General features: G+C 43.3%; 1 protein-coding gene and 2 non-coding genes across 3 annotated transcripts; 1 reads left to right on the top strand and 2 right to left on the bottom strand.

The window, feature by feature from the left end:
- The first annotated feature begins 14,276 nt into the window (after window positions 1-14,276).
- Window positions 14,277-14,399, top strand: LOC121102135. The gene has a single exon (XR_005834227.1). It is a non-coding gene; the product is annotated as a small nucleolar RNA ACA64 (small nucleolar RNA).
- A 7,254-nt stretch (window positions 14,400-21,653) lies between these two features.
- Window positions 21,654-71,301, bottom strand: LPAR3 (lysophosphatidic acid receptor 3). The gene is made up of 2 exons (XM_008690658.2): window positions 70,211-71,301; window positions 21,654-22,563 (listed from the first exon to the last, which is right to left on the bottom strand). Exons 1-2 carry the CDS (start codon window positions 70,944-70,946, stop codon window positions 22,235-22,237), a joined length of 1,065 nt encoding a protein of 354 aa, XP_008688880.1. The 5' UTR covers window positions 70,947-71,301; the 3' UTR covers window positions 21,654-22,234.
- LOC121102155 lies at window positions 66,258-66,364 on the bottom strand. Its single transcript, XR_005834243.1, has one exon. It is a non-coding gene; the product is annotated as a U6 spliceosomal RNA (small nuclear RNA).
- Window positions 71,302-72,089: the final 788 nt, after the last annotated feature.

Below are 72,089 nucleotides of genomic sequence, written 5' to 3'. Positions count from 1 at the left end.
TTTACCTCTCCAACTGACCCAACTCTACTTGAGACAATATAAGATGACCCTGTGCCAGCTCCTTTGTATGCATCTGGCTATATTTGAGCCAAAGAAACACTCATGGATTCTTTGCCCAGGCAAATTTGGGGCATGCAGACTGACTTAAGCCCAGGAGCACCTTTCTTTCACTCCATTACCAAAGCAGATAGCTAGCCCTATTGTTGCCTTTTGTGTTTCAGATGAGAGCCAGACACAAGTCCACTAGACCTGCCTAGTTGCAGAGGACTAAGGCCAACTACTGAATCCCTCCTCGGCTGTCTCAATTCATAGCAGTCATGTTTGCCAAAGATACCTACCTGCAAAACTTCCATCACACTCCCTCTGTCAAGCCATTTACATGCCTGAAAGGATGAGGAGTTGTTAATGTCGAGGAACCAGTTCCTAGATATGTCTTTTGAAAAGGCTATCTTGGCCTATCACCTCACTTTGGAAGTTTGTATCTTGAATCTTGATATTTCAATTGAAACATAATTGAACATCCTCATAGCAATCTTAAATTCTTCCAATTCATCTTATGAGATTAGTATAACATTGGTCCTGAAATCAAACAAAACAGAACTAGAAAGGAAAACTACAGGTTAATCTTATTCATAAGCAAAATTACAAAAAAAACACCCCAAAACTATTCTAAACAATTGCCAATCCATCAGAGTCTGAAAAAGATAACCCATCACACTAAATTGGGTTTATCTTGGGAATGCAATGTTGGGTTAACATTATAAAAATAATTAATTTAATTCATTACATTAACAGATCAGATAAGGAAAGTCATCTGACAATCTCAGTAGATGAAGAAAAAGCATTTGAGTAAAAGCAACCTAATTTGTGATAGAAATTCTGAAGATTATAATTAAGAAGGTAAATTTTTAACAAGATAAAAGCCAAAAACAAACACTTATGGCAAAGATCATTCTTCCTGGTAAAACCTGCAAGCCTTCCCTTTAAAATCAGAAACTAATTGAGGATGCCCAATGTCATTATTATATTCAACATTATTCTAGTTGCATGAGTAAAATATAAAAAAGAAAAGGTATACAAATTGGAAAAGAAGGAATAAAATAATCAGTATTAGCAGATTGATATGATGCCCAGAGAGAATGCTCAAAAGAATCTATAGTCAAATTATTAGAATTGAGAAGATAATTTAGCCAAGTGGCTAAGTAAACAAAACCAACTGCATTTCCATACAGCAGCCATAAAAATCATAGTAATAGAATTTTTTAAAGATACCATTACAATAGAAACAAAACTATAATAAAATAAAGGCAAGACCCTTATGGAGAAAAACTTTATTGAAAAACAGTAAAGAAGACCAAAACTAACAAACAGATATACCATGTTCCTAGGCAGAGAGACTCAGTATAAATACGTCAACTCTCCCCAAATTCAATGCAATTAAAATCAATATCTCAACAGTTTATCATAGGCCTTATTAATCTGATTCCAAAATTTACATGGAAGACCAAAGGCCCACGAATAGTCAAGGTACTCAGATATTCCTGAGGAATAAGAACAAGGGGTGTGTGTGTGTGTGTGTGTGTGTGTAAGATGGGGTGACTCTGCCAAATAGTAAGACTGATAAGTCTATTTAAATAAGACAATGGAATACTGGAAAAGGGATAGACAAATAGACCAAAGGAAAGAATGGTGAGCCCAGAAATGGATCCGTAAATATATGATGACTGGTCTACCGGCACTCTAGAGCAGTTGGCAGACGCAGAGGGGATGGCAGGAAATGAACTGTTCAACAGTGTGGGAACAAGAGTTGATCCATATTGGATAAAAATATATTGGATTCCTCCCTCACATCATATATAAAAAAAGTCCAGGTGAAATGAAGATTTAAATGTGAAAAGAAAAACCTTAAAAATTTATGTCTCAATATAGAAAAATATTTTTGACTTTTGGTAAGGAAGTATATTCTAAACAAGACCCAGAAAATACAAACCATAAAGGAAAAGATTGATAAATTAGAGAAATTCAAATTGTGAATTTCTTTTTATCAAAAGACACTGTAAAGAGAATAAAAGACAAGCCAAAAATTGAGAGGGAATATTTGTCATACATATAATTAACTAAAAATTAGTATATAGAATCCATGAAGAACACCTAAAAATCAGTAAGAAAACAAAAAGAACCCAAAAGAAAATGAGCAATAGGAATGAAAAACTTTTCACAGAAGAGGAAACATGAATGGGCAATCAATATACAAAATTAGTAATTTCATTAGTAATCAGGAAGAGCAAAATGAAATCACAATGAGAGATATTTATACACCAGTAGGTGTACTGGTACAAATATAAAGCCTGTACAACGAGGTGTCCTAAACACTTGCAATGGGTGATATAATCACGTCTCACGTGATACAGCACGTTTCCTATGACCCCCAGGACCAGGCCTTAGAAGAACGTCTTCACATGAGCACTGGGCAAAATGTTTGAGGCAGCACTGTTTCTGTTAACAAAAAACTGAACACACCTCAACAGGAGAATAGACAAATCAATTGTGGTATATTCATAAAACGGTTGTAACAGTAAAAACAAATCAACTATATAACTGAATTTCAGACACAGAATGTTGAGAGGAAAGGAATACATAAAATATGATATTTTAATAAACTTGGAAAGCAAGCAAAGCAATATTTTGTTTAGGGATGCATTATATATATGGTAAATTATAAATTATAGCAAAGGGATGATAAAACCAAATTTAAAAGCAATGGTTATCTGTCAGGGAAACGTCACAGGGCTGTGATTGGTAAAGACAGTGTTGCCAGATAAAAATTGGGGGGGGAGTGGTCAAGTAACTTTGAATTTATATAATGAATAATGTTTTCAGTATAACTATATCCCAGATATTGCATGGGACATACTTATACTACAAATTATTTATTGTTTATCTGAAATTTAAAATTAATAGGGTCTATTTTATTGTTGTTGCTTGTTTTTGGCTAAATCTGGGAACCCTACTCACAGGGAACTCCAATGATATTTATAACATACTATTTCTTAGGTTGTGTGGTAGGTTCTTAGGTTGCTCATTTTATTGTTTGGGTTTTTTTAAAACCAGACAACAAACTGTAATGCAAGTCTGCCCCTGTTTATAATTCCATTTGGTGCATTCAAACTTTTGCTAAAAAATCAGCAATAGCAAGACTGAGGTGTCAGGTGCCGGGCCTCCATGATTAACTGAGGTTACGTCCTATTTCTTATGGCTGGGCTTTCTCCTTACTGCTCTCTGTGCTCCTGTTGGTGACTACTTCACCCCATCCTACAACTAGAGCTGTTCGCCTCGGTTAGGTAGGGTATCCCACCAACTTCCTTCCATAATGTCTGTAATGTGGGGTGTTATGCAACGCATGACCCACTTTAAGCTCGTGTTCCAAGCAATGAAGGATTTTTTAACCATCAAAGGGCCTTCTTATCTCCCCAGTTCCTCAGAGAAAACATCAGAAAAGAGATCACAAAGAACGTCCAGATTAAAGAGGCTGTAAAGTTGCCAAATCACTTGCCTAGTCCCACGGGGAAAGCCTACTAGAGGGAGAAGAAACTTCCACAGAATTTAACTGATGAAGACTCAATAGATAAAGACTCTTCTTGAATCAAGTGCGTAAGTAAAGGGTAAAGACTGCAAAGAATACTAAGGACCCCAAAACAAGAGTAGAACATTCCAGCACAACACAAATAGCAAGGGTGGAGAGTGGGGGCTGGGTGCTCAAGACATACAGAAGAGATTCCAACCAGATGTGACATTAATGAGCCCCAGGACTGTGAGCAGTTGTTCGGCTCACTGCTGTATTCCCAGTGCTTACCCCAAAGACTGGCACAGAGTTGTCCTCAATAAATGTTTGTGGGTGGAATACATGAATGCATAATAAATGAAAGAAACAGCAAGGGGGGGTATTAAAGATTATTATCAGATCCATAGAAAGGAGGAATTAAAAAAGTCACAGCAGAATCAATCTGCTGATTCTCCGGTATTTCTTGTACAGGCTACAGGCACACCTCAGAGATATTGCAGGTTTGGCTCCAGACCCCAGCAATAAAGCAAATATTGCAATAAAGCAAGTCAAATAAATTTTTTGGTTTTCCAGTGCACACAAAAGTTAAGTTTACACTATACTATAGTCTAATAAGTGTGCAATAGCATTATGTCTAAAACAACAATATGCATGTCTTAATTAAAAAATACTTTATTGCTAAAAAAGTGCTAACCATCACCTGAGCTTTCGGTGAGTCATAATCACTGATCACAGTCTATCATAACAAAGAAAGTAATGATGAAAACGTTTGAAATATTGTGAGAATTACCAAAATGTGACACTACGTGCTCATGACGTGAGCAAATGCTGTTGGAAAAATAGCTGGTGGACTTGCTCAACACTGGGTTGTCACAAACCTTCATTCAATTTGTAAACAAAAAAACCCCCACAGTATCTATGAAGTGCAATAAAGAAAGTACAATAAAATGAGGTATGCCTGTATATAGGTAAGTAAACTGTTCAAAGCTCTCAATACAAAGTGTGGATTCATAAAACCTGAATTAAGAGAGCTCCCGGTTGAAAGCCACATATCTATTTCAACAAGAACCTGGTGTCCAGAATAGGCAGAACCCCAAAGCAGCTCCCAACAAACGCCACCTTACCTGGGCCTGCTCCTGCCTGGGTGTGCTTAGTCACCCTGACACCACTGTCTAATACCTCTTTGGTTCCTTCCGGCTGCCCCTGAGGGATGATGGCCAAGCTGCTGATACTCTGCCTATTGCCATAAGGCACTGATATACTGGCCTTCTCCATCAGTTCTTGCATCTAACCATTCATGCACTAAACATTTATAAAGCAAGCACCAGGTGCTGTACTAAGCCCTGGAGATTTAGAGGTAGTATTTAGTGAGCACTTACTAAGACAGGTACAGTGTTAAGAACATTGGTTAAATTATCTAACTTGCAGCCCTAGGTAGCAGGTATTATTATCCTATTTTATAGATGGGGAAACTGGGGAATGAGCCATGGTCTATGGCTTCAAGAGGGAAGAGAGACATTTACAATGCACCATTCTGAGGATTTTCCGAAGTGCCATGGGAACAAGTGCTTATGGGACCTGAGATGCTATCTCTTGCTGCATAACAATACCACCACTCAATTAGCAGCTTAAAACAACACACATTTATCTTCTCACGTCCGTGGAATCAGGGTCCAGGCACGATGTAGCTGGCTCCTCTGCTTCCAGGTCTCTCACTAGGCTGCAGTCGAGCCATCAGCTAGGGTTGGCTTCTCATCGGAAGACTGGCAAACTCCTGCAGCTGCCGACAGCATTCAGCCCCTTGTGGGCTGTCAGACTGAGGGCCTCAGGTTCTTGCTGGCTGGCAGCCATTGGCTGCCCACAACTGCTTGCCAGTCGCCCTCTCCCTGGGGAAGCTCACGGCATGCAGCCTGCTTCCTCAAAGCCAGCAAAGCAGAGGCACTCTTGGCAAGAGGGGGCATTATAGTCTTCTGTAACAATCTAGAAAGGACATCCTCTCACTTCTGCGGATTCGTATTAGTTAAAGTCAAGTCACAGGTCTGGCCACACTCTGGAAGGGGCTACAGAGGGATGTGAACACAGGAGATGGGAAGACAGGAACTGCTGTAGAGTCTGTCTGCCTTCTGCTCTTTTTCATCAGCCGACGAGCTGCCCCTGCTGTCCGCCTCCAGAGCTACCACAGCTGCCACATGTGGCTGTGCGTTCAGTGGACCCAGGGTTGTGCAGTACATACTTTGCATAATGATACACAGCAGCCCTACTGCTTCCATTAGTGTTTATAACACTGCTGTATGACTGTTTATTTTTCCCTCTCCTCACTATACTAAAAGTTCCTTGAAGTCAGAGACTAAAACTTTTATTTTTATATCACCAGTACAGCAAGTGCCAAACAAGGGTCTGTCAGCTGAACGGAAGAAAGATGGCAGCACAACTAGCTTACTTGGGGTAGCCAGCAGGAGGCACGGGGAAGACTTCGCAGAGAAGGCGCACGTGTGCTCTCCCTCCTCACTCAGCTAGACCTGGACACTGAACTTCTTTAAAGAGACGTCAGGAACAATTTCCGGTGAAATACAATAAAAATCTTGGTTTACTGTGCTTTGCTTTCCTCCTGAGTAATCCCCAGGGAGATAAAATCAAAACACCCTGTTGATTAAACCCAGTGCAAACCAGTGTTCTTGTTCTCATAATAAACCGTAGTGGGAGGTAGCAAGTGCAATGTTTCCTATTTTTCTGGAACTGGCAGGTAGAGCCCAGAGCAGAGAAAGAGTGCTGAGCTTTCTGCAGTCCAAGTCAGGCCAGCATCCAGGAATGGGGAACGGCTTTCTGCAGGGCAATGCCAGCCACGTGTCCCTCCCCAGCACCCTGCTTCCCCCACTGTCCTCTACAAGCCCCTAGAGCACCTGAGAGCTTGGAAGTGAACATAAGATGAAAGTGGACAGAACTACGGACAGTCCTAAAACTGGTTATACATTTAAGATCGTTATAAAGTCCCCTTTCATTTTCTTCATATAAAATCATTTGTTTCTTTATGGTTGCCACGTTACAGGCCTTCAGTCATCCACTGTGATTATTCTGACTCCTGATAATAGTAACATGAAGACCAACACCGTGTATTCCAGGTCACGAAACACTTGCCCAAGGCTCTACCATTCGGACCTAACCAGTGACCCAATGTGAAAGCAAATGAAAATTAGGACCAGCAGCCACGTGTAAGGAAACCAATGACACGTGCAGCAATGAATGAGGATTTTAAGTACTAAAACCAGAAATGGCTACCATTTCAAAATGATCATTCTATGGTTTTCTCTGTGGGGACAGAATTGGTTCCTCAAATTAAACTAATAAAGAAAGAGAATATTAAATGCTTGCCTGAATGCCACACTCACTGCGCTGTCTTGTGGAGGAGAAGCAGGGATGAGCGGAGCTGAACTTTGATGGAACTCATGTTATCTGTTCAGTCACTAGAGGCCTTTGGACCTGATGTTCCTCCGCATGCCAAGGAACGCTTTGACTCAGAACAAAGGCACCCACCAGCGAAGTTCACAGCCTTCTGCTGTTCCCACCAGAGCACAGATCACCTAACACTGTCCGGACACTGATTCACTCCTGCTGACTGCCTCCCCTGGCCCCGTTCCTGAAGGATGACATAGTTAGAAAGTTTATGTTGTTTCTATTAAATGTGAGCTTTTTCGTGCCCTCGGGTGGTTCTGAGGCAATAAAAACGATTCAGAGGTTAAACGCCGTTTTTAAAAATTAATATTCAATTTATTAAAGTTACAGATTAAAAAAACTAATTTTTCCTGAAGCTTTTGAGTTCTGTATCAAATCTTCCTGTTCTTTGTATATTATATATAGCCTGGCATATATTTTTAAACTATGTTAAAGGCCTTTGAATAATATGTGATCCTATTTCTAAGCTAATACTGTCAAACATTTTAAATTGCATTTATAAATCAATGCATTCTATTTTTTTTTATTACTTCAATGTTTTGATTGAACTAACATAACTACCTGAGTACTCAAATGACAAAGAACACTGATAAGTCAAACTTACAAGGAGGGCTAACCTTTTAAATATTGCAGCACTGTATATATAAACTTAGTAAAAGTATAACTTAAAAATCTAAAGCAATTATTCATATGTTATAAATTGGAGTTTAAATTCTGTTCATTTTAATAAAAGGTCGAATTGTCTCAAACATTACAGGCACATGAAATGCTAAATATATGCTTCTCCCTCACACAAAATATTAATATACAGCAGGTTGACTTCCTTAAACACATCCGTACTTAAATCTAAACCAGCCTGGAGTTGAGTGATACTTAAGCACTGTACTGGTTCCCTAGGGCTGTGTCAAATGACCACAAACTGGGTGGCTTAAACAACAATTTATTCTCTTTTAGTCTGGAGGCTGGAAGTCTGAAATCCAGGTGTCAGCAGGGCTCTGCTCCCTCTGGAGGCTTGAGTGGAGAATTCCTCCTTGCCCCCTCCAGCTTGGCTGGCTCCAGACCCTCCTTGTTTTCCTTGGCTTGTGGGAACCAAACTACTCCAATCTCTGCCTCTATCCTCATGTTACACTCTCTGTGTGCCTCCTCTTCTCTTACAAGGACATTTGTCATTGGACCACTGGGGGACGATCTTATATCATGATCTCTAATTTTATTACATCTGCAAAGATCCTTTTTCCAAAAAAGGGAACATACACAGGTTCCAGGGATTTGGAATGTGGACATAATTTTGGGGGGGAGGGGCCACCGTTCAACCCACTCTACCCACAAAGGCGCTTGTCATTCAAGTGAATCACGGTAACGTCCAGAGGTGGAAAGTGAGTGCCTTTCTGGCAGCAACACTGATGGGACTTCCTAGTTCTATTTACAGCACCGCTATCAGTGCGTTTCAGATGAGCTGGTCTCATAGTTCACAGCTCTGAGTTCACATTCCGTCTTAGTGGATTTCTTTATCCCCCTCATAGAATTCTGCCCTAACCTCCTCCCACCTGGACTACACGCTTTACTCGATTAGGTTTTGCATTTATTGACTCTTAACGTATGTAAATATATTGTATGGTTATCTCTAAAGACATTTGTACTTGACAGAATCCTGGATTCTTTTCATATCCTTCCAATCTGTTAAAATAATTAATATCTAGGGTTATTAAAACAGTATCCAATTGAATTTCTGTCTCTCTCTTATGGTTCTGCCTGGCTAGTCAGTCATACTTCTAAGGTCTTTCCACTGCCAGTTGCAAACAATTGGTTAGAAATTCCCTTAGGACTTTGAACAAACTGTTGAAAAAATGAATCTCAATGAACCAATTCAACAGGTCTTTACTTAAAGGAGGTGGCATTGTAGAGTGGTAAAGAAACTCTTCTACGTATAAGCTGGTGGCTTGGGAAAACTCCTTAGTCTTTTTGAGCTGGTGTACTCCTGTATATAAAATGTTGGTAACGTCATTCCAAGTTACTTCTTTGGGTTGTGAGGACTAAAAGAGATGGTGCATGGAGAGTACTTCCCACAGTGCCCAGTTTATAACAAGCGCACAAAAAATGTTAGTGATTAGAATACTAGAATTTCAGGGGTGCCTGGGTGGCTCAGTCTTTAAGTGTCTGCCTTCGGCTCAGGTCATGATCCCAGCGTCCTGGGATCGAGCCCCATGTCGGGCTCCCTGGTCAGCAGGGAGTGTGCTTCTCCCTCTCCTGCCCCCCCCCGCTTGTATTCCCTCTCCTGCTGTCTCTGTCAGATAAATAAATAAAATCTTAAAAAAAAAAAAAGAATACTAGAATTTCAGAAGAGTGTTTCCATGTTTCCTTAGGGACTATTTGAACACAAATTTGGTATAGATTGAAATATTCCTTAAAAGGAGGTTCCTTCCTGCATATTACATATTCATTCATTTTTATTTATATTCAAATATTTATTGAGCACCTGCTATTTGCTGGGCACTGTTCTAAGTGCTTGGGATGATGACTAAACAAAACAGGCAACAATCCCTGTTTCATGGAGCTTAAGTTCTAGTTGGGGGAGACTTATAGAAGATGAAAAGTACTATGAATAGAACGGAGGAGGGGAAGGGGACAGGGCAGCGCCAGGAGGGGGGTAGGTTGAAATCTAGATAGGGTGGTCAGGGCGGATCTCATGGAGAAGGAGCCGCTGGAGTAAAGACTTGAAGGAGGTGAGGGAGTAAGCCATATGCACATATATTGGAGACAGCATTTCAGGCAGGGGAAGCAACAGTTCAAAGGCCTTGAGGTGGGAGCATCTCTGACACGTTCAAGGACAAGCAAGACAACAGTGTAACTGGAGTGCTGTGAGAGAGGGGGAGAATAGAAGGGGAAAAGGTAGAGAGATGACAGGACTAGATAATGAAGGTCACTGGCATCACTTTAATAAAATAGGAGGTCATCACAAGGCCAAGAGCAGAGGGATGGCATGATTTAATCTGGATTTTAAAAGGATCACTCTTGCTACAGTGTGAATAGATAGTGGTGGTGGGGGGGTAGAAGCAGAGAGACCAATCAGAAGGTATGTAGGAATCCAGACAATAGACGAAGGTAGCTCATACCAGAACCCAGTACTGGAGGTGGTGAGAAGTGGTCAGACACTGCTTTGATCATGGAAAGCACTACTTGTTGATATATAGGATGTGGGGAGAAAAAAAGAGGTGAAGGAAGATGCTAAGATTTTTGACCCGAGCAACCAGAAGGACTGTATTGCCATCAACTGAGATTGGGAGGGCTGTGGGTAGAGCAAGTCTGGGGTAGAGGGAATGACTACTAGATATTGAAGGGGAATTTTCTACACGAGCTTAGAGTTTGAAAGAGACAATAAGAGAGAGGTCCTGGGTATAGATATACACTTGGGAGTTGCCAGCATATAGACGGTATTCAGAGCTGTGTGACTTGAGGATGTGACCAAGAGTGAAGGTAGAAAGAAAAGCGAACAGAATCAGTGGTGGCCCCCACTAGGATTTAAGACAGCAGGGAGAAAAGTGAAACCAGCAAAAGAGACTGAGAAGGGGCAATGAAGAGAATGTGCTGCCTGGGAAACCAAGGAGCTGTGTTGTCCTCCATGGCGCTAGAGTCTGCATTTAACTCTGGGAATGTTCTCTATGTGATGACAATGAGCCTCTTTGGGTTACATCTGCTGTAGCCCTCCCAATTTCCCCTGACTCTTCCTCTCTAGCTAAACATCTTTTGCCTTTCTGCATAGACTTCCATAAGGGAATTAAATGGATTTTAATAATTAAAAAATAATAAAGGAAATAAAAATCAAGAAATACACCTCAGGATAGAAATGATATTTTTTTAAAAGTATGCCTATAACTCACTCACATAATCTACATAAAATATACACATCACATGCAAATGCCCTTGCAGTCACTGGTTCTTAGGAAGATTCCTGTTGACCCCACAGCAATGGTGAATTTTATACCGTACCCTGCAAGCTGCACAAAGGCAATCCAAATGGCACTCTGAATAGCCACAACTCTGGTCATATATTCTGGACGGTGGGGGCAACCTCTGAGTATTAGTCCCTTTCTTGTCCCATGAATATCTACTGGAAGAGCCTTAGTCACTAGTGTCAAGCTGTTTTTGAACTGAGGGTCCATCTTATTTCCCTTGGCTTTTTTCATGGTAGATACTCTATAATATAAAGTTTGCTCAGGGAATGAATGAATAGTGCCTGCTGCACTGACGAATGACTTGAACCAAATAGACTTTCTTGGTCGGAAACTTGAAACACAGACAAGCATAGCAATTATATTTAGAAGTTGCCTTTTTTGTTGAATTTATGGCATAGTTTTTGATTGGATCATTTCTATTTCTTTTTTTTTTTCCTGTAACATAAAAAAACTCAAAAGTGTAGACTTTCTTACCCCGGGACAAGGAAGACACCTTCCACCTTATTTGAACCACACATATTTGCAAGAAGAATACTAGTCAGAAAGAGAGTAGATTCAGCTTTTTAATCAGCAGTATAGTTGAGGACAGATGCTATTCTATTTTTCTTCTCTCTCCCTCTCTCTCTCTCTTTTGCTATCATTTCAGGAATTATGATTTTCCATATTCTCAAAGTAAAAAAAAATCGCTGACAGAAGACAAGCAAACCAATGTCATCACTGAATATACCACACAAGTGCATATGAGAAGCTGTATCTCTGGCCAAAGGGGCATACATAGTCTGCAAACCAATCAAAAGGACCATTTCCATGAGCAGCCGCCTTATTAGATGCATAATCAACAGTCTACCTAGGGCCTCTTTCCATGGGAGAAGCTGGGGAGATAAAGATTCATTTCGTCAGCATGTTCTAGTTTTTCATATGATTCTTTGCTGTCTCCAGAATTTTTTTTCAGCACTCAAACAGACAGCTATAAAATTGATTGGCTTGAAAGCCAAATAAAATAAAACACAGTAGCCTACTTTATCATTTACTACTAGCTATTTATTATGAGCAGTGCTGTGTTGGGATATCGACCCCGAGATTAAAGCTAGAGAAATATAGATTCTGAGATTCTGTGGACACATAAAGCTCCCCAGCCATGGTGACAGATGATAATGAGATTATACTCAGAGGCCATCTTTTATCTCAATGGAGCCCAACAGCTATCATTTTTTAAAAAATAATGAATTGTACAAACAATGCAGGGAACATTTGCTTAGCAGTTCTGCAATGCGGCTTCCATGGGCCCCAAGTACACTGGCAGGCAGCCCAGATATCTGGCCACTGAGGACAGACACTCCCCCAACTCATTTATTTGCTGGCTGGTTGAATCATTTGTTCTTTTATTTACTTCAACCCACCTGGCCACAGGAGGCATCCTTCTCCCTAAATATTCCTTGTATTCATCGTGTTCTTTCTTGCCTCCAGGTCTTTTTTCTGAGTATTCCTCCAGCTGAGAAGCCCTCTTACATGTCCAAAATCAAAACCCACTTCCTCCTTGAACACAGAGCTTTAGTCTCACATCTTTCACAAAATCTTAAGCAAAAACTTTAGAGCAAATTGGTCCAGATCCAAATCCTGGCTTTACTACTTATTAGCAGGGTTGCTGAGGGCCATTCACATCACCTCTCTGAGTTTCAGGTTCTTTACTATAAAGGAGAGGTTAAAAATTCTTATCTCCAAGATTCTTACCTAATTCTTATCTTACGCAAGACTAAGCACGTGAGGTGCACAGCACAATTTCTAACCATAGTAGGCACTTACTCAATGTTAGTTTCCCCTCTTGGGCTCCTTTTCTCAGTTAAATTTTCAGTCCACACTTACGTGATTAAACAGACACTGAATTTTTCACAGCAGGATGTCCTGGATCTCGGGCTCTTCTGTGAACCTTCCCTTCACCTTCTTGCTTTAATCCATGGTTCTGTAGCCTGGCTGCACATGGCAATCCCTTCAGATATACACCATGGTTGGGCTCAAGCCCCAGAGATTCTGATTTAATTGGTTGGGAGAGAGCCCAGATGTTACTTGACAGACAATTCAGCTCTCTGTCTGCACCATGACTGCAGCCAAGCAGTTAGACAGGCTGAAGGGAAATACATGAACTTTCTGAATGGTCTTAAATCTGTGCCCACTAGCCTCGCTAGGTGGGCCCTGGTGTGGCAGCCCTGAGTTCCCTCGTCCACTCACTGTCCCACTCTCCCGGATGTGACTTCTCACTTCCTCTCCTCCCCTCAACCCCTCAACTCCTGCCTTATCATTACCCTCTGCTAAGCGTCTGCAGCACTCACTGGCAAGACAGGAGGAAAACCCTGAACACACCGCATCGGCACATCTCCCAACCTCGGCGTGCATACTCTGCTTTCTCTCCTCTTACTGTGAATGGAACATCCCTGTTTCTGTGACGGACCAGATCCTCCACTTAGACCCTGGAGCTCATTCCTTCCAGCAATCATCACCACGACTCTCCTGAATCATCACTTATTCCCTCCCTACTGGACCATTCCCACCCGGAACTACATGCTATAATAATTCCCATCTTAAAATAAGCCCCCCCCCCATTACTGCACATGGCCCTCCAACTACTACCCTACCTTGCTGGTCCCCTTTTAGGAAAATACAAAAATTTAAAACTAGCTAGTCCTCACTTCTCTCTGCTGCTTTCCTCCCAGTGTCCCATTGAAGCCCCTGCAGTCAGGCCTTCATCCCCACCACTGCACTGAAACAGCTTTGTCAGGGCCTCCAAAACCTCCAACGCCAAATCAACAGTCAATTCTCAAGCCTCCCATTGTAGCATTTGACACAGCTGGTCACTCTGGGTCTTCACTGCCTCTTAGTTCTCTTCCTACATCACTGGGGGCCCTTCTGTCTTCTTAACGGACTCTTCTCTGACCTCAAACATTGCAAATGCCCAGGAGCCAGTTCTCAGACTTATTATCTCCATCTAACTCACTGTCTACGTGACTTAGTCTAACCCCATGACTTTAAATGCCATTCATATACTGTGACTCCCAGATTAACCTCTCCAGCCTGGACACGGATTTGTTTGTCCAGCTGCCTTCCCGACATCTCCACCTGGTTTTGTCTCTGCAACATGAAAAGTCACACTATAACTGAATTCCTGATTCCCACCCACCCCCAATTCTCCTGCTCCTACCAACCTCTCCATCTCGGTGAGAAGAAATTCTACTTTAGGTGACTGTAGGTAGGTCCGCGCCTCATGCCCCAGCCTCTCCCCGCGCGTGGCTTCGCGGTGTGGTAGCTGGGAGGTCCTCACTGGCTTTGGCCACTATGGCTTTGTCCGTGGCCCCGGGCTAGACTGGACATCCAGCGCTGCCAGGAACCTCAGCTCACCGCTCACGTCTGTGTCGAAGGGTGAAAGCCAGGCGTCTGCACACGCCGCTGCTCCGGCCCCCCACCCTGCGCCCCCCTGAGCGCGCTTGCGCGTGCGCATGCCCATGCGCATGCGTGTGCTCTGGCCTCTGACCCCCGACCCGTGGTCTGCCTGCCAGATGCCCAGATGGCCCGACGCTGACGCCCATGCCGCTAGCACCCCGAGGGGAGGAGAGCTCTGCTTTCAACATTCAGTAAAGCTGTTGGTCTGGAAAAAAAAAAAAGGGCGGGGGGAAGAAATTCTACTTTTGTAGCAGTTCAATCCCAAACCCTAGAAGTCTCTTTAAGACACATCACTCGCTACCATATCCAGTCCATCAGCAAATCCTCAATTGCACGTTTTTCAATATTATTAGGTTAACCATGCCCTTAATTAAAAATCGCTGAACAACGTTCCATCCATAACAATAAATACACATACAGAGTGCCCCAGCACTGTGTTAAATGCTTGACATAATTTACTTAATCTCCATAACAAGCCTACGGTAGGCGGAATTGCCCAAAGAGGAACTAGCCCAGAGTCCCGTAGCTAGCAAGTGAAAAAGCTGAGATACCTAGGCAATAGGATTTCAGCGTCCATGTGCTTGACTACAACGCTTTACATTTATCACGGTGCTTGAATAATTACATTGTTTAGAAGTTTCCAGTGTAAGAAATGTTGTTTTGACCACCTTTGTGTACAAAGCCCTCTTCCTAATTTACAACCATTCTCAGAAGTTGAATTGCTCAAAGAGCATAAACATTCTTAATCCCTAAAATGGATAACCTATTATGAATTAACATTGGCTTTTTGAAATCTGAAGTCATATACAGTTATTAAGGGCTGTTTTTTTCCCCCAAGATTTTATTTATTTATTGGACAGAAAGAGAGAGACAGCCAGCGAGAGAGGGAACACAAGCAGGGGGAGTGGGAGAGGAAGAAGCAGGCTCCCAGCATAGGAACCTGATGTGGGGCTTGATCCCAGAACGCCGGGATCACTCCCTGAGCCGAAGGCAGACGCTTAAGGACTGAGCCACCCAGGCGCCCCCAAGGACTGTTTTATGAATAGAGAAGAAAATCTAGAGAAGAACTTGAAATAGCTAAGTTTGATCCTTAATTTATTCACTGTGTATCTTACATACTCATTCAATCTCGTGGTCTTCAGTTTCCCCATTTGTAAATTCAAGATAATCCCAACATTACAACTTCCTCACAAAGACGCATTTATCAGGTCTTAATTTCTGTCAAAAGAAGAAACTTTAGTGTTACTTTCCCCCAAGCAAACCACAAACTCTGAAACTTAGATCTATGACTGTTCTACTCTGGAAGGGGTTGATCCATTGCATCTTTTAAGACCATGAAACACTGAGTTCTGACTTTTAAATGACTTGGCAAATCTGAGTTTTACACCCGCCTTGGCTCACTCCTTATTGTTTCAAGATCCTCTTCTACTCACTATCTGAACCTGAAAGAAAGATTGAATAGAGCTATATTTGTCATGGTTGCATATCAACTGTGACACAAATATTTTATTTCTCATGTTCTAATCTTAACTTTGATATTATAGGTTTGGATAATAGCCATAATAAGTGAACTCCACTTTTATTGTCTTATTCCCATTTAGCCTTCAGAAGATCCATTTACTAATATATGGAACCTGTAATTTATATGTACCAACACTTTATTTTTTAGAGAATTTTCACCCCTTATTCCAGAACTAGCTGTATCTTCTACCCTCAGTCAAGAACAGCTAAAAGACACATATTTCAGAATGGGGACATTCTCAGAAGCCAAGAAGTCCCCTCTCATTCCTTTTTCCTTTCTCTATGTGCTGGATTGGCTTTTTGCAATCAGCTGTATTGCTGATCTTTTCTGTCTCCCCTGAATCTGAAAGGTTAGAAGCCTGGGCACCCTATTTCCCAGAACACAAAGCCAACAAATATCCCAATCTAGATGCTACCAGTGCTAGACAGTTATGAGAGATGAGGAAGGCAGAAGGGAAGCCAAAGCTGTATTCATCTGCTGCTCTAGCAGCAGATGTGAGATTTTGTCATGGCCTCTGGGTGTCCTTTCACAAATTACCTGCCTCAGGAGGCAGTTTCCAAAAGTTCCTGAGCGGTGTGGCAATATATCCCAGAAAGTTAGCTGCAAACCTGAGAGCCATTTATGGGCTTCTCTTACCTTTGCTCCTCTAGCCTTTCCAACTGTTTTATAAGTGCCTAATTGCCTATTTTAAATACCTTTCTGCTTCAAGTACCCAGAATGGTTTCTGTTTTCCTAACTGAAGCCTGGTTGATGTGTCCCATCTCCCAATTTATATAAACCTGTGATCAGGCATTCACCTAAAAGAAACACAAGTGTAATTTAGATTACCAGTACCAGATCCCTAACCCATGAGTTGTAAACTCATTTTAACTTTAAAAAGTAGCCCCTTTATGTGATTTCCTTTTCTTCTGCCAGGTCTTGGGGAACTCTGCATCAAGAATTATACCACAGAGGCCAGATCAAAAGAAATATAACACCAATATCACCGATGTTCCAAAGTGATACCTTGAGGATGGCTACATCCATTCATAAACCTCGTTAATATTTTCAGCTCCCTTTCACTTTATTTCCCTTGGATTATTTGTATATATGTTTGATTAATGATTTTGTTAATTCTTTTAAGAGCAGGACTTTTTTTTTTAAGGCAAGAAAGAGAGTGCACACAAGCAGGGGGTGGAGGGGCAGAGGGGGGGAAAGTCTGGGGGGTAGGGAGCTGGAGAGAGAATCTTGAGCATGGAGCCCGACACAGGGCTGGATCTCACAACCCTGAGATCATGACCTGATCTGAAACCAAGAGTTGGACGCTCAACCAACTGAGCCACCTGGGCACCCCAAGGGACGGACTTTTTACTTGTTCCCTAGCACCTAGGGGATGTTCAAAGATTTTGGTTAAATGTAAAAATAAATGTGTGTGTTTCTCTTTGCCTTGGCGTAAACAGCAGTTCACACATACCACATCTAAGTTCACTTTAGCACACACAGGCAGGCGTCAGGTCTCTGAGGTTCTCCATTTTGATGAGCAATTCGATTTTATTACAGAAATCCTTTCCCCTGTATTGATGGTGGACTTATAACTACACATTTCACACCTACCTTAATCTCATGGATTTTATTTTTTTTTAAGATTTATTTCTCTGAGAGCACATGCATGAGTCGGGATGGGCAGAGGGAGAGAAAGAACCTCAAGCAGACTCCCCACTGAGCAGGGAGCTCGATATGGGGCTCAATCCCATGACCCTGAAATCACAAACTGAGCTAAAATCAGGAGTCAGACGCTTAACAGACTGGCCCACCCAGGCGTCCCTTATAGATTTTAGATGGTCTCCCTAGGTGATTCTAGCATACACCAAAGCTTGAGAACCATTGTTTGGTTGTTTTTTTTTTTTTTTTAAAGATTGTATTTATTTGAGACAGAGAGAGAGCACAAGTGGGAAGGGGGGGAGAGACAGAGGGAGAGGGAGAAGCAGGCTCCCCGCTGAGCAGGGAGCCTGACATGAGGCTCAATCCCAGGACCCCTCAGGATCCTGACCTGAGCCAAAGGCAGATACTTAACCGACTGAGCCACCCAGGTGCCCCAATCTTGAGGAACCATTGTAATAAGTGAAAACAGAGCTCCTTCTCTTTGAAATCCCCACACAAGGAGTGAAATCCAAAGAATCCAAAGACTTAGGATCTTTCCATGATTCGTATGGGGGAGGTGATGTATAGAATCACAGAATTCTGGAGTTAAAAGGTCCTTATAGGTCATTTAAGCCCCTCATTTAGTAGGCCAGCAATCATATCTAGAGTTTCATTGACAGTTTAGGGCAGAAAAAAAATTGATTGGAACCCCAGTATTCTGAATTGCAGTCTACTGCTTTCTTTAAGATGTTTGTCATGTACATTTGTATGAGTGGTGAAATGAACAACTCTAAGTATGCCAATCATATTATGGACATGCATATATATTAGTACAGTTTTCTGATTAGTAGTAGTAAATTTCCAACAAAATTAGTATATCAGATGATTTTCCAATAAATGCAAGCTGAGTATCTTGCTAGCACTTTCTAATATGTGCAAACATGTAACCTGGGCTTGTGACAGGCAGCCTCCTCCCTCCCCACTTTTTCAATATAACCGTATGACTAATATACAATGTGCTGGCTGTAATCTCAGTAACAAACACAACACAGATGGTTTATGGAAATTTGAATTGTTCAAACTTGAAGTTGCTGATACAGAAAAATTTTATAAGTTTTGCTGTACAAAACTGCCACTCTCTAAAAAGCTGGCAAGCACTGTGCATTCCAAGACCAGCTGACCCAGTGAATTGCAAACCATGTTCGTGGATTGGCATGCAAAGGTACTGCATTGTACCCATAGCACAATGTGACCCACATTCTTACTGATGTCCGTTGGAACCTCCACGTGATTCTGGTGACCATTGTACTGTCGTCTGCACTATAAACCTTTAGCTCAGAAGTTATATATGGTAAAACACTCTGAACTCTTAATCTTAATAAACCATTAATAGTTGATTATCTGTTAATTTTGGAGGAAGCACACTCTAAAAAGCACCGAAGAGAATGCTGTAAAAATAAAATACAGTATTAGGAGCCCCCAAAACCCAACCCCCACAGCAACAGCATCTCCCATCCTAACATTCTTCTTCTGTGAAAACTGGTCTTAAATTATGAGTATTTTAAATTAAGTGATGCGTTCAAAAGAGCATCGCTCACACAAAATGCAGCTTCCCTTACTTTAAAATTTTTTCATGTCTATAAGTGATTCTAACCCCTACACTTATACCTGAAAGACAGTGTGTAAAACTGCAAGGAGCCCTAGGGGTTTCCAATGTATCCACCAAGGGGATAGAATTCTCTGGTAAGTAACCCAGAAGTCAGATCTGTGTTTGCAAGTTTTAAATTCTTTTCAGTACACAGTGAGATGGATCATCACGTTGGTTATTTTTACTCCAGGTTCTAACAGGGCTTGTCGCCAAGTCACCTTCACGGGTGTCTTCACGGGCTTAGCTTCATTATGGCTATTCAGTCAATTAAAAGAGGGCCGAGCATTCTTCTCCCCCACCCCGAATGATTAAAGGATTAATGGGCTAATAAGCTGAAAACACTTCCAACCTCATGAAATTAGTCTACAGACCTGGGACGTGGCATGCCCCGTAGTAGGAAGGGTGGCATCCGCAGATGAACAGAGCTGTACCACCTGCTCCCATGTCTCCCCCACCGCCCGCCACCTGATACTGATGTTGCTGACTTCACCCGGTCTTGGATCCTGGGCCATCCGACCACGGGCTGTGCGTGTTCTCAGCATGCCCAGTGAAACAGGGGCAGCGAAATTCCTAAATTTTGATTGTTAGTATTTATAAAAAGCATCAAAGGGCTGATGGTAAGGGCAATGAGAGCTTTGTTAGAGGCTTGCATTTATTCTATCGTTTACTATTGTTTGTAATTGGAATTACATAAATGGGGGCCATAATTGTTTCAGTGCTTAGTGTTTCTAAAGATCACATCATGGCCCAAAGTCTACCACTCACTTTTTAAAAAATTTCACCAAAAATCTTCAACAATTTATTTCCCAAAATTCTTTCTTTCCAAGCAGGCAGTCCTCACAAAGAACCAAATTCCGTCACCAACACCGATGTATGAGAACACCTTGGGCAGTGCTACAAATCTAAGAAAATTAAATCTTGTTTGGCTAGGGAGTAGCCCAAGCTTTGAGTCAAGGGTTGGTCTGAAAAGGTCTAGATTGAATTTTTAGAACCGTCATCTCGATGACTTGCAGGTAAGCTTGGGGTCCTGGGATTTGAGGGAAAATGTTCTTTCTTCATTTTTTCTCCAACTAAGAGATGGGCTTGCCATGCTCTGGGTGAGCCTTGTGACCGTTGCCCCTTGTCATTTCCAAATACAACTTCTTTACTCTTGCACCATCTCTGAGATATGTGTGTGTACATAAAAACAAAAGCTATATATTTCCATCATACATTTCCACACTTGGATCCCCTCCAGACACTATTCTGAATATGACATTCTGCTGCAGGGTACTAAAAATGGTGCTCTCCTCAAAATAAAACCTTTAAAGATCCCTTAGTAGCTATTCAGGGACTGGAATTCAATTTCAATCCTCCACCCTTTGGCCAGCTGTAGATTCAAAGTGCTTACATAAAACACTGAGAGTATGTACTTCATGGCAAATCTGATTTTTCTTCTGCAATAGAAATGTGTGTTATAGTTACCACAGACGATATTTTTACTTAGAAAATATGCAAAGCAATAATGCACCTCAACAAGAGAGAATGAATTATTTTATTCGATTTTATTTTATGGGTAGTTTTGATATAAGCTTCAGATAGACCCACTTACTACATGGACTTTGTGCAATCTACACCTTCAAATCATAATACTCTCTATTTTAGGCCATTACATCTAAAAAGCACGACTTCTCAAATCGTTTTATTACAAGTAGTTCTCGCACTTAAATGTTACATCACGATAGCAAAAAAAGGTAAACTTCTTTTGCAAACTACATAAATACTATAATAACTGCCTTGAAGTTATTCTTATTTTAAAATCAGAATATATTCTAAATGCTTTACATAAAAAACTTTGGTCAGTAGCCTATGTGTACAACACTCTTTTTTACTGACTTGCCTTTCACGTTGCTTACCTAGGTCTTTGAAGGAGAAAATTGTAAATTGAACTCAGATCAAAATTCAGTCCATAAGTAAGACAAGTACCAGAAATATGTCGGTAACTGTGGGCAAAATATGACATGTGAAAATTATTCCACATACTAAGTCTGATGAGCCATCAGTGGTATGGAGGTAACTAAAAATACGGACTCAAGTCAAGCTCATATTTGATCCTATATGAAAGGAATTCAGCCCACTTATCAATATACCTTTTACTCCGCTGTATGTCTGTATGTCTGTTTGCAAATGAATCACCTCCCACTTATCAATATACCTTTTACTCTGCTGTATGTCCATATGTCTGTTTGCAAATGAATCACCTCTTTCTCTTTTCTTTTAGAGCACACAGTTCATTTCTACAGCTAAAGTCCTAGACTGAACAGTCCAGATGGCCAGTGAATTTATTTCACCATCACTGCCCTTGAGGTCTTTAAATACAAATTAGAAATGTATAAACAAACAGGTGTGTATACACACCCATGCACACTAGGACAACCACATCAAGGCCTTTTTTTTTTTTTTCTGCTTCAAGAGAAGTTTCTAACATTTACCTTTTTTGTTATTAATTTAACTAAATCTTCCTCAGAATGTTCTTTTAGTTAAAAGTCAAGTCTAATCTGGAGCCCTGACTGACTTGTTATTCTGAGATTCCTACTGAACACCTAGCTACTGGCCACGGTTTCTTTGAGGAAACAAATATCATAGCTGAAGCATTTTCAAAACTTTAAATGCATGCAGAAAGAACTACATAGGCTTTCCAAGCAGCTATATCAAGTGGCTCAAGTAACATTATTATTTATCTTGGCCTAAGCCTTTTATCAACAACATCCTTTTAAAACACAAAGAGAATGGCTACAAGATGGCGGCAGGGCCCAGAATGGTGCTCCAAGCGGTTCCAAGGACATCACCGAGGGTTCCACTGTGCTGTCTTCCCTCTTTTGTGCATTTTCTCCAAACGCACTGTGTCCCCATGCTTTGAAACTATGTAAAATAGATTTTTAAAAATCCACCAGTGATTAGTTTAGACCTGAAATAACACTGTAGGTGGGTGTTGTTAGAGACAGGTAGCCATTCTTAACAGCTCCTCTCCCAGAGGAGGCCCTGGTGGGCACGGGGACACCCACAGCTTAGGAACTGTTCTTGTTGCAGACCGTGCCTGGGCTGATACTGTCTTCCTTATACTGGCTGCCCGTGTCGCTCCTGCTCAGGATGGTGGAGGGGATGCGGGAGGGGCGTCTGTCTGGGTTCTTGTCCTGAAAGCAGCAGCAGATCATCTTCTTCATGGTTCTGTACATGTCCTCGTCCTTGTAGGAGTAGATGATGGGGTTCATGACAGAGTTCAGCAGCGCCAGCAGCAGGAACCACCTTTTCACGTGCTGCACGCCGCACTGCGTGCAGTTCAGGCCGTCGAGCAGCAGAACTACCAGGCCCGGGGTCCAGCACACGACGAAGGCCCCTGCGGGGAGACAAAAGGAAGCGGGCTGCTTACCAAGGCTTCTTCTGGCCCAGCTTTCAGTCAGTGGCATCAAGGGACCTTAAGGATTTGTTCTGACCACTGCAAAGCAAACTTCCACCCTTCTTCTGAGCACTGGAGACCTGGGCTTGTTAGAGGCCAACGGCCAGGCACTCCCTTGACTGTTCACCGCGTTCTATTTCAACTCCTTATCTGCTTACCCAGGGCGCGTCTTGAGGGGCTCACATTTACCAGCCGCTTACTAAGCACTCCACATACCTCATCTCTGTCAGCGCTCTGAACCACACTAGGAGGCTGCTGTAGTCATCATCCATGCTTTGCAGATGAGAAAACCAAGGCCAAATGCCAGGAGTGTACGTGGGAGGGCCTCGCGCCTTTAGCCCGGCGCTCCGCTGTTCTCTAACTCAGATGTTCTAAATGCTTTCCTGACAAGACGACGCACTGCATCTATGGCGTTCTGCTAGCCTCTTATCTAAGTCAGCTGCTCACAAATTTTATTCTTTATAAATCCACGCTAATGCTGAGTAAGCACTGTATTCTTTTTGACATATTCATAGGCCATCTGCTTATTTCTGCTCTGGATTAAGTTTTTTGTTCTTGTTGGTTGTTGTCAGAAATAAATCTTTCTGTTTCATGATGAGGTAGAGATGTGTTTGTAGCAGATTTATTTATTTAGCACCATTTTAGCACCAACTGTACACGAAGGGTAGTGTCTTCTGAGTCACTAGACATCTGCTCATACTTAACTTACCACTAAAACTTTCTGACATGTTTTTCCTAAAATACGAAACATAGGTTCAATATTCCCCTACTTTGTCACCATCACCTTGGATAACCATGACAGCTCACAGTCATATAATGCTTACCGTGAGCCAGGCACTGGTGTAAATGCTTTCCTTTATTAACTTCTAGAACCACACTATGAGGTAGGCATTGTTATCTTCCCCAGGAAAGGGAGGTGCAAAGAAAGTTAACTTGCTCACCATCAAACAGCTTGTAAGGGACATCGAATGTGGAATGTTGGCAGTCTTTCTCCATAGGCTGTGCTCCCGGCCACTACATATGTGACCTGTCTCCATACTGTGAAATGGTTTCTTTCCCCCAAAGTCCTTATCATTTCTAAATGCCCTTGCTTATCCATTCAATAAACATCCCCTGTGAGCTTACAATGTGCCAGGAACTGCACTAGACTGTAAATGAGGCAAAGACTATGCACTCCAGGAGCTAAGGTGCTAACGGGGAGACAGAAGAAACTAGCAAGTCTGTAAATCACATCACCAACTAGTTATTCTCACAAGTTAGAATTAGTCCTGGATGGTATTCCTCTTGTCGCTTTATCTTCATTCTGAGAGATACACTAATAAGCAAGTCAAGAATTCTAAAAAGGCTGTGTGAGGCCATAAAATGCCATGAGCCTCAGGGTCAGACAGGTGTGACCGGCTCCTCGTTAATGAGTTGCACAAATGAGGCAAATCACTGCACTTCTCTGAACCCCCATTCCCTCATTTTTTATTTTATTTTTTTTAGATTTTATTTATTCATCTGAGAGGGAGAGAGAGAGAGAGAGAGAAAGCACGAGCATGAGTGGGGGGAAGGGCAGAGGGAGAGGGACAAGCAGACCCCCTGCTGAGCAGGGAGCCAGACACAGGGGTCTATCCCAGGACCCTAGATCAGGACCTGAGCCAAAGTCAGAAGCTCAACCAGCTGAGCCACCCAAGCACCCTCCCATTCCCTCATTTATAAAATAAGGAAAACAATCCCGACTGTGTGGGTGGTCGTGAGGGGTCAGAAGTACTGGAAAGTGGTGCCCAGTACTGAGTTGGGTTCACTAAGTAGCGGTTATCATGAGATGCTTTGTCAAAGACAAAATTAGATGTTTAGGAGTTATCAGGAGGGTTTAATTCCCCATTTCATAATTACAGCTCACCAATGGTTCCCTTTTCACTCCTTTCTGTATTATTTTTGGTCTGGCCGACATATGTGAATTAAAAACTTGGGGATAAGAGATCAGAGATTGGGTCCTAGCCTTTACTTACTGTACAACTCTGGGAGACCCATGTCATCTGTCTGGGGTTTGGCTTCCTAAACTATAAATTGAGGACTTAAGGCAGGTTCTGGGTTTTTCCAATTTGGGGCCAGGTGACCTTGGTGGGTATGCAGTCAATTTAATGGGTTTGGACAAGTTTGGGGATTTTAAAATGCAAGAATGGAATGGAATCGCTCAGAGTATATTGCACAGACTAAGGGAAGTTTTGCTTCATGCAACTTTCATTTCAGTTTTACATACTATGTTTATGTGAATATTGGTTATGAAGTAAACTATTATTTCTTACTGTTAGGCTTTGTCAAAAAATTTGGAAAACACTAGTTTAGATAATCTTGAAGGCCCCCTCCAGCTCCAATGGTCTGTATTCCCCCTAACAGTAACACTTTTGTTCTCTGCTCTTCCCGAGAGAGGGTTACTATGTTGTCAAGAGGCAAGAACTAAACAAACCAGACATCAAAGGCTCTTGCTGCCAATTTTGATGTGAGGACTCCTTTCTGTGTGAAATTGCATAATTCCAAAGAAATCCCAGTGGGAGAGTTCCAATGTCCTTGTGTTAACAGGAAAGAGGGAAAAATATTGATTAACTTTATACTTTGTTAAATATGCATGTCAAAATTTAATAAAATTTAATAAATTTCCAAACCAATGGAAGGGGAAGGATGGAACCAAAGGAAAGGAAAACAAGATCTTAATATAAAAAAAGGGGGACGGGAGTCAAACATAGAAGAGTGGGACAAAGAAAGAACAAAAGAAGATACTGGAAATGAATCCAAATATACTGACAATCAAATTCAATGTTAATTGTATTGTTTTTTAAAAACAGGTGAATCTAAACAAGTTGATGTCTAGTATTAGATCTGTATGTGGTACAAACGATAAGGAAAAGCAAGATGATTAACATGAAGTTTATGTTACGGTTATTTCTCCATAAGAGAGGGTGCTCACTGGGGCAGGTCCACACAGGTGAGGCTGAAGATATTAGACATGTTCTACTACATTGGGTGGCGGGTATACAGGCATTTTTAAAGTTTTTTTAAAAATTCTTTTAGGTGTTCTTCTTTATACTGTACATATGTCGCTTATCATTTTGTCTGAATGATATACTCCACACATACACATGTCAAAAAAGGATAAAAGTAAATTGCTAACATGCTTTCCTAAAAACTGTTTTTAAAATCAATCTTTTTTTAAATCATAAAAGCTTTCCCTGCCCCCCAGCACGAAACTCTGCTTTTAGATTAGTCAGGGGACCTAAACACTCTAAATAAAGTCTCCAAACTGATGTCTTGTTTGTCACAATGCAGTAATTCATGTGTATTTTCCCTTTGCATTGCATTCCATCCAACAATTCATTCAATCACCACTTGACGAACTTTTCATTGAGCAATGATCACATATGCCAGGCACCGCTCTAAGGATTTTATGTGCCTTAACCATTTAGTCTCCGTGGCAGCCCTAGGAGTATTACGAACACTGCCTAATAAAACACTAATGCTACTCTCTTTTTAAACTTGAGGAAGCGAAAGGACAGAGAAGCAAGGTAACATGCTCAAAGCCACAGAGCTGCTAAATGGAAGGGCCAGGATTTGAACCCAGGCAGCCTGGCCCCAGAAGCTGGGCTCCTGTCCACATGCTAGGCTGTTCAGCAACAGACAGAGAATCTTACTACTAAAGTGAGTGATCGGGGAGGGAGAAGGGTAATCTGGCTTTCAGAGTCCCATCTATGGTATGTCACATCTGACTGTGAAGCTGCGTATCTAACAATGAAGTCATGCTTGGTTTGCTAGCGTAAAGATTTTCTGTCAGGAAGGAAGGGAGGAAGGGAGGGATGGCGGGAGGGAAGAAGGAAGGGACGAAGGGAGGGGAGGAAAGAAGGGGGAAAGAATTCCAACAAAAATACAGGCTGGCCGTAGGAGTAAGAAGAAACAAAAATCTGCTGACCTTTCCTTTATACTGTTTCCAAGAACAACAGACGGCAAGTCTTCTTTGACAAGCGGCCCAGACCCCTCCACTGCCAGAGAGCCCGTGCTCCGGCATGCTGTCTGAGGAGATGGCCGCACACGGGGCAGTAACCCTGGGGGAGACACGGCTTCCTGACTCCTCCACCTGGCAGCCAACTTCCCCACCAAGCACATCTCAGCAGAGGGCGAGGTTCATCTAACACTTCATTCGCAGGGCGGGGTGGGGGGGTTACTGTCTGTCGGCTGCTAGATATGAGGCCCCCAAACAATTCAGAAGGAGAACATGTCGGGAATGGTTTTGGCCTTGGGAATCTGCAACCTCGGAGAAATGCTCAGGGAATGCAGGGGATGTCATAAACAAACAGATGGGCAACTGGCCTGTTTCTGACAAAGGGGGGAGATGATGGAGCCTGGGAAATATAGATCAGTCAGTCCCCTATCAAGTTCCAAGAAGTTTTGGAAGAAAAAAAGAATGGAAGTTTTTTTTGAGTATTTAGACTCAATGCTCAGACCATGCCAGCTGGGAATAAGCAGAGTTTTCAAAGAGAGGTCATGACAAGTCCCAATCATTTTTTTTTTTTTAAATCAGGCATTCACAGGTAAGAGTGGATCCAAGATGTCTATTTGGGAACCAGTGGAAAAAATCAAGTATGTTCCCCTTAGAGAAGAAAAGGCTTATAGGAAAGACACAATGTGCTAACTGCCTCAAAAGCCTGAAAGGCCGTCAAATAGAAAGAGGACACATAGACTTGTCCTGCGCCATTCCAGAAGGTCACCCTGAAACAGAGGGAAAAGTACAAAGAGGCAAAATTTGGAGGTAAGAGTTCTAGGTACACAAAGCTATTTAGGAGGGGAACTGGTTGTTGAGTGGGCAGAGGGCCCCTCAAAGCAGCATACTTCCCCTGCCTGGATCATCCTGAGACGTACAAAAGGAAGGCATTTCTCCCCAATGAGAGATAGGGTGAAGTGGTTTCCGAATTCTTTTCCAAGTAGAAAATCACTACATTCTACAAAACTATGAATTTCGACTCCCAATAAAATGCAAACAAATTTCACTTGTTTGTTTCCCGGACACAATTACCAGACGGCACGGCTGCAAACTGGTGGAGGTGAATACATTGGGCAGGCTGTCCCCAACCCTGGCTGGTCATCCGAATTACCAGGGCAGCTCTTGAATGCTGCAGATTCCCAGGGCGCCGGGATGGCTTAAGCACCTGCCTTCAGCTCAGGTCATGATCCCAGGGTGCTGGGCTCTCAGGCTCCCCCGCTCAACAGGGCTGGGGGGTGGGGAGCCTGCTCTCCCTCTCCCTCTGCCCTGCCCCTTGCTCATGTGTGTCTGCTCTTTCTTGCAAACAAATAAATAAATAATTTTTAAAAATAATGCAAATTCCCTGGTCCCACGGTTAGACCCTCTGGGGTGGGATGTGGAAATCTATACGATGAAAAAGTTCCCTGGTTGGTGGTGATGCACGGCCAGTTCTATAAACCATTTCTCTACGCTGACTCAAAACAGTTTATTCAGGCCGACCCTGTCAGCAAAACTGCAGACTCCATAGAGACTTAGTAAAAAGTCAGGGAAAAGAGAGAGGGGTCAGAGTTCTTCAAAATAAGAAAATAAGCCTCTCTAGAGATCAATACCTTCAGCTTCCATTTGGAAAAATGTTTGAGCACATCACATACATAAATAAATGTACGGACACTAGCAGCGCGACTAGACCACAGGCAAGGCAAGCATGTCCCCCTCTGGCCTCTGTCGGCTCTCCGGTTTGTCCTGCCAGGAATGCCTTCCCGCCTCCTAATCTAAGGTCTACTTTTCTTTCCAAGCTTAGCTCAAATTCTGCCTCCTCCACTGGACCTCTCCCATTGTCCAACGCACAGCGATCATCCCTTCCTCTCGACTCGTGAAGCACTTTCCCCCATAACAGCCACACGGTGCTGAGCACATCACCTGCTTCATCCACTCTCACATCTCCCAAGAGCACTGGGCGGCCAGTGTGCTCAGCACGATACACGCGCTGGTCCTTTAAAACTCACAGCCCTGTGAGGCTGCCACTCCCAGTCTTACGTACAGTGATCTGGAGCGCAGAAGGAGCTCAAGAATGTGTCCTGGGTCCAGAAGCCAACACGCAGAAGAGCCATAATTTGGACCTAGGCCTGACTCCCCCACCAAAGTCTTGGGCACAGGGCTAAACTGGAGGTAGTTTTTAATACACATATTCTCTGTCTCAGGCCTGATTTAAGCTCCCTAAGGAGGTGGGCTGTGCTTCATCGGCAGCCCGCGTCCTCAGAACTGAGTACGGAGCCCCACGCTCAGGAGCAGAGATGCAGGGAAAGGTGGGCGAGATTTCCTCTTAGACCTCCCCGGGCGACGGACCGCACCCGCCGCAGCGCTGCTGCTGTGAACGGCGTCAGGTCGGAACCTGGATGCGATGTGTGACGATTCTGACTACGGTCCAGGAAGGTCTCAGGTGAAGTGACAGCCAGTTGAACGAGCAGAGCATTGACGATTAAGAACAGCCGTGCAGAGGTGAGGCACTGCAGGGTGCACTGGGGGGATTCCAGATAGTCCAGGATGGCTAAGCCAGAGAGGTGACTGAGGAAGTACGGTGAAGTCTGAGAGACGACCTGGGGCAGACCCATGCTGCCTATTCACTGTCACCTTCATACCACACCCCCCGCCCCCCCCCCCCACATACACCCAGGCACCTCTGAGCAAGGGCCCTGCGCTCAACACTCAGGAGTTTGGATTTACTGTAAAGAGCAGACCCCAGAGCCTTTGCCCTCAGGTGTCCCTTGTATGTACTGAATTAACTTCTCTTCCAAGCATCTAGAACGGTAGGAGTCATACAGCATCCTTAGGAAGATTAAGAAATATTTCTATGTCCCATGGTTCATAAAGGAATCCCATTGAGAAAGGCTAGATCAGAGGTTTTCCAGTCTCAACTGCCACTCATTAGTGAGCTGTGAAATCAATTTAGTGGGTTGCGACCAGCAATTTTCTGGAAGATGAAATAGAACAGAACAGAAAACATCAGAGTGCCTCAAGTAAGGGTACGTTTCATGAAACTTGTTTCAGTTACACAGAAAAAGGTGTGTGCTCACTGGGCCATGATATTGAATGTACACAATTTCTTATTGTGGTCCTGACTTAAAAAAAAAAAGTCTAAGCCACTTCTATAGATCAGTGGTTTTTCAAATCAGTTTTTTAAAAAGTAGAGAAACACTTCCCAAAGGAAATCTCTTGTTAAAGTTCAAAATCCAAGCTTCTCTGACTAAAGAAAGAGATGAGGAGCAGGGGTGAGGAGAAGCTGAGTAAAGCCCTTGACAGCAGCATCCACACCCCTCTTCACACTACGACCCCCCCACATGTGTACACACTGAGGCTCCCATGGGAGCGCCACTGACCGCTGTTCGAAAACTGCTATAGAATGCTAGTTCTTGGAAGGTTTTCAATGGGGCATGGATAAGTTGTTTCCTTTAAAAAAAAAGTATTTAAATTCAATTTAGTTAACATATAGTGAATTATTAGTTTCAGGGATAGAATTTAGTGTTTCATCAGTTGCATATAACACTCAGTGCTCATTACTTCAAGCGCCCTCCTTAATGCCCATCACCCAGTTACCCCACCCCTCTACCCCCTTCCCCTCCAACAATCTGTTTGTTTCCTAGAGTTAAGAGTCTCTTATGGTTTGCCTCCCTCTCTGTTGTCATCTTATTTTCTTTTCCCTTCCCTTCCCCTGTGTTCATCTGTTTTGTTTCTTAAATTCCACATGTGAGTAAAATCATAATGGTATTTATCTTTCTCTGACTTATTTTGCTTAACATAATATACTCTAGTTCCAGCCACATCATTGCAAATGGCACAATTTCATTCTTTTTGATGGCTAATATTCCATTATCGCGCGCACGCTCGTGTGTGTGCATGTGCGCGCACTCTCACTCTCTCTCTCACACACACACACACACACACACACACATCTTCTTTATCCATTCATCTGTTAATGGATCTGGGCTCTTTCCACATTTTGGCTATTGCAGACATTGCTGCTGTAAACATTGGGATGCATGTGCCCCTTCGAATCACTATATTTGTATCCTTTGGATAAATACCTAGTAGTGTCATTGCTGGGTCGTAGAGTAGCTCTATTTTTAAGTTTTTGAGGAACCTCCATACTGTTTTCCAGAGTGGCTGCACCAGTTTGCATTCCCACCAACAGTGTAAGAGGGTTCCCTTTTCTCTGCTTCCTCGACAACCTCTGTTGTTTCCTAACTTGCTCATTTTAGCCACTCTGACCAGTGTGAGGTGGTATGTGGTTTTGATTTGTATTTCCCTGATGCCGAGTGACGTGGAGCGTGTTTTCATGTGTCTGTTAGCCACTGGCACGTCATCTTTGGAGAAATATCTGTTCATGTCTTCTGCCCATTTCTTCACCGATTTTGTGTTTTTTGGGTGTTGAGTTTGATGAGTTCTTTATATATTTTGGATACTAGCCCTTTATCTCATATGTCATTTGCAAATACCTTCTCCCAGGAACATGACAGGGAGGTCCACTCTCATCACTGTTGTTCAACATAGTACTGGAAGTCCCAGCCTCAGTAATCAGTCACTCTTCGCAGAGGACATGATACTCTGTAGAAAACCCAAAAGACTCCACAGGGGCGCCTGGGTGGCTCAATTGGTTAAGCATCTGCCTTCGGTTCAGGTCACGATCTTGGGGTCCTGGGATTGAGCCCTGCATCAGGCTCTCTGCTCAGCAGGGAGTCTGCTTCTCCCTCTCCCTCTGCTCCTCCCCGCTGCTCATGCTCTCTCTCTCTCTCTCTCTCAAAAAAAAAAAAGACTCCGCCAAAAAATTGCTAGAACTTATACATGAATTCAGCAAAGTCGCAGGATATAAAATCAATGCACAGAAGTCAGCTGCATTTCTACACACTAACAATGAAGTGGAAGAAAGAGAAATCAAGGAATTGATCCCATTTACAATTGCACGAAAAATCACAGGATACCTAAGAATGAACCTAACCAAAGAGGTAAAAAGATAAGGGATCTGTACTCTGAAAACTATAGAACACTTGTAAGTCTTTTATTTTAGAGCAAAGCTTTCAGTGCTCAGGATGGACTAGAGGTAAGGGAGCTTGAAGTCTGCTCCCACCTGCATCAGAACCACCGGGGGTGGGGGGTTCCTCAAAATTCAGATTTCTGGGCCCCATTCAGACCTACCAAGTGAGAAACGGATGGAAGTAAGATCTAGGCTTTTCCAGGTTGAGCTAGCTCCCTGGGGAATACTTCCGTAGAGCAAAGCATGAGAACCACTGGCCTAAAGACCGGCTAAAATTCAGGTGAGAATAAGGATGGGAAGAGCAGTGCTGGCGGGGGCGGACAGAAGCAAATGCTTATGAGCAGATGATAAGGAGGAAGAAACTGGAGGACTTGATAAGAACTGGCTGTGGGAACTGAGGGAGTGGTGACGGGGTTGCGCGTGGTTCTGAAAATCAAGCAGAGAGGCAGCGTAGGGACAGGTTCAGAAGGACGAGACGGTGTTCAGTTTGAGGCATCGTAAGTGCAGTACCTGTGCTCGTCAAGCCAGAGCTGTGTAGAAGGCGGGCGGGTGGCACTCTGAGAGCTCCAGACTGAAATGCTGCCTCACGAGTCATCAGCACTAGGTGGGCACTTCGGCCATATGTCCTTCCATTAACAAATATTTACTAAGCAATCACCTACCATGTGCCAGCTAGTAAGAGTGAATATTGTCATGATGATCACACTTGGATAACAAATCTAATTTCCTTCTATTGCCAAGTGACAGGTCAGTTACAGTGACAAGAAGCAATTAGGTCTTATTTTAATGAGGCACTGTGTTCTTTCAGTACCTGTTTAAGAGACTCACTAATTGTCCAATTAGACTATAAATGAGCTTTCCTCTGGTAATTAAATTAACTAGTTTCAGTGCTATACTCCAAAACCAGTACCATGAGTTCAATGTTAATTTTTAAAGCACAGTGAATCATCTACTAGAATATGCGATTACAGTGCTGAAATGATCTTTAATGACTGCAATTTAAGGTAATCAGAAATATCAAATTAAGGCATGTCTAACACTTCAGAAGATAGAATTACAGATGAAAACATTGGTGACAAATGAAATAAAAAATCTAAGTCCCTAATCAATATCATGTTAGACAGTATATAACAACCCTCCTCTCTTATTTGGAAGTTTTCAAAGTATCTCAACAATCCTCTGGCTAATACTTCATCTCCACCATATACAGGAAATCAGAAAGAACACCAGCAGCATCTGGAAGAAGGGCCTCTCCCTGGAATGTAATTAAGATAGTTCAGCGTTCTTGGGGTTTTGGTGACAGGATGTGCAGGAGAGGAAGACTTCGAGGTGCATGAAACCTGTTCTGCAGGACTCGTACTTTTTTCTCTGTTCCACTAGTCAGACTTGTACCCGTATTTTCATCTGTTTAAAAATTCACACATGCAATTAAAAAAAATCCTGACCTGTGAGTTGCACACAAATGAAACATCTGTAACAATAAAAAGCAATCACTCACACAGAATAGTCACACGCTGGCGCATGGACTACCCATTTCATCAAACAGGAGGATACATTTTAAATATGTTCACTCTGTTTTTCTTTGTTTTTAGTCCAGGAAAAAGTGGCAGGGCACAGGCAATAATGCTAACCTAGTAAGCCGCAGGGCTGTCTGATTTACTAAAATAGAAAATTACAACTCTACATAAAAATCAGGTTGTGAACCTCATTCGAGGGAAGCTCTCTCTTCTTATTTGAAAAGAAATTTAATTTCAAAGTAAAATTTTAAAGTAAAAAGCTATCCTTGATCAGAAGTGTTATAAATGTGCAAATCACACACTAAGAATATATCAGTGGAAATGCTCTCAGGATAGCAAAGAATTTGTTCAATAATTTCAAAATAACGCTTCTAGATTGTGGTTTGCATTTAAATTCATTTTCGTATGCCCACAGTGTTTCAGAAATCCAATAATTCAGAAAATAGATTGTCACATAAGTGAAAGGAATGAAAATATGTACTTTTAGTAAACCTGACTTATTTTTACCACAGAAAGCAAGGAAACGCTAAGACACTTCAAATAGAAGATGGGCAGTTAAGCATTCCACAAATGATTCATTTAACACTATTGTCACTTCTGTTGGCTCTTTTGACTCTAACAACTGGTTTTAGACACTTGTTTTAAGTCTGTGGCCAGCTTTGGAAAATTGAAAATCTCAGTGCCAAGGGGTTACGAGATAAAATTGAAAGGAGAGGCATATAGCAGCTAGAACCACAGCCTAGACCTAATTCTAGTGTTTCACTCTGGACAACAGCTGGAAATCATAAACTGAATAAGGAAGAGAACACCATCTCCACCTCCAGATTCCTCTTTAAGCATAATATGTATGGACCAACAATACCTCAGTACCTCACTAACTTTTACATCAAGGGCTCTCCAGCATCTAAGAAAAGGTGTGAGGTCAGCTGCGTGTATTGGCAAAGTAACAGCTCTTGGCTGGGTATAATTTTAAAGACGGGCAGATCCCAACTAGTCTGCCCAAGGATTCGAAATTCTTGCTGGAGTCATTCCTTTGGATTAAGGAGGTCTCTGCTGTACCCTACCTAAAAATGTAAACATATTAAGCTATAGGCATCTAATATTTTATCATATAAATGGTCATTGGCAAAGGTCAATGGCATGGTCAAGGTTCTGAGGGGATGTTAAAGGGGTATCTTCAATGTGGTGAAAATTTTCGAAAGGACTATAGTATGGGACACTGCACAGGAAAGTTGACTTGAATAGTATACAAGATTCTGGCCACCCAGATGGCACAAAACACCATTCTGAGCTCAGAGGAAGGGAACATGAATTAGCAGGAGCAGGACTTGACTTAGAGAAAGTTGTACCTGGAGGAGAAAGAGCATGTTATAGCTTAGAAACTACAATGTCTTGACACAAGAGCTATCACCTCCCATCCCATGACCCTGGCCGCCATTATTAATCAACCACACTACTTGCGTCGGAATCTACGCATGGCCTTGAATCCTTCATAGCACAGCTGCAAGCAGCCTCTAGCAATCAGATGGAATTTGCCCTTGAGATGAAACCCACTTAACCATCCCTGTTATAGTAGAAAGAGCATAGGCTGGAGATCAAGCAGACACTGAGTTGACCATGGGCAAATCCATTCACCTTCTTGGGCCTCCCACCATTTTCTAAGCTACGGAATGAGCATGATACTGACCTGACAGGATTTTTGTGAGGATCTAATGAGATAATACATGGAGTGTCCAACAGAAAATGTCAGTTCTGACTTCAGATAGTGTGGGTTGTCTTCCCTGCTGTGCTTCCTAAGGTAATTCATAAACACATCCAGTAGGGTGCTTTAGTTGCTGTTGTGTACCCACATGTGAATGCACACACACACACATACATACACACACACATGCAATTTATTACACTTGGTCCTAATTCTGCATGCATTTGGCTGCCCTGCTAGGCTGACATACTCCGAAAGACCCCTTTTGTATCTTACTCAAGTTGAGATGCCCAGTGCTTAGCCAAGCACCATTCACATAGTTGGTACGTAATAAAACCTTGTTATGTGAAGGGATCACAATTCAAATCCAGACCCTAGAGTATGCTTTTTAACAATTTTTTAAAAAATATTTTATTTATTTATTTGACAGAGAGAGCAAGAGAGCACAAGCAAGGGGAGCAGCAGAGGGAGAAAGAGAAGCAGGCTCCCCACTGAGCAAGGAGCCCAATGTGGGGCTCGATCCCAGGACCCTGGGATCATGACCTAAGCCAAAGCCAGACGCTTAACTGACTGAGCCACCAAGGCGCCCCTAGAGTATGCTTTTTAAAAGGTCATTGTTTCTCTGCTCCCAATTTCTTCATCTGTCCATTAATGGGATTGGATTAGAATGAACTGCAAGGTTCCTTTTGGCTCTCACATTTGATGATTCTGGGTTTCACTCAGTGCTTCCTCCAGTCATGGCCAATGAACATCCAAGTAACTAAGGAGAAAGGCAAACATGGATGCTCTCTATGGTGCCAAGTGAGAGAGAGAAAATTCTGTGGTAAATTTAAGATGCATGTCGCATGATTCTAGCAGAAACTGGTATCTGGGTGGGGACACCCAGAATGCTCTCAGATACCGATCTCAGATTTGATCAACACACAGTGAGCGTTTGTGAACTGTTACACACTATGCTAATCACCGGGAATAGCAAGTCAAAGGACACAGAGGAGTAAACGATTACCGTGCAAGGTATGCATGAGATATTGTCAGGGCATACTGCCTAATGGTCTTCACAAGAGTTGAAATTACCATCCTCTACAGTGTCACCATGGGTTGAGTTTTTCAAAGGATAGAAATGTAGGGGCTCCTAGGTGGTTCAGTGGGTTGAGCATCTGACTCTTGGTTTCGACTCAGGTCACGATCTCCAGGTGGTGAGATTGAGCCTCTGTCAGGCTCTGCACTCAGTGGAGAGTCTGCTTTAGATTCTCCCCCTCTCCCTCTGCCCCCCCACCCCCTGCTCGTACGCATGCTCTAGCATGCTGTCTCTCTCTCTAAAATAAATAAATAAATCTTTTAAAAAGAAGATACAAATGTTAGGAATACCCTATGGCAGTGTAGGTATTATTACATTGTTTTCAATGTAAACAATATTTTTTATATATTAAAAATAATATTGTTGAAACATTGAAATAATTGAAAACAATAATATTGATATAAACAGTAGTATTGAAAACAACATTGATGTAGAAGATATTCATAATATATTGTTGAATTTACATAAAACACAGGTTATAAAACACTATGAATATAGTATTAATCCCTTCTGATTAAAAAGAATTAAGGGGCACCTGGGTGGCTCAGTCAGTTAAGTGTCCAGTTCTTGGTTCTGGCTCAGGTCATGATCTCAGGGTTGTAAGACTGAGCCCTGCATCAGGCTCCATGCTCAGAGAGGAGACTGCTTGAGATTCTCTCTCTCCCTCTCCTTCTGCCCCTCCCCTTGCTTGCACTTGCTCTCTCTCTCAAATAAATACATCTTTTTTAAAAAAAGAACAAGATATATTTGTGCATGTACATGTGTACACTTAGAAAAGACCACAAAATGTACAGTATATCCAAATACCCTAGCAAATATAATCTCTAGGCAACATGATTCAGGTGCTATTTACCTTCTTCCTTACCTCTTTCATTATTGTCTTTAATTTTTTGCTAGGAGCCAATCTTTTTTTTTTTATAATAAGCTCTTACCATAGTTTTGTTTCTATTTTGGGAACAAATATACTTGCATGCACTAGATTTCTACTGCAAGAAATGGCATAAGACTGATCCTATGTAGTTGAGAAACAAGAAGGTCAAGACTGTTTCTCCCAACAAATCTCTTAATGGGTGTTTTACTCCAAGTTACCTATGGGTAGTTTATTAAATAGGAAAATGCATAGAAAGAGTATGAGAAGTCATCAAATGGTAAAACCATGTCATAACCTTTGAAGTAGAACCAATAAAAATCAATTGTGTAAAATGTGAGGTTTGTTATTGCAATGTTAATTAAAAAACATTTTCCATTAGTTGTACATTAATCACAAGAGGGACAGGGTAAAGAAAGGAAGACATACTATACTGTACACTGGGCCAAAAGGTCCCAAATGATCACTTTCCCCTCCCTCCAAGAGCATACAACATCCAACAAAAATTTATTGAGCCCCAAGAGGAGCTGATGATAGTGCAAATTAACCAGAACACAGAGGTAAACAAGATGGACATGAACCCTTCCCCAGTTCTTGACGTCACCAGCTCCTTCTCACAGTTTAGGTGTCAGCACCAAGTGTGCCCTTTGGAGAGGTCTTCCTTTGTGCCATATACAGTAGTGCCCAGCCCAGCCATTCCCTAAAATATTATTCTGCTTGGTTTTCTTGTATCACTCTCTGCACTTTTCTTGTTTATTAGTTGCCTGGTTGATTGACTGACTTACTAATTGCCTGTCACCCCAGCTGGAAAGTAAACAAGAAGGTGAGGCCCTTGCCCATTTAATTCACCGGCAGACACCTTCCAAGTATATGGTACTTTCTTGTTCCCTTCTGGAGGTTCTGATTCTAGGAGTCTGGAGTCGGGCCCAAGGATCCGAATATTTAACAAATATTCTAAGGGATTCTCCTACTCAGGGCAAATGTGCAAAGTACTCGATTTTATACAAACCCGGGTCTTAACTCTTATCCATCAATCCAAAAGTTTGATGATCATATCTGTTTCCATCCCACTGAGAGAATGGTTTCTTGGGGATCCTTCTGCTGGAAAGGAAAAGTCTCCAATTCTGATATAGTCTGTAGACTCGTGTAAAATGTAATTTGGTAATACCAAATGGCCTAGGCCTATAGGAGCTTATGAAAAACCATTATTGGTCAAGCTTATACTCAAGAAAAAAAATTGTTGGTAAAGGACAACCTAATTAAACTTACTATAATGGATCAACTATGCCATCAGAAAAAGAAAAAACAATATTTGGAAACATATTTATAGTTTGCATGGAGCAAATTTGCAAAGTTTGATAGGAGAAATATGAGGAAATTGGTGGCTTATGTATATAGCAAAGTAAGGTTGGAGGACATAAATAGAATACGTGTAAAAGGTAATGATGGAAGGAAAGACGGCCACTGCGAAACATATATGGAGATGCCATTAAGTTATCCCGTGAGAACCCGGAAATGGGAGAAAAAAGCTTGCTCTTTGAGTTAAGCCCTAAACCAAAGTCACTTAAAGAGATATTATGGTCCTTGGATCTGCAACAGCTTTACGGAAATTTGACTGAAGGTGATAACATCTCAGGAGAAAGAATGTCTCTGGAGCCAGACACGTCTAGAAGTACCTTATGCAACTCTCAGGGAGAAAAGTTCTTGGCCAAGGTCAGTCTATTCTTGTGGCTGGGAGGTCTCTAATGTTCTGATTCAACACGAAAGGCAACCTCTGATTGTAACTGGACTTGCCAGGTATTGAATATCCAAACCCCTTGGTAATTAAGAGGGAGGGCAGGCCAAAGGGAAGAAGGAAGGAAGGGAGTAGTGACACCTATGCTTTGCTCACATTCTTCCCTCTGTCACCTTTACTGCCTGGTACGCTCTTCCTTATTCTCTCAAGTCCAGCTCATTTGTCACCTGCTCTTCACAGCTTTCCCCATCCCCCCCCAACCAGGCCAAGTCAGATGTTCTCCCATTCCATGTTTCCATGGTACTCTCCTGATCTTATTGTCAAATCAGACACCATTGGTGGCTTGTCCCTCTAACAGCTGGTGAGACTGAGAGCACCTGCAGGGCAGAAATGCTGCCACAGTCACCTTGGGTTCCTGACACCTGACCAGGACTGGATGCTTGGTAGGCGCTCAGTTTTCAAGAAAGCAAGCAAGGAAAGCTGGAATGTCACAGACAGGAAGTAGAGGTACCACAGGAGAAAATTAAATATTCTCCCTGCTGGGTTTTCACTAGACGACTCATCCCCATATACTGGTTTCAGACAGAACATTTCCCAGGCAGTCAGCCCTGATCACATTTCCGTGCCATCAAGGAAAGTGCAAGGCACCACAGGAGACCCACCTTGTGAATTCACTCAATGGTCTGTTTGCAAACTGTGCAAGTTGGTTGGTTGGAATTCAAAATTAACTTTGTCATGAGCACAACTGATATATGCGGTTTGAGTTACTAAAAAAAAAGCCCATTTCACCCATATATCGTTGGTTACTTTATAGGCAATTCTAGGCTAACTGGAAGTTGATTTGCAATGATGTTTCACTGATTCATTCTTGAACAGTTATACCCTTTCTATTCTTGCTAATGTGTGAAACAACTTCTAACAGTCTCCACCCAAACTGTGAGCATCACCTGGCCTAAGGCCCTGACAGTTCCGGCAAAGAGCGTTTGAGGTTCTCCTCTCTGTCTTCCAGTTATTTCTGCCTCTTACACCTCTGTATTTGAAAATAAACTAAATTAAACCTTAAAACATACAACTGCTTACTCTATTTACCCTGTATAATGCAGGGACATACACAAATGCATATACATGCACACTTCAAATACATACACTTACTTTATGTTATATACAAATATTTAGTTCAGACTTGATAAAATCAAGTATTGGCAAAAATCTCCTTTAGAGAAAGACTGAACATTTCAGGCCCTTGGGTGGGAACACAGTTTCCCTTTAAGGCATTGTTTCTACAGAAAATTAGATTGAACTTAGTTTTATCACTTCATCCTGGAAATCAAGGAGCCAACTTAAATGCGAGGACTGTCTGTGCTAACAGAGCAATATGACCTAACCAATCATCACATTCCGCTATGGGCAAGATGATCACGGTTCCAATCTGTGCTGCCAGTCATAAACATGCTTCCTCCCCACTGAAGAACTCCTTTACAAAATGCTAATGTGCTTTTTCTTGTGTCTTCCGGTAATCATTAACACATTTATTAATCTCAGCAATAAGTGTCGGGCAAATAAGATACAGTTCCTGCCCTTAAAGTGTTTGCTCTCTAGTAGGGCAGAAAGGGCACACACATAACAATAAATTACCATTAAGGCAGTAAATGACACATAGTAAATGAATGGAATGGGGGATAATATAGGAATGCAGAGAAGAAATCTCCACATGTTGGGGTGATTGAAGACCTGATGGAGAAAGCGGGGTTTGAGGGGGATCATGAAGGAAACGCAGGAATTGCTAGATAGAAAGAACACTCTCAACTTGTCCCCCAACCCACCGGCTAGATACCTAGCATAGGATACACCCAACACCTTTGAGATCAGGCACCATACCTTGTACTGCGATAAAAGAAAGATGGGACAACTCCCAGTGCTCATCTCACCCAATGGGTCTGTAAACCATGTTATCACAGGTACCGGGGAAGCCAAGGACTCCTCTTCTGAACTGGGATAGTTTCTTATAATTCAGAATGAAGAGTCTGCGGCTCTTATTATAGTCCATGTTTTTCCACATGCGGGTTAATCAAACTCACATAAGCCACATTACATCATTGTTTGAAAGAACCCTCTGTTTAAAAAGTTACTTTTACTATCCTATTAATCAAATGAGATTAGTAAGTCAAAATGTGTAAACAACAAATAATTTGTAAATTGTTAACAAGTGAAGAAGAAACATCCAAATCACATAAATACAGATGCTAAGAAAGACCATTCAAAGGTTAAAGGACTCCTTGAATTAGACCATCTTTTTACAAACCAAACACCCTAAACTAAATTCAATAAACGGCAAATAAAAAAGTCTGGAATAGTGTTTTACTCAAATTGTGGAACTAAAGACATCATGAAAGTCAAATAGTCAAATAACCAAAGGCTCATCTTCTTATCCCTTTAACCATCCCCAAGAAAAACACTTAAATGCTTCCTCTTTCAACATGTTATCTTTTTATTTTCCTGAAACAAACGTGTTTATTATTGTGTATAATGACTACTTGGTATTTTTACTTAAGGACATACATATACTGAAGGATTTACTAGTTAGGTAAACTTAGATAATTAAACTCTTAAGCCTTGCTTCCTCATCTGTAAAACACAGGCAGTAAAATCCCCGTCCCCGGGCTGGTGAGGCCCAAGTGAAAGAAGGAACACAAGGCCTTCCACTGCAGCATTTAGCACAAGGTCATTGTCACGATCAGCATCTCTTATGATTGCTCCAGGAAAGACCTTTTGCGATCTCCTATTTGGAAAACCTACATAGTGTTTTCACAGCTTGGTCTCAAGAGCCAGACTGCTGGGTTCAAATCCAAGACCCACCACTTACTTTGGGGTACCCTTGGGCACTTTTTATGAAACCTATTTAACCCACCTGTACCTTACTTTGCTCCCTTACCCAGAACATAAAGAGAATAAGAACACCCACCCCTCTTGGGGTTGCTGGAAGGGCCAAATGACTGATTATTCATAAAGTATACAGATCAGTGCTTGACTTCACGTGTTAGCCATTCCTGCGCTGACCGTGCTCTCCAGGGTTGAAGATGGTCAGAATCAAACTCAAGAGTCTCAAAAAGGGTGAAAAAATACTAAGATTCCAGAGTTACAGGAGATGCAGGAACGTTCTGTTGTTCCTTAAGGAATCCCAGAGGATTTTAAAGGAAAGGGAGTGTTTTAGAACAGAGCTGTACAGAAGGCACCAAGTGAAAAAGACGTGAATGGCAGGAGTAGCATCTGAGCCCTATCCCGTCCACATATTTCTATTCTAGCGCCAGCAAGGCTGCAAACATTTGTTTTCATTATTATGCTCCTTTTCTCCAAGACCAGATAGACCTCAAGGACCAGCACTATATTCAGCCAGTTTACTTTTGTATCCCCAGTTCTTAGCATAGTGCCTGACATAAAGCGGCGCGTAATGTTTACTAATGAGTGAGTGGTCAGATAAGTGAATAGAAGAATAGTCTAAAGATATGTGTAGATATTTGCCCAAGTGCAAGAAGACTTTTTATTTTTCTAAATTTTGTACTTGGGTATAGTTGACACAAAATGTGACGTTAATTTCATGAGTACAACATAGTCATTCCAAAATCAAAGACAAGAAGAGACAAGTGTTGGTGAGGATGTGGAGAGAAGGGAACCCCTGCCATTGCTGGTGGGGATGTAAACTGGTGTAGCCACTATGGAAAACAGTATGGAGGTTCCTCAGGAAGACTTTTTTTTTTTTTTTTTTTTTTTTTTTAGATTTTATTTATTTATTTGAGAGGGGGGGAGAGAGAGAGATCAAGAGCACAAGAGCAGGGGCAGGGAGAAGCAGACTCCTGCTGAACATGGAGCCAGACCAGGGGCTCGATGCCAGGACCCTGGGATCATGGCCTGAGCCGAAGGCAGAAGCTTAACCAACTGAGCCACCCAGGCGCCCCTCAAGAAGACTTTTTAACACTAACAGAACCAAATTTGACTCTTGGGATCACTAGGACAGAGCCCATTGCAAGGAAGAAGATAAATGAACAGGAGTAACATTCCTATAACCTGGAACCTCAATTTCACAGTTCCTCGTTTTTACCGTATGGAGCTCTTCCTACGAATCATCCTGTTTGCTTGCCAATTCTAATTAGCCCGTCCTGAGCTAATGGATTGCACAGGGCCTTTGGCAAGATGCTTTTGTTCTTTGCAACTGATACACACCCATGCAATTAAAGTAGTTAATGCCTGTGCCTACTTAAAATGAGATCAAGTTTTCTTCCCATACTTCTGAAAAAATCTCATCAGTAGGTAAATCTAATAAAAATTTTTTGTTGAGTCACAGACTCTGAGACTTGCAAGAATTCTTAAAGTTTGTCTACCTGTCCTACGCAGTGAAAGAATCCCTAAGTAACACCAGACACGAGGGGCACCTAATACCTGTGTAACACTTCCAACAAGCGGGATCGTGCCTCACTGCACTAGACAGCCAGCTCCACTGGAGACTAGCTTGAATCTATCAAATTCTTCCAATTGTGAGTTCGAATATTCTTTCTGTAATTTTTACCCTTGACCCTAGTTTTAACTTCCCAACCTCTGAAATATAATCCCGTTTCCAGGTAACAATTCTTAAAATGTTAAGATAACTGTTACGTCCCCCCCTTTTTTTCTTCTTCTTCTTCCTTCTTCCTTCCTTCTTTCTTCTTCTTCTTCTTTCTTCTTCTTCTTTCTTCTCCTTTTCCTTCTCCTTCTTCTTCTTCTTCTTCTTCTTTTTTTTTTTTTTAGTGACTCTTCCCCAATTCCTTCATCTGTCCTGGATCCTTCAAAATCCCAGATGCTGACTACACTGACAATATTCCTTTACAAATGTGATGTCCATAACTGGCCTTACGGTGCCTCCATGGACTTAACTTGTATCCAGAGAGAACAGGACAATTTCTTCTCTAACTGGATTTTTCACGTTCAGTTAGTATGCCCAGGGTCACATTTCTCTTTTGGCAACCACACAGCATGATATCCTCTCCACAACAGCACTTCCGGTTGGTAAAAATCCTTGGGTCTTTCTCTTCTCTTGCCCAAACATGCACTGTTTTTAAAGGAGGTCTACCTTACCTTTGTGGTTGTGTAGTTGCCACGTGTGCATGGGTGTGTTTTATATAAACCTAGGGACCAGGTCTATTCTTATAAAATGCTATTCTTGCCTGCTTTGGCATATCATTCTGCTCTGCTGACAGCTGTTTAAATCTGGAATCTCTTCCTGAACAGACGAGCTATTCTTGCCTCTTTTTGCCATGTATGCCAGCAATGTTTTTACATCTTCTCTAAGTCATTGCTATTTTGCTGGGGAAATACTGACCAAGTGCAAGAATTCTGGCAGTCCCTGAGATTCTTGCCAGGTTGGTATCAATCTTGTCTTTTATCACCAAGCTTGAGATGTAATTGTTCAGTTACTGGTGAATCACCTGACTGCTCTATCACCCTGCCCACAGTTCTTCTTGATAATCAGAATATTATGTCCAGTTACCAAAGGCCTTCTTGACAGCCACATACATACTGTCCACAGCACTCCCATTATCTATTCACCCGGCAACCTTATCACAAAATGTAAATTAGGTTAATTTGTCATTTAATTAATTTATTTTTTTTCTAGCAACTTTTTTTTTAATTTATTTTTTATTTTTTTTAATGATTTTTTATTATATTATGTTAGTCACCATACAGTACATCCCCGGTTTCCGATGTAAAGTTCGATGATTCATTAGTTGCGTATAACACCCAGTGCACCATGCAATACGTGCCCTCCTTACTACCCATCACTGGTCTATCCCATTAATTTGTCATTTAAGTGGTATCTTCTGAACACTGCTTCTTCTTTTTTCACTTAAAAATCCATTCTACAATTTGCTGAGCATATGATTCTTCATCAAACATAAAAACAGTTAAGCAATATATATTTATGACTTATCTTCTGACCTTATACAAAACTGCTCACATTTATAAAATATTAAAAAATCTCCAAACATGGTCCAAAAATGAAATGTAAAGTTCTAAAGTTCGCAACTATTGTATTCTTTTTTTTTTTTTTTTAAGATTTTATTTATTTATTTGACAGAGATAGAGACAGCCAGCGAGAGAGGGAACACAAGCAGGGGGAGTGGGAGAGGAAGAAGCAGGCTCATAGCGGAAGAGCCTGATGTGGGGCTCGATCCCAGAACGCCAGGATCACACCCTGAGCCGAAGGCAGACGCTTAACCGCTGTGCCACCCAGGCGCCCCATTTACTTTTTTTTAAAAGGTTTTATTTATTTCTTTGACAGAGAGCGAGAGAGCACAAGCAGGTGAGGGCAGCAGAGGGAGAGGGAGAAGTAGGCACTCTGCTGAGCAGGGAGCCCGATGTGGGGCTCAATCCCAGGACCCTGAAGCATGACCTGAGCCAAAGGCAGACACCTAACCGACTGAGCCACCCAGGTGCCCCAAAGCAAAGTTTATTGAGCAATAGTAAAGTGACAGTACAAAGCTCCCAAAGAGGGAGGGGACCCGAAAGTGTTGCCCTAATGGCATCATTTTATAGATGAGAAAACTGAGACACAGATAGTTAAGTAAATCTTATTAGCAAATAATACAATTAAGGCTGATCTGCCTGCAAATTAAAATACCTATATTCTTAAGAAAAAAGGTAATTCCATCACTGAAAGAAAACACTTACTCTATCAGTTATTAATTCTAAAAACTCACTTTCTATGAACACAGCTCTTCAGTTATTTAAAGAAAGACAGAAAACTCCTCTAGGCCGATTCCTTAGAGTCAGCACCTCTGCTCCCTGCAGATTCTGAGTTAGTTTGGGGCCAGCATAGAGAATCTGGGGTCCTTTCCCATTCTAGAAAAAAACCAAGGTGACATTACTCTGATGGAGTCAACAGAAATGTCAACTGAATGTCAAACTTAGGCAGGAGTTTCTCATCATAAAACATGGAAATACAGTCCATTAGTAAAGTCTTTACTGCATATATATTACACACATGCACACACACACACTACTCATATCAGTGTGTTGTCACAGAAAAGGAAGGCTGAAATACTACCAGTGGTAATGAGATATGAAGACAAGAGGGCAGTGAGGCTTTATATGCTACCTCTTTGCTGGACTATAGTAAAATCAAACGGTAGAAACTTACATTTTTATTTGCACAAGAACTAGGGTGAAAAGATTATTATTTGGAGCTAGAAGAAAAATGATTCAGAAATGGTATCCTTACAATAACACATAACGTGGTCCTATCATGTCTACTTGTGAAATACCATCCTGCGATGCTTGCATTGGATGGCCTCTAAGGTCCCAGCTGGTGTAACAGGATGGACTTCTAGAAATCTCCCTAGAACATCAGAGCACTGAAAAACACATATTTGGGGGCATAAAGAGCACCAGGCTAACTCGAGGAGAAACAAGTTGCTCCTCACCTCCCACCAGCGCAGACCCTGGAGGCCAGGAGGCAAGATGAGGATCCTTGGAGCAAACAGTATCCGTGGATGGGGATCACTGTGGTCGGCAGAGCTGTGCCAACAGGCGGGTTAGTAGCCTCTCTGCCTGAACGCTAAGAAAGCCTTGCCACCCGGTGTGGATGCCGGATCCACTATGAATTCCTTCGTAGATCTCCTTCTTTCATTAGAAACTCCACCATCTCTCGTGGTCTCGTGATTCCAGTCTGCATTCCTAGATACACGTTCTATGCTCGGAGTTACAGGTCTTGGGATCACTTTTCTCTCAGTTGTCGGGGCCAAAATCTTGGGTGTCATCCTTGACTTGCCCCTCATGGAACACATGGCAACAGTCATCAAGTATTATCAATTCTACCACATCGATATCACTCTGATCCGTTCATTTCTTCCCATCCAGCCTAGCCGTCCCTTACATCAGATCATCATCATCTGTAGCTTGCATTAATTTCATCACCTTCCAAATGGCCTTCGTGCCTCCAGTATTTACCCCGTCTAATTCATCCTCCAAAATGTGGTCAGCAATCTGTTTATAAAGTCCGATGAAGCTACCTCCCTGTGGAAGAGTCTTCAGGACAAGCCCAAAGTCCACAGCCTGAGAGACAGCTCCTTCATGACCTCACCCCGACGGACCCACCGGCCTCCTTGTTCCCCTGACCCGTTATTCTGTGCTCTGCGTTATTTGCAATGCCCTGAGCTGGTCACGCCATCTTTCATTCCTGGGTCTTTGTCCTTGCAGCTTCCTCTGCCTTCAACATGCTTTAAGATCCACAAGCCAGTCCTTCACATGACTCCACAGCTTCCAGTGCTGCCTTAATAAAAGTTGTAGCCGACACTCAGTGTGAGGGGTTCCATTCTAAGCATTTTTATGCAGTAAGTTCTTTAATCCTCGCATCAACCCTTTGAGGTAACTACTATCATGTTCCCCTTTTATAGGCAAGCTGGCATGATCTCTCAGAGCTGGATTATGTGCTTCTAAGTGCTCCCAGAGCCCCCTGTGTTTCTCATAAAACGTACTATTATACTTTTTCCCAATTTTCTGTACCATAGACTACAGGTCCTAAAGGAAAAAGACATGTCTGGTTTTGAGTGGTCTCCTAGTTATGAAGCTCACTAAATGTGTGCTGAACTGATACAGGATGACAGTGCTCAACAATATGGGATACAGGTTGGGGGCACATTCTAGAACCCACTTGCTTGCATCCAAATCTCAGCTCTTCCAATTACTAACTGTGTGACCTTGAGCAAGTTATTTAACCCCTCTGCCTGGAATGGGGATAATGATAACATATAATTCATGTAAGAGTTAAAGAAGTTAATACGTGTAGAGTGCTTCGAGGAGTTCCTGGCATATATAATGATTATATAAGTGTTTGCCATTATTAGCCTTCATGTTAATGAAGGAACTCAAACCACTTGTGAAATGGAATAAATATCATTAGCTCAATTTTACTGGCAAGAGGAGCTAAGATCAAGTGACAATCCTCAAATATATGCTGGTTCTAAAATTAAATATCATCATCCAAAGATTTGTTACAATACATCGGAGACATCGCTGAAGGATTCCTTACAAAATATCCCATCAGTAGACTTTTACAAGACAGCAACAAGGACAACAGCAGATGAAGGAGTGGGCTCCTAACCAACTCCGAAGAGAAAATGTTCCAGAGGATTCAAAGCATACCACTTACTTCTCTAAAGGATATACTGCCACATGTGAGGGCCAAATTTAGAAGAAAGTTACAAGGTAATGTTTCCTAAGACTAACAGGACCATATCTGATTTGTGGGAATGTTTAGGACCAAAGAAGCTCCGTTTTATAGAAAAAATGCCCTGAACAAATTACTTATGGACAGTGAAAAAACTTACATCTTCAGACCTTGACAGGGGATTTAGTTGTGTGCTCTTAAAAGCAAAGCAGATGTCTTTTCGAGATAAAAATTTTGTCTAAGAAAAGATATAACCAAAAGAGTAAACACTGTGACAGGGTTTTGTGGCGTTAATTAAGTACTGTGTTTCTTGTTAGGCATATTGTCTTTGCTCAGAGGTTACTGAAATGAAGACCCCAGGGGCTGAAAACAGTTGCTAGTTTTCATCAAAGGAGACACAGAGAAAAGTCTTACTCAGAGTTGACCCTTTGCTGAGCAATCCAAAGCTGTGGCCCTCATGTCCGTAAGCCATTAAAATGCTCATGGGAATTTCCGGGTGAAGAAAAAGCAACCAGAACTTTTACTCTAATGTTATCCCTTGGTTCTCAGCAGTAATCTATCCTTTGGCAATGATCAGCAGTGAAAATAGTAAAGTATTCATTGAGGTTCACAGCTTTACTTTCTAAATCACATGTCAAAAATGAATTCCTGAAACTCCATTTCCCATTTTTGTGACGGAGATTAAACCCTACTTAAAAAACTGCAAAATCATGAACATTTTTATTTGCCTGAGAGGTTTGCAAGAACCACCAATGGCATCTCATGACAAATAATATTTTACTAATTAATTTAATTTAAAAAATTTTGAGACAACAAGACCCCATTATGACTAAAAATCTGAGAAGCCCTAGATTTTGCTGAAGAGGAATTTGTCCTTTCGTAAAAAGGAAAATGGATGAAGCCACCATGAGATTCTAGAAAATTCTGAGTGGCTCTGTCATTCTCCAAGCTTATACCTCTACACTTTGATGTCATTTGGTGTTCATGGCTTCATGTTTTGGGATTAAAATGGACACCAATAAGTCAGATTCCCTCTTTTCTGATGGCTGCTTCTAGCTTCCCACCCCTCTCAATTAATCTCTCTGTCTCGGTCTTTCCCTCAGTATCAAAGTTTCATATTCCTTGTCTCTGTCTTTGTCAGTTTTCCCTTGTCTGTCTCTGTCATAAACACGCATCCTCCAGCCACATGGCTATACAGGCGAAGCTCCTGGCATGTCTGAGTCCACTCCTGACCAAAACTAGCTCCTTTGAAGCACCAGATCCATAACGGACCAATTAAAATTCCCGTCTTAGACTGCAGCTTCTGGTCAGATGTGAATGGTCTAAGGGTTGGCATCTGATTCCAGCCTGGACCAGTTGAGTCCCTTCCCAGAAAATTTATAAATGCCAGAAAGACAGAGACCTTGATAGACACACGTTGGAACGATTAGTTGCCATGTTTTGTACAATATAAACAGAAGAGGCTGGGGGGATTGGGGAGAAGAAAAGCAGTTTGCAGAGGAAGGTAAGAATAAAATAAGCACATCGGAGAAACTAAGATGAAGAAGGCTTTCCTGGATAGCACAGGGCTTTCCAGCCTCTGGTGCCAGGCTATTCCCTAGGCGTGGTGACCTACACACCCTTGGGTTCTATGACACTTCTGTTCTTCTTTTTCACCTAAGTGACAAGAGTTGGTTCCTGTTTTTATAATCGAAAGGATAGTTAATACATGAATAGAACTCCAAATTTAAGTATAGGGCTGCAAACTGAAATATATAGTTTCTTCCAGATATGTCATAGCCACCACTATCAAATGAATCTTTTGCTGTAATTTTAGAGTCTTAGACAAAAGAAGTTCAGTCCATGGTCAAAAGCCAAAAAGTTCTCAGAGAGTTTAAAGAAAAAAAACGATAATGTGTGGGCTACACAAGTGCTTTTAATGATGGAAATGAATTAGCAGAAATCATCTTCCTTACATTTTCTTTAGCTTCATAAGTTAGAGCTTTGAAGACATATATTAAAGAAATACTCTCAAGTAGATTCGCTTTCATTTTGATAAAATAAAAGTATTCGTGCAGATTACAAACCTCATCAGTCTGTTTATTCATAGCCCTCTTAAAAATTGTCATTTAAAAAAAATGATCTATTAAAGTACTTATGAGTCAGCACATTTTTTCTTTATGTAGGTAAATGAGGGTAGATTTGGGAGTTTCTTTTAGAAGCAGAAGATAATAATAACAGTCCTATGTTTGAATTTCAAGTTCAATATCACATTTGGCATGGATTTCAAAGTCTTCCAGGGGTGCTGTTTTGTTCACAAGGAGGTTTTTCTTGTTTGAGCCCTCTTGCATAAGACTCTTGGAGGGAGCAAAGAAAAAAAACGGTTCACTACGTGTGGAGACATGAAGAAATTAGTGTAAAACACCCCAGAAGCAATTCTTCAGCCTTTTTAAGCTGAATAGCAAAGCAATTTCATCCTTCCTGCAAAAGATGAGGTCAAAAAAAGGGGACCCAGCACTGAGGAGAAAGGAAACTCCCATCTTGGTCTCTACACTGCAGAAATCAAGTCAGACCTGGTGGGTGATAGGGCTGTGTCCAAAGTTCAGAGCCTGTGGAGAAGGCTCCAGCCTGTAGAAAACTCTAACTCCTTTCTCCCTCCTCACGCTTAAAACTGCCTCCTTTCTTTCATCATGTCCTCTCTTCCCCTGCACACAACTATTCCTCAAGCCCCTGGCCGCAGCTCTGAGCTGGGAGGGAAGACGGGCAGTGATCCCTCCTCAGAAACAGGAGTAACTTCCCGGGCCTGGGGTGTGGAAGCTCCTCTCTGTGACCACCTTCCAACAAACGTTGTTTTAAATTATGACTTTTCCCTTCAGTTGCATTAAAACACATGTAATAGTGAAGTGGGTTCTAATGAGGCAAAGAAGTAGGAAGGACCCAATCATGAGTGTGTAGGCCTAACCTTCTCCACACTGGAGGTGCAGTGGGCCTAGTTCACCTTTCTATCAGTATCGTGTGGACGGTCTTCTTGCTGGGGGCGGGAGGGGGGGTAGGGCAGGGGGGTGGCTGTGGGCAGCTCCATACCTGCTGGCCATTGGCGGAGACTTCGAAGGCTTTCAGGGGTTAAATTCTCGTCAACACTAATAGCAGCACCCTCCTATAGAGACGCAAGCAGTTCACCAGTTCATTCGCTGGAACATGGCCTTTTACAAAGAAAGTAAGTAGCCCAATGGTCCTCTTGTGGCAGATCAAAACTCAGTGAGGCCTGCCAAATCGCCCCTCTCTCAGGCCTTCTGCTCTTGCTGTCGCCAGCCCTGCCTAAATGGAACTGTCCCCCATCGTGACTGGGCTCAGCCCTCACTGCATTTGGGTTTCTATGCAGTTGGCACGTCAGCAGAGAAACTTCTGGGACCACCCGGCCTAAAGTAGCCTAGCCTTCCCCTGTCTCTGCCCCGCCACTGTTTATCCCTTTCCCTGCTTTATTTTTCATCAGGGATCCTAACACGACTTGACATTATATTCTGATTTATCTGTTTCTGGCTCCCCCACAGGAGAATGCAAGTGCGTGAAGGCAGGAGCTGCACCTTGTTCATTATTCGATGCCCTGAACCTAAATAGGGCCTGGCCCATAACAGGCCTTCGTGAACACTATTTGAATGAATCAGTAGGAACGGAAGGCAAATATCTCAATTTCTAGCTTAACATATGCTCACCTCCCTGTCGGCTTTCATTTACTCCTCTCTGCTTTCTCTGCGTGGTTTGCTGTCAAGCGCTGATAGACGGAGAGCTCCACCCTCTCCAGCATCTTGTGCTAAAGCAGAAATGCTTCACGTAAAGGTGTGTGAGTTGTAAAAACCCGGTGCTGACAGAAAGCATAAGGAGGAGGACACTGCGCTGCTTGCGAGAGTGTGGACTGAGACAGTCTATCGGAGCACGATTTAGAAATACCTGACGACATTTTAAATCGGCATTTTCTTGACTTACTAATTCTCAAACAAGAGCGTCCACAAAAATAGTTCCACAAATGCACACAGATGTACCTTTAAGGATGCTCACTGCAGCATTATTTGTGAGGATAAAAAATCAGAATAGACCATAAAATATCATTAATTGGTTGTGCAATACTGTGTAATCTTATACACTTGTGGAGAGAGTTAGATATGTTGATACTGACTGAAAAAAAATCCAAGATATATTGTCAAGTGAAAAAAGCAAGCTGGGTCAACTTTTATAAATATTAACAACACATTTCTATACAAAACTCATTATCATGTATGTGTGAGGAGTACGTGTGCGCACGCGCGCACACACTTATTATTTGCAGGGAAAGGGTCTACAAGACGACACATCAAACTGTTAACAGTGGTTCGGACCTTTCTAAAGACAGGACTGAGGGTGACTTCCATTTTCTAAATCATAGATTCCTGTAATATGTAAATGTTGACAACCAGCAAGGACTACATTCATGATAACAAAAATAAAAAAGAATTTAAACATATTTAAATTCTGGAGCCAAAGCACTTCATATTTATAAAACTATTTACATTCTGAGCTCTAGTCTCGATGTCCAGATTCACAGGTTTTGCCACCTCTCTAGGCTTTATTTATTCCTGAGTCATAAAATGTGGCTATGAATTTCTGTCCTGTCTGCTGCTTGGGGTTACTGGCTAAATTAAATTCACGGGGTGAGTTTTGAAAACATTTTGAAATTACTAAGTCAATTCAGGAAGCCATTATTCATATTATTATATTCTTGTTGAAGCTTCTTGTTAGCATTAAATTTCATTTATTCCTAAGAATACAGGGGCGCCTGCGTGGCACAGCGGTTAAGCGTCTGCCTTCGGCTCAGGGCGTGATCCCGGCGTTACGGGATCGAGCCCCACATCAGGCTCCTCTGCTATGAGCCTGCTTCTTCCTCTCCCACTCCCCCTGCTTGTGTTCCCTCTCTGCTGGCTGTCTCTATCTCTGTCAAATAAATAAAATCTTTAAAAAAAAAAAGAAAGAATACACTCTAGGAGGGATTTGTGTAGGACTTTTACAGGTGAGGAAACAGGTGGAGAGAAATGGAATTTCTCCCTCAGACTGCAGGATTAGAATCCAACGCCAACTTTAAACCTTCATTCCATTCCAGGTATTACCCAGAGAGAAGGCGGAGGAAAAGGCCATGCAGGGCACGGCCCCTCCCAGATGAAAGGGACCTGGCACAGTCAGGAGCAGGGACAGGCACACTTAGGAGCATAAAATGAAATAAAGCTACAGTGAAAAAACTTTATGCTTCTTATCCTGCAAATGTGTTGGTCCAAGGCCAATTAATCCCTTTAATTACGCTCAAATGAATGCTTTTATGCACCCCAAACCGTAATTGTTTAGGAAAACCTCTTCAGAATAAATAGTCGAGACTATTAAAAAGAAGAAGAGAAAACAGGCTTTGCTAAAACAAACACGCCTTTACTTGGAGGAAAAATGAGACTTTTAGAAAAAAGCAGGAGCCGTCATTCTGATACTTCATCCACTGGGAAGTTTCTAAAGGTTTGCTTGTTACGCAATGCTACCATTATGTACAAACAAGAGGACAGGACAACGTGTACTATCAGTCCCACGCAGCCGTGATCCTAAAGGTTATTACTCTTGCCAAGGCTTCAAATAAGAGGGCTCATTTCTAAAAAGGTGGGTGTGCTCCAAAGCCCTCAGCCTCAGGCAAGCAAGTGTTAGCATCACAAAGTTCTGTCAATTCCCCAGCACCAGCATGGTTGAGTAATATAATAAACAAATTCAAGATAGTAGGTTTACTGATCATCAAAGGTCATCAAAAAGCATTCCCGCGTAAGTTTTCCTATTTAAAGAAAAAAGGGCATTTTACAGATGTTTCAACTACATAACTACTGATTACATTGCTTCTAGATATTATTTTTTAAATCGTAATAATTATTCTCTTTTCCTGAGAGTGTCATCCAGAGGTGTTTCACAGCAACAAAAGACTGGCTTCTTGAAGACTTTTTTGCTTACTACTTGAGTCGCACTATGTGCAGCGTGCTGTGCCAATAAGGACAAACGAGATGCAGCAGTCCCTGCCCCAGAGAGAGTCAACGAACACGCAGAATTAAGCTCCGAAAAGCTATGACTAATTGGCACTTCTCTGAAAGTTCCAGTTCTATTAGAGAATCTCAAAACACAATATGAACCCCATGCAATTTTTATTTTCAAGAGACTAGTCCAACAGCTTCCTGTGCCCAATTCCAACCCTGATACTGAAGACATGCAGCTCTAACTAGTCAACGTTGTCATCAGGTTAATGTTAGAAGTCCTGCCTCCCCTTCTCTGTCTTGGCCCCTCCCTCGCTCCCCTCCCCCCTTCTTTCCTCCCTCCCTCCCTCCCTTCCATCCTTCCTTCTTCCTTTCGTGACTTTCTCACATGAAGTGCTCTCTAAAGCATCTTGGGGCGAGATTTCCTCCAGGCTTCCTCAGGAGTGCAATAATATCGGAAGCCCAGTTTGCAGGTCATTGTGAGAGGTCAGCGAGCTGTCCCTCGGTGTTAATAGCTTGAGTAATATTGTTTTCTCCTTCAGACCACACCATTAAATTGTTTCCATTACCCACAAAGGGATTGTTTGTGTCAGAACAAATGAGATCTGATACAAATGCAAACCGGCTAATTTCAACCTAACAACATAGTTTAGTCCTGATAACTAAAAGAACAAGATAATGACAAAAATTGAAGTCTCTTGATAGACAGGCAGGAGAGAAGAAGTGTATTAAACAGATGGGTCCCCTCAGAGCAGATGCTGTGGCTTCAGTGTGCTCCTGGAACTTCTGAGGGACTTTTATGCTCCTAGAGACTGGGGTGAGGGGGTATTTGCCAAAGGTTTTAAACATAGGTACAATATTTTATGTTCTCTAAGAATATCTGCTTTGGGTCTATTTCACTGAACTTCTGTTTATAAAGCACTTTTTTGTTGTTCTTTCGGTCATCCACATGTAAAGCTCTGAAGCTGGGTTCTTCCGTTTGCTGCTCCCCTTCCTGAGGCGTCTGTCCTCTGAACGCCTGTTAAATCTATTTTTCCTGTTTTCTCACTGCCGCCATAGTAACTCTTGTTTCTGTGAAGTGTTTCTGCCTGGGACCCGGCTAGTTTCTTCAAAACGTGCAGGTCAGGGCTCTAGCAGCAGACCGCTGAGGCAGAAAGTGGTACGTGCGTGCAGGAGGGGAGGGAGACTTGTCCGCCTGTGATCCTGACACAATGCCCCCACCCCACCTCCTGCAACCTCACTTCTGTAACAGACCGTCTGGGCCCTCTTCCTGCAGCCCTCCCAGCCAAGCCCCGGGAGCCGGTCAGAGCCCACCTCTCATCAGGAAGAATCTAAGGAGCCCCCAGCCTCAGGTCGGCCCTGTTCCTGGTCTCTGCTTTATACTTTAGCCCCACCAATTATGTGTCCACCGTGACCTGACTGCTACTCCAGGTCTGCTGGGCCTGGGCCTCTCCCTGCCTCCTGCCAGTCCCCCAGGGCCCTGCAGCCCTCCGTGCCAGAGGACGCATCCGCCTATCCTGCTCCCCAGCTCGGCTCAGCTCAGTGACTGGGTTCCCACCACCTGCAGTCAAGTTTCCCTGACTTCCAACTACTAAATTTGAGGTGGCTTCCTGCACCTGGTGGTTGGTAGAAGTGGTCTCTGTTGTCCCCAGCTCTCCTGCCTAGACCCCGGGCCTTCCTTGCCAGCTCCTGGCACTATTCCAGGGCCCATGCTACTGTGCTGGCCTCTAGAAGCTGCCACTGTCCCGATTTGCCTGTGGCACTCCCTCGGCACTGCCTCACACAGCAGGCACGGGCCTTTGTGTGCCTGCCCAGATCCAGCCAGCTCCTTGCTGCCCTGCATCATAGCATAGCCCTGGCCCCAGCCTCCCAGCTGCCCCCGCCCTCCACCTGCCGCAGAGCTTGGACAGTGGCAGCTTGAAGGGAACAAATGCTTTCCATCTGAGTGTGGCAGCTCCCACCTACTACTTTCGGTCGTCACGTTGTGACCCTTTCCTGGTCTGGAGGCGTTGGAGAAGCTCCACCGAGGGGGCCAAGGGTCCAGCAGGCCAGTTGTCCTCTCAGGTCTCCAGGCGTCCATGCCTGGTGAATGCCCAGAAAGCTCTCTAGATATACGTGCTATGAGCTTTGCATCCAGCCTTTCCCGTTCACTGGATAAAGGGTTGTCTCAGCCTAGTATCCCCCGACTAATAACTACAGAAGATGCATTAATATATTCCAATATGCCTTCAAGGGACCTTAAGAAAATGAGGCCTCTCTTACAGAACTCTTATACCCTAATATACCCTCTTTTCTATTGTCCAAGGCTGCCCTTGGCTCATGAGCCCCGCTCACCCTGGCTCAGCTGTGTTCTCTGAACATCTCGTGCCTGGTCACACCAGTCTCTGAACAATCCAAGATGGCTACTCTCTCCTGAGACCCTGAAGGGGTCTGGCAGGAGGTTCCCAGGTCCCCAGAGACTAGCCTAACGTGCCTCAGAAGGGCTGCAGAGCCAAGTCCCAGAGAACTCCTCAGACCAGAGAGCCCCACCTTTCCGTGTGGGTCCTGAAGACCACAGCCCCTCTACCCCACAATCACTGAGCCTCCTCTGGCTGACCCCAACCACCCACTGAACTCTCCTATGTTACCTCCCCTTCCTAAACTTAAAGGAATTCAAAAAAGCCCTCAACTTAAGAACTTCCAGACTGCCCCTGCAGGATCCCCAGGCTAGCACTGCCCCTCACCCCAAGTGACAGAAGTCCAGAATCCAATGGCTGGTCCTTGGCATTGTCCCTCTCCACATCCAGAGAGACGCCCGCAGTCAGGTCTACATGATCCCTTATTACAGAGAGGCCAGCAAAGAAGACTCAGGAAGCCTAAAGATTCTCTAGGCTCATGACAGTCTCTAACGTGCAAGCTGCCTTAAAGCAAAGGAACACTATTTCCCTTCCAAGTCAGAGCAAATGGAGGAGAGTCCAGTAGTAGCCCATAAGTTAGCACAAACGTCTTGTAGGACCACTTCTTTGCCCTTCCGAGGGTTCATTCCATGTTACTGAAGAGACGGAGTTTCAGCTGCTAAGCCACAGAGCCCACAACCACTTGCTTCTGCTACGCCACCGCGGCACAACTACCGTGTGCCAGGCACTACGGAAATGAAGACGGACACAGTCCCGTCCCTGACAAGCCCGGTCTCGTCAGAGATACAAGCACTTAGCAAATGAATCATAATAAAACAGGCTAAATACTTTTATACATATAAATAGTATGCTTTAGAAGCTCTGGGTAATTAACTCTGGGAGGGTCAGAAACTATCACAGAGAAGGATCTTAAAAGAGAGATGCTAAGAATACCTAAGAGGGGCACCTGGCTGGCTCAGTGGTAGAGCATGCTACTCTTAATCCCAGGGTCATGAGTTCGAGCCCCATGTTGGGTGTAGAGATTACTTTAAAAAATTTTTTTAAAAGAATTAAACAAACAAGTGGTCTATCTCTAGCACCCATGTTTAAAAAAAAAAATTACCCAAGAACAGCATTAAGCAGACCCTGCACAGCAGCAAAATGGGGAGAAGCTTCGCACCACTGACGCCTGGGCTGTGTGGGAGGGGGGATGTTTAGAAAAGGAGGTTGGGACCAGAATTGTGAAAGTGGCCTCCGAATTCCAGCTTGGTAATTTGGGCTTTATCTAGAGTGCAAGAAGGGCCCAGAAAAGATTAGACAGAGTTCACTGTGTGTTTTAGGATGGTGCGTCAGCTGGCAGTATGTAGGAAGGCCTGGGGCAGGAAAAGCTGGCAGGAGGGAACCCAGCGATGATGGTAAGCAACAGAATGGTGAGACTCAGTCTAAGGGGATGCGTAAGATTTGAGGCCCCCCTCAAGTAGATGCGGTAACTAACTGGATGTAGATGGTGAGAGAGATGGCCATACTAAGCGTTCCAGAAGGCAGGTGGGACCTCCACTGCAGACGTGCAACACGACCCACGAAGCAGGTTTATAGGGGAAGATGAAGTCGCCAGGCCTGTAGGGCATTTGGCTGTGTCCGCGCAACCCACAGCTGGAAAGAGAGATCTGCATCTCGTGAGAGAGGCCAAGGATGGAGACACAGCTTTGAGCAGACAAAGGGGCACTAGTCCAAGCCACAGGAGGAAGGTCATCTTAAGAGAACTTGGGCAGCCACAGGGGACAGGAACAAAGGGCATTTCTCGGATGGCCAGAGATGGGAGGGACTGGACAGGAGATAGAGAAGGAACTGAAGGGGGTAGAAACCATCAAAGGGTGGCCTGAGACAGGCAGCTGTGCAGCCGGGAGCTCAGGTCAGATCACTGGGGCGGGCAGTTGGGAGGACAATGGTGGCTTCATCAGCACAATCTTAACAGGGGCAGAGCTAGCTTACCATGGCTTGGGGTATTAAGAAAATAGGATATGAAATGGAAGAGAAAAGATAGAACAGTAGTTAGAAAGGGGATGGAAGGCCAGGGGCTGTATTTTTTAATGGTCAAATACACAGCAGAGCAAGAGTAATGAGAATAGGCTTCTGGGGAGGCTGGAAGTAATGGGCTCTCGTAGAAAGCTAGAAGGTAAAGTGAGGCCTTTGTGGATGAGCTAAAATGGTGGAGGGAGATGTAATAGGAACATTCACACCAGACAACTTCTATCTTCTTGGTTAGAAGGAAACAAGGAAGGCGAGGTCAGCTGGGGGTTGAGAAAGGGTAAAACTCAAAGGCTTTAAGAAATCTGTCTCCAGGATGAATTCCTGTCCCTGGATCTTAGTTTCCGGGATGGATCTCTGCTTCCTGTTTCCAAGTGTCTCTGACCTTGGCCTTCTGCTTATTCGATCTCGGCCTCTTGCCAGATTTCTGCAAGCTCATGCTCCGCTGGCCTGCTCCCCTTCTGCTCCGCTGCTGGGCTTCCCTGGCTGCTCCTCCCGGACCATGAAGACTTGGCCTCTGCTGACAGCTGTACCCTCCTGCTCCAGAAGAGTCCAGCTCTGCCTTCTCTGTGGCATCTGACCTACCTACCACCCACAGAGCCTTGGGCCAATTCCAGCAATCTCCTAAATGATCTCTCCCCATCTTTCTAAAATTCTACGTTTAGCAACTCCCACCTTCCTCTCAACCCATCAATGCCCTCAAGAGCCCACAGGGCTCTCCATTGCCAGATAAGACAGTTTAGCTGTGGCCACAGACTATATAATTTGGCCTGTAGAGTCTTTTAACAAGAGTTGAATCTGTCCAGGCATCCACAGGTGCCACCCCTCCCTATTGCCTTATAAATCCAAGGCCAACCCAGGCACCCATGCCATCTGCCTGGCCTCTGTAGACATTGCACAATGAAGTCCACACCATCTTAGGACTCAAAGCCTTCCATTCTCTGACCCTAGTATGCCTCTCAAACCAGACTGTCATTACTCTGCAAACCCCTTATTCCAGAAATCAGTCTACCACATCCTTCTTCCCACTCCCGGCCCCAGTATGGTCTCCCTGGATATGTGTATGCCTGTCTTCCATCCTGCCATTCCACTTGTCTGCAAGGCTTTGCCCTCTCTTCTCCACCTGTTATACTGAGATCTGGTTCATATCCTGCCTCTTCAAGGAAGCCTCCGCAGACCATCCAAGCCCACAGTGTTTTTTGCCTGGGCCCCCTCACTTGGCCCTTCTGTATATTTATTTGTTCCTTTGATTATCCTATTAGTTATTTTTTCTTGGTAACCTTCTTATTTTCTCAGATCAGCCTATAAACAGAGTTCCCTTTAAATCTTATGTACAAAATGCCAACGGAGCAGACCTGCCTCTGTGTAATCTATCTCACACATGACCCAACCGTTGGTTCATGAACCTTGGTCATCTCCCGACAACCATACCGTTGGTTCACGAACCTTGGTCATCTCCCGACAACCATAAAACATCAGAACAAGCACAGATTCGTAGTGCCTTTAGGGCAGAGGTGCCCAATAAATGTTTACGATGAGAAAATGTAAAAACCAGAACTCTCTTCCTGTTCAGAAATCCAAAAGGATAAAATGGGCCCAGTGTTGGGCCGTGAACTCTCTGACTTGATGAAAACAAACAACTCCGGTATATATCACGGTCACTTAGCCATCCAAGGACAGGTATATTTCACCAAGGCAAGAAGGGAGACCCATTAGAAGAAGCAGGAACTTGGAAGTCCAGAGCTCTGGCCACAATACCAGCAATGATTTACAAGGTGAACTTGGACAAACCTCTCAACAGATATTGAGTTTTTGAGGTAATGGGATCCTTCCTTCTCACACGCTGCAGTTATACCAATAATCTGGTGCTGAGGGAGAGTGGGCGGCTGGAGTAGAGGGACAACTGTCAGAGCAGGGCGAGGGCTGCTCATCTGTGGTGTCCCCCAGCCAATACTTCTGGTTTACCTGACCTCTATCCCAGCTTCTACATTGATCCCTAGGTCTGACCAGGCCATGATCCCAGAAAACACCTTTACTCCCAATTCCCACCCAACCTGTTTGCTTTAGCTACACACAAGGCAGCGGGCCCCCAGCTGTGAGTCTAAAAATACAAACAGTGTGAGCACAGACTTGATAAAATTCTACCATGGGTCAGCACCTACCATGCTATCCCAGGTACGAGCCCAGTGGTGTGACACCTGGGCAACAGACAATAGCCACATTCCCCTTTGCAGAAATCGGGGCCCTAAGAGAAGGCATTTCTGAGTTCTGGAAGTCTAAACCTTCCAGGAGGCTGGCTGGGTGCTGGCCGGAGCACTGGATATAGTTGGGTAATGGAACATCTCTGCTAAGTGAAAAAAGGCAGACAGAGAAAGAGAAACAGTACATGGTATCGCTTATATGTGGAATTGTAAGGGGAAAAAAAGAGGAAAAAAAGGGAAGAAAAAAGCCAATGTCATAGAAACAGAGACTAGAATGGTGGATGCCAAGGGGAGGGGGAATGGGGAGATGTAGGTCAAAAGGTATAAATATTTGGTTATAAGAATTTTAAGTTCATGGGGTGCCTGGGTGGCGCAGTCGTTAAGCGTCTGCCTTCGGCTCAGGGCGTGATCCCGGCGTTCTGGGATCGAGTCCCACATCAGGCTCCTCCGCTGGGAGCCTGCTTCTTCCTCTCCCACTCCCCCTGCTTGTGTTCCCTCTCTCGCTGGCTGTCTCTCTCTCTGTCAAATAAATAAAATCTTAAAAAAAAAAAAAAAAGAATTGTAAGTACCGAGGATCTAATGTACAGCATGATGACCACGGTTAAGAATACAGTACTGCATACTGGGAAGTGGCTGAGAAAAGATCATAAGCATTTTCACTGGAAAAAAAAAAAAGGAATGAAGGAAGGGCGGGCGGGAGGCTCAGATGAATGTATAAATTATCTCAACCTTGGTAATTACTGCACAATGTGTATGTGTATCACATCATCCCGTCTGATACTTTAAACAGACCCAGCTGCGATTGTCCGTTATTCTTCAGTGAAGTTGGAGGAAACACAAAGGTAGAATTTGAGAAATGTTTCTGTACCTCACACTTGGGAAAGATTCAATCACTGTTTGTTCCAGCTGAAGAGGAAGGTTTCAGGTTTCTTTAAAAAGAAAAACCGTTCTGAAGGAGGAAGTGTGCTGGGGGAATAAAAGAAACTGAGTTGTGTTTAGTATGACAGAACAGAAGGGGTGTGTGGAAGAAATGGAAGAAAGAAGGTAGGGCAGGGATTGTACTGGAAATGAGAACAATGAGTTGGAAAGATGACTTTTGATCTGACTGCACAGGGAGGCATGTGAAGGAGTGAAGCAGAAGGGGGAAAAAGAACTGAGAGCCAGGGGCGCCTGGGTGGCACAGCGGTTAAGCATCTGCCTTCGGCTCAGGGCGTGGTCCCGGCGTTGTGGGATCAAGCCCCACATCAGGCTCCTCCGCTATGGGCCTGCTTCTTCCTCTCCCACTCCCCCTGCTTGTGTTCCCTCTCTCACTGGTTGTCTCTATCTCTGTCGAATAAATAAATAAAATCTTAAAAAAAAAAAAAAAAAAAAAGAACTGAGAGCCAGAGAGACCCTAACAGCTCCCTAGGTAGAGGCGGGGGGAGGCACAGCCTTCCACCCACACATCTGGGTGGACGGGCTTTGAAGCAGCGAAGGCAACTTGGAGAGGTGGGATGGAGGGGCACACAACAGTGGGGTTGAACCTGAAGCTGTCCTCCTTGTAACATCAGACAGCGAGGTCTTCTCCATCACCGTGTCCCCCTAAGGACAGAGGGCGCATGGCAAATAGTACTGTGGGAGGCCACAACCCAGGGGGGCCACGTGAGCACTCCCAGCTCACCCTGCAAGCCGGTGCCTCCCTCCCCGAACGCGCCTGTGGCGATGCCACGAAGCACACACAAAACGGCTCTGTAACAAAGGTGCTCCCTGGATTAGCTGTTTTAAAACAAAAGTTTGAACACCCCCTGAACTCAATGTACTAAGTCCTGATGCCTGGATGGCTTGACTCTGAAAAGAATTACTCATTCTCTGCCTGATGGGACTGCCCAGCAACAAGAGAGCTCCCGCGTGCCAACGATCTGATCGTCCCAGCATTTCTTAAAGCAAAGCTCTCACTTTTTTCTTAAACAGGTATTTGATAACTCAGGCATGCAAGGCAGCAAACAGGGCAAGAAGGCTTCTGCAAGGCAGAAGCCGCTACCTGGCTACGAAAGCTGCAAACAGATGCAGGATTTCCTGGGATTCTGTTAGCATTTCTTGACTCCCAGTTTCTCTGTGCGTGTGTGTGTGCGTGTGTCCGCTTTTTTTTTTTTTAATGAAACAAGGACATGTCATTGATGAAACCCATAAATAATATCAAAAGGCCTAGGTTCTGGTCTCAGCTGTTTTCAGACGAAGAGCCAACCTCCCAGCCCTGGGATAGGCAGTAACAGGACTCGACTAACAAGGCATCCTGGCAGGATTCATTAGCAAGACGGGACTGTTTCTTAGGAGGAATGTCTTCTAGATTACACGCAAGATGGTGGTGCCGTGTTACGGGGTTTTTATTAAGCTAATACTTAATGGTCAGGGTCTCACTTATAATGTTTTATTCATAAATGTTGCAAAAGTGAAATGAATTATTAATGCAAAGATCATCTGTCAGAGACAGGAATCATTAACAGCATTTCGGGGCTGGGGTTGGTGTTTACAGGGCCTAGTAATGCAAACTGAGAGCTTTCAGTTCTGTGGCGCCCACGTAGTCAGGTTGGCCTGGGTCTCCAGGAACTGAGTTGGTGCCAACGCCAGCTGTCAGGCAGCCCCCCTCCCGGGCAACTTCCTCCTGACCATCCGTCCACATTACAAAACCTGCCGTCGTGATGGCCACTGGCCTCCCTCTCCTACAGGACCTGTGACGTTACTGGGAATAAAAGGGCACTCTGCTTAAACGCAGGGCCAGGCTCTTCAGAGTCAAAGGAAGGCCTAGGAAGAGTAGCCGATACTGATCAGCACACACTATGTGCCGAGCACTACACCAGGAGCGTGTACGTGCATTCTCCCCCTGCATCCTCAAAACCTTGCCACGCCAGACGCACTGACAGTATCCCCACATGCAAGAAACTAAGTCACAGAGCGTCAGGGAAATTGCTCAGGGTCACGCAACCTGGAAGCGGCAAAGCCAGGACTGAAATCTGGTTCCCTCCCTATTGCCAAGCACCTGCTCTTGCCATCTACGTCCTGCATAAAGTTTCAAGAGAGGGCAGCTGTCATTCCCCAAGAGATGCCGTCACAGCGGTCACTACCATACGGCAAAAATCTTTAGAACAAATCAAGAGTGAACTCGATGTTGACAGTTCAAGTGACTTTACAGAAATAACTAGAAATCAAGGGAGATACAAGTTATAAACCTCATTACTAGGGTCACTGTTGTTCTATCCCTATCACTTATGTGAAGCTGCTGGTTAACCCTGAAGAGTGGGGTCCTGGAGCCAATCTGCTTGGATTCAAATCTCAGCTCTGCTACTGATCTCAGGCAAGCCACTGAACCTCTCTGGGCCTCAGTTTCCTCATCTGGCAATGACAACAGGACCTCCCTCAAAGAGCGGTCACGAAGATTAAATGAACATGCCAAGTGCTCAGAACCATGTATAACACAAAGTGAATGTTAACTGTTATTATTTTTGCTAATATGGGTCTACGGGCAAGATGCTTAAGTCCATCCAAAGTTCCTTCTCCACAAAACAGATCTGCGTAGCATTGTTATGAGGGGTAGGTGAGATGAAATCCCCAAAGCATGTAACTCGTAGACTACCTGCTGGTAGGCACTCAAAAATGTTCATTTGTTTTCCTCTTCCCAAGACAGCGCTACCACTCACCCTTCTAAGACCTCAGTTTCCCATATTATAAAATGGGAGACACAGCCATTCCTCAGTCACCATCCACCTCACAGGTCTGTCACAGCCAGGTCCTGCCAAAGGCCAGGCTGGATGTGAGGAAACCCAGTTTCTACTTTCGGTTCCAGCTTTTGAAGAGCCACTTAACTTCCCTAAACCTCTATTTCCTCATTCATTCACTCGTTCTATTATAATCTCAACAAATATGTTCCCGACAGTGTGCTCCATGTCAGATACGCAAAGATAGATAAATAAGGTACCATCTCTGACTTCAAAGCACACACACTCTGGTTCAAAATGAGGGCATGTAACAATTAAGTGGATGAAGTATAAACAAAATAGAGAGGCAGTCCAAAGGACATCATAAGCAGATTTACCTCGGTAGGGCAAGGAAAGATTCACAGAAGATATGCCCTTGAGCTGAGTCTTATGAGACGAACAAGAGTTTCCCAGCCGGAACAAGGGGAAAGGTATTCCACCATGCGCAAGGCTTAGAGACGCCAAACGAAAACCCATAAACAATTATAACTGAGTGGAGGACGCGTCTAAGGGAGAGGCAGGAAAACAGAATAATATCTATTCTATAATATTTTGCAGGATTTCCCGAGATGGAATGAGAACATGTATTAAAACACTAAAAAAGACAGTGCTGCAGAAACATCATGTATGATTATTAGTATTCTAGCAAGGCTCGTGATGGACTTAATTTTCACCCATTTCCTTCCAGTGTGAGAACTCCCAGCACTGTTTCTTTGCAAGCACTTTGCCTCTTTGCTCTCTCCCCTGAGAGAAAGCAAGGAGGATTTAGCACTGACCTAAGTGGAGGGGTGGGAGGGAGAAATGACAAGAAAAACACCCAGCTCTTTGTTTCAATTACCACAAACCTTTTCAAGGTCCCTTCACCATAATGCTTCTCGTAATTTAAAAGATTTCAGTCATTATTGGCCGGAAAAAAGACCTTGACCCTAAGACCATGGCTTTTCAAACATACTTGACCATAACCCGTGTTAAGAAATACATTTTATATTACAATCCTGTGCACACACAGGAAGTGTCGGTTACAATCTCCTAATTGATTTTGTCACTTGCCAGTGAGTCACAACCTGAGGTTTGGGAAACACCACCCTAAGAAACAAGAAGGTTTATAGAAGATTTTTTTTATGGAAGATTTCCAGTGTATGGTTCACAAATCCCCCTCAGCCTTCTTTTCTTTCACCTTTCAAGACAGTGCAAAATAGAAGAAAATCCAACCCTTTTCTGCGGAAACAGAACATCCTTGTGTGTACAGCTCACAGGGTGTGTTGTCTGACAATAAATGAGACGTTTCTCCATGGGGTGCTTCTTGTTTAGTTGCTAAGGCTTATTAGGCTTGTTAACACGTAGGATTTCAAAATATATGACTCTCTGAGGCAGGGCCTTGGTGCCCTATAGAAAGCAGGATCATATGTCCCCAATGTCTCTTCCATGGGAACATTCAATAAGCAACTTCTTGCATGTAAAGGGCTCATCACACATCATGACTCAGAAATGAGCAAGCCTTCTGCCTCAGGGCTGCTAAAATGGGAACACAATGCCTAGATGCCTTTCCACTCATACACACATGCGAGAGCCACACCACCATCATCACCATTGCCACCTCCCCCAACAAGGAAAAAAATCTGCCCCCTGTCCAGCTCTGTATGCTTTGTGTGCAACCAAAATACTAATGCTGGAAAGAAATACAGAGGTCATCTCGTCTCCCCCTCTCCTTCCAAAGAGGATGGCCAACCAAACTTTCCTGGCTCACAATGGAGCTATTTTCTTTCATTTTTTTTTTAAATTTAAGTTCAATTGATTAACATATAATGTATTATTAGTTTTAAAGGTAGAGTTCAGTGATTCATCAGTCTTATATAACATCCAGTGCTCCTTACATCACGTGCCCTCCTCAATGTCCATCGCCCAGTTACCCCATCCCCCCACCCCCCTCCCTTCCAGCAACCCTCAGTTTGTTCCCTATGATTAAGAGTCTTTTATGGTTTGTCTTCCTCTCTGATTTCGTCATTTTATTTTTCCCTCTCTTCCCCTATGATCCTCTGCCTTGTTTCTTAAATTCCACATATGAGTGAGATCATATGGTAATTGTCTTTCTCTGACTTATTTCACTTAGCATAATACCTTCTAGTTCCATCCACGTCATTGCAAATGGCAAGATTTCATTTTTTTTTTGATGGCTGAATAAATATGGAACACTTCATGAACTTGTGTGTCATCCTTGCCCAGGGGTCATGCTAATCTTCTCTGTATCGTTCCAATTTTAGTCTATGTGCTGCCCAAGGGAGCACAATTGAGCTATTTTCTGTTGTACCACAACACGCATCTGCAAGGGCCTTCCTTGGACTCAAGCTTAGATGTTTCTACTGTCCAGCTGTCACTTTTGATTTTGCCATTTCTCTGACTTAAAATTTCCCTCCTGCCCATTCAAATCCCACCCATCCTTCCAGATCACACCCCAAGCCCTCCAAGAAGTCGTCCCCCAACTCCACCTGTCCATCCCATCTTCGTTCTCTGAAATGAGATTCAGCTCCCTGAATTCAAGCAACTCTTTGCCTTTTAGATGGTGTTTAAGAGACAGTTCATAGGGGCGCCTGGGTGGCTTAGTCATCAAGCGTCTGCCTTCGGCTCAGGTCATGATCCCAGGGTCCTGGGATCGAGCCCCGCATTGGGCTCCCTGCTCCGCTGGGAGCCTGCTTATTCCTCTCCCATTCCCCCTGCTTGTGTTCCCTCTCTCGCTGTGTCTCTCTCTGTCCAATAAACAAATAAAATCTTTAAAAAAAAAAGACAGTTAATATATATTTGATTGACTTTCTAATATTTAAAAGAAGGCACATTTATAAGAAACTTTCATCTTAAATTAACCTTTCCTACAACATATATATCGACATAAGAAAAAGGTTTAAATGATTAAATCAGGTATTCCGTACAGAAATAAGTATGAAGCTATTAATTTACACATACTTAGAACCAGTAACTACAATGGTGGTAGAGCCAGCACTGTTGATTTTTCAAAGATACTATCATTTGGGAGACGCTCGTGTTAGCCAACAGAATTCTTACATGCATCACAGTGAGCAACTGAGGGGTTTCTTCCCTAAGGAGATATTATGGTAGATGCTTTCATGGAAAAAGACTCTGTGCTTTGATACACAGTCAACACACTGAACTCTGTGTGGACTTTGGTTACTTACTGTTATAACAGGATCACTGGATTTTACAACTTGGAAAGAATTTATTAAAGATGATCTATTCCACCTCAGATGATGAAATTTAACCAGGAAAAGGTGAGCTAATAATGTACTTCAGATCACCCTTATAGGAAATGACAGATTTGAGGCTAAAACCATACCTTCTATAACCCAAAGAAATCAGGATCCAGAACTCAAAAAAACCTCAAACCACCCAGCTCTTCAGTTTCACTTCCTCTGTCCCCAGACTTCTCATCTTCCACTAGATCCTTCTGTCTCACCGCTAAGGAACTTCCCCAGGTCCTTGCCATCAAACCGTCTTCCCGCCATGAACCAATTCCTCCACATTGTTCCCTGTCAGCACCACAACTTCTCTTATCCTACTTAACAATTTCACTCTTTATTCCGTTTTTTTTCCCCTTATCCAACCACACCTGCCAAAACCATACCGCTCCTGTATTTTACCCTTCTGTAACCATTCTAGGCAAAGTTACCTTCGAAGCTGAAGCTAGTGACCATGACTATCCTATGGAGTCCTGTTCTCCCCACCTAAGATTATACCTTTTCTATCACACTGTATATGATACATCAGATGCTGAAAAAAGAGAGTTTTCTCTTTAATCAGGAAGGTAATGTTTCAAGACACACAGCCAAATAATGGTGCTTGCAAGTCAAGAAGGGAAAAGAGCAAATTCATGGACAATACCAATAAATACTGAATGTGAGTTACTCTTTGCCAAAAACATCAATATCCTGTCTAGTTCAAGGATGGAAAAACTGATTAATCTGATACCCTCCCTTTCCTTTTCTCGCTCTTAGCCTACATTCTTCTCAAGGGGCTAAATGAAGAATGACATGGTCAAAGCAGAAGATGGGACAAAGAGGAAACCAGGGAAACCAGTAAAAGTTCAAATAAATTAAAACTGGTTGCAGAGTAGGGTGTTAAACATGTGGGCTCCAAAGGCCAATGGCAGAGTGAGTGTTGGCGCCCCTATGCATTCATCACTGAGTGGCCCTGGGCAGGCTGCTCTGCTCAGTTTCTTCATCTGGGCAATGAGGGTAATGGTACCACCTACATCGCAAGATTGGCATGAGGGTAGAAGAGATTATTATCTACAAAACACTTAGGACAATGCCTGACATATAGTAAGGACTATACAAATATTTGTTAACTAAAATAAATCCTCAGTTTGAAATCATTTTAACAATCACACAGTGTGTCTTCTGACTTCCATATCTTACTGGCAATTTCACCTAGAGATATCCTGATAGCTCCCATCCCACACCACATATCCCCTGCATCCTCTAATATGAATTGCTGCCCAAGAATTCCTTCACATCAGGACTTGACAGGAACATGCTCTGGGACCTCACTCGGGAATAGTCCCCACTGCTGTGGCCATCGCACATGGTAAGAAATGGCCTAACATAGAAGACAAGGCCTGTGAACCCACGCAGCACCAATTCCACCTGTAACCCAGACTGGAATTGGGGGGCAGCCTACCAGAGAGAAAATAAGCCAAAGGGAAAATTTTTTGCACGAAATATGTCTTCTGGGGACAGGGCTGGCAGTGCAAAGCAAAAGTCCTCAGAGCTGTTCCAACGTGCTATCCTAAGGCCTCTCCTCCCTTTCTTCGTTTTGTTCTGATCAGGCTCTTGCTTGTACCAAATGAGATCTCCTCAAAGTCACCCAAAAACTACTTGTTTGCTAAGCTAAGCTACGTAAGACCTCATTGAACTCCACCTCCCAAGAGTATTAACATTGCTGATACTCCCTTTCCTTGATGGCTCTCTTCTGGCAGCTCCTAAGCCACCATATTCCCCCGGGGTTTTCCAGCTACTCCCTGGATTGCTCTTTTGCTGGTTGTTCCTTGCCTTCCCACCCTCCTCACACTGGAATGCCCCAAGGTTTGTTCTTTGGTCCTCTTCTCCACGTTCACTATCCACATTCACCTCACCACCGTGAGCTTTTTCAGCCTGGAGGTTTAAAATACCATTTCTTCCCCCAATGACCGTGAATCTCCAGTCCAGACTTAATTCCTGAACTCCTGATTCAATAACTAACTTGGATGTTGAATACAATTCTAAAATTAGTTTGTCCAGAACCAAACTCCTGATCTTCCCCACAAACCTCTTCAGCCTCCCCATCTCGGTGAATGACACTCCCCACTCTCCTTCCTCCTCTCACCTTGCTTCATACTTACTCGTCAGCAAATCCTATCACCTACCTTTAAGAAAACATCCAGAATCCAACCACACAGCACTACCTCCCAGCTGCCCTCTGGTCCCAGTCACTATCACCACTCTGAGTACTGAAATACCCTCTTAAGCAATTTTCTTGCCTTTGCCCTTGTTCCTCACAAAATGGCAACCAAAGAGATACCATCAAAATGTAGGTCCAATCACTTTACTCCCTTGTTCAAAACCTTCCCATGGCTTCTCGTCTTACGATAACTACACAGCCCTCCATGATCTGAGTGGCCCCAGCACCTCCCATTAACCCTCCAACCATGTATCCTCCCACTCTCCCGGCTTGCTCTACTCCAGCCACACTGGCCTCCTTGCTGTTCCGGGCTCCTACGCTTCCTGCATCTCCTGCTGGTGCCCTTCCCCAGACACACAGGGCTTGCTTGCTTCCTCACCACCTTCCCATCTGCTCAAAAGTCATCTTCTATCTGAAGCTAGAATTGCAAGTAGACCTGCTTGGCCTCCTTATCTTATTTGATAAGTGTTATATTAAAATGTACTATAAAATTATTTTGTTATCCCTGTTAGAATACTTATGTCGTCTTCCCTGCTACAGTATAAGCTCCAAGCAGCCTGCGGATTTACGACTGTTCTTGTTCACTCCTGCATTCCCACCTAGTAAACAGCTTGCCGACTCTAGGTGCTCAATAAAGATCTGCTGAATGGATGGGAATAACGGCTCACTTGGTCTCTCCTTACCTAAGACAGTCATCACCGTCTTCATCAGCTTCATGGGTGTCCTCCGGCGGCTGATGGACCCACTTGTATGCGGAGACAAAACATTGGTTTTCCTCTTGACATACATGTAGATGCGCAGATACACCACGACCATGATGAAGAAGGCCACGAGGTTGGACACAGTCCAGAAAATGAGGTAACTCCTGCTGTAAATGGGGGCCAGGGAAGAGCAGGCGGAGATGTCACAGAGACAATTCCAGCCCAGCGTGGGGACCGCCCCCATAAAGATGGCGATGGCCCAGATAAACAAAATGAGCAGCGTCACCCTCTTTTTGGTCAGGTTGCTGTGGGTCCGCATCCTCATGATTGACATGTGTCTCTCCACGGCAATAACCAGCAAATTGGTCAGAGAGGCGGTCAAGCTAGTGTCCAGGAGCCCCTGGCGGAGAAACCAGCGGTTGACAGTCAAAGTTTTTGAAACGGGGCCAGTGTTAAACATCAGGAATACGTAGGCAATTCCAGCAAAGAAATCCGCAGCAGCTAGGTTAGCCAACAGGTAGTAGAAGGGGAAATGAAACTTTCTGTTTTTGATCACTGCTGCGATGACTAGAGAATTCGAAAAAAAAATAAACAGGCAGAAAAATGTTCCAACACACAAAACAATCACAAGCTTCGTTCCTGTCCACTCATCGGCAGTGTCTGTGTTGCTCCTATTGTAAAAAAAGTCCATCCGCTTATCATAGTAACACTCATTCATTGTGGAGAAGGACTGAACATCCTAGAAAGAAATTCAAAGGAGAAACAAACATCACTCTTCTTGCAATTCAATCACTAAACCACCAATTGCCACTGCTGAGCCCCTGTTCTGGCCAGCGTCTGTTAGTCCTCCAGATCCCAATGTAAATGTCTCTTGCTGCAGGACTCCAGCCCCTGACCTCTTATTATAGCACTTATCTTGCATCAATAATTGTTTGTTGTCTGTTTCCCAGGCTAGGTGCATGCTCAGTGAGGGAGGGTCTGTGTCTCTCTTAGTCACCATTATAATCCCAAGACCCACCTGCCCCAGCTGCCTCATGACAGGTATTTGCCAGAGGGTTGGCTGACTTGACTGAGCGATCACGGATTGGCAACAGAGCAAATATTCTGAGTCCTCCACTCTGCATCAGTAATAACTACAGCACAGCCCAATAATGCTTTCTCCTGGTGGTTTCCAGCTCATTTGTTATTTATGGGTTCTGTTCATTAGACAAGGGCAAGTTGGTAATGCCAGGCACACTGTCACCAAAATAACTGAGTGTTGAGTTACTCTTCACATAACCAAATGGATTCCCCAAGAGATCAATTTTCTACCACTTCTGATTCCACTCCTGACCCTCCTTCCGCCATCTTTTGGTTTCAAGCTATAATGACAATGCTCACTTATTAAGCATGTGATACAGGGCTGAAGACTGTGTTCTCAATACTCCTCCTTCCTTTTTTGTTCACTTTTTCCTTATTGTCCTAATCCAAATTGTACCGGTGGTGAATGTGCTTACTGGATTTTCCAACTCAATCACTTTAAGTCAGGCTCCTTCTCTGGGCTTTCAACACAGCAGGTGGTGGAAGAGCAGGGCTCCATGGACAAGACTGAGCTCTGGAGTTTGGGCAGATGCCGAAGAATGTGAGAACATACCTGCCAAGTGAGGGCAAGCCCTCGGGACACATGTCTGAAAGCAGACCCCAAACTGGGGTATCAGGCAGACAGAAGATGTTCATCTCAGGACAAGATCTCTTAGACACCAAAACTAAGGGATTCTGGCCAAAGAGTGGTTGGGAGGGGCTCTAAGGATGCCTCTCCATCTATGCTTGGTGGAAAAACCAGGTGTTCTACCTCACAGTGGTCTGGCCACAGCTATGAAGG

Source organism: Ursus maritimus, unplaced genomic scaffold, assembly GCF_017311325.1.
Source record: "Ursus maritimus isolate PB19 unplaced genomic scaffold, ASM1731132v1 scaffold_12, whole genome shotgun sequence".
In the NCBI taxonomy this organism is placed as follows: domain Eukaryota; kingdom Metazoa; phylum Chordata; class Mammalia; order Carnivora; family Ursidae; genus Ursus; species Ursus maritimus.
The sequence above is the reverse complement of the archived record's forward strand: the minus strand, read 5'-3'. Positions and strand labels throughout refer to the sequence as shown.

Excerpts from the sequence above, each read along its gene's own strand:
- LPAR3 (XM_008690658.2), bottom strand. The coding sequence starts at position 70,946 with ATGAATGAGTGTTACTATGATAAGCGGATGGACTTTTTTTACAATAGG. Across the intron at positions 22,564-70,210 it reads GACGGTGATGACTGTCTTAG|GGGCCTTCGTCGTGTGCTGG; the intron begins GTAAGGAGAGAC and ends GTCTCCCCGCAG.